This window comes from Dasypus novemcinctus, chromosome 5, assembly GCF_030445035.2.
Source record: "Dasypus novemcinctus isolate mDasNov1 chromosome 5, mDasNov1.1.hap2, whole genome shotgun sequence".
In the NCBI taxonomy this organism is placed as follows: domain Eukaryota; kingdom Metazoa; phylum Chordata; class Mammalia; order Cingulata; family Dasypodidae; genus Dasypus; species Dasypus novemcinctus.
This window is the reverse complement of record NC_080677.1, coordinates 33,896,476-33,968,564: the sequence shown is the minus strand read 5'-3', so window position 1 is coordinate 33,968,564 and position 72,089 is coordinate 33,896,476. Positions and strand designations below refer to the sequence as shown.

The 72,089-nt window shown below is 41.6% G+C and overlaps 1 protein-coding gene and 1 long non-coding RNA gene across 2 annotated transcripts; one reads left to right on the top strand and one right to left on the bottom strand.

Moving 5' to 3' along the window:
- Window positions 1-3,031: 3,031 nt before the first annotated feature.
- Window positions 3,032-6,573, bottom strand: NPVF (neuropeptide VF precursor). Its single transcript, XM_004447560.1, has 3 exons — window positions 6,436-6,573; window positions 4,545-4,951; window positions 3,032-3,083 (listed from the first exon to the last, which is right to left on the bottom strand). The coding sequence occupies exons 1-3, from the start codon at window positions 6,571-6,573 to the stop codon at window positions 3,032-3,034; spliced, it is 597 nt and encodes a 198-aa protein (XP_004447617.1).
- Window positions 6,574-27,956: 21,383 nt separating this feature from the next.
- LOC131278482 (uncharacterized) lies at window positions 27,957-64,328 on the top strand. Its single transcript, XR_009185786.2, has 2 exons — window positions 27,957-28,097; window positions 60,518-64,328. It is a non-coding gene; the product is annotated as an uncharacterized lncRNA (long non-coding RNA).
- Window positions 64,329-72,089: the final 7,761 nt, after the last annotated feature.

The following is a 72,089-nucleotide window of genomic DNA, read 5'->3' as shown; positions in this document are numbered from 1 at the left end:
CGATGCAGCAAATTGACACAGAGAACAGACAAACGGCGGGGGTGGGGGGCATAAATAAATAAATAAATCTTAAAAAAAAGAAGAGGCTATTGGGGGGAAGCAGACTTGGCCCAGTGGTTAGGGCGTACGTCTACCATATGGGAGGTCCGCAGTTTAAACCCCCGGCCTCCTTGACCCATGTGGAGCTGACCCGTGCACAGTGCTGACGGGCGCAAGGAGTGCCCTGCCACACAGGGGTGTCCCCCGCGTAGGGGAGCCCCACGCGCAAGGAGTGCGCCCCGTAAGGAGAGCTGCCCTGCGTGAAAAAAAAGCGCAGCCTGCCCAAGAATGGCGCCACACACACACGGAGAGCTGACACAACAAGATGACGCAACAAAAAAAAACACAGATTCCCATGCTGCTGACAACAACAGAAGTGGACAAAAAGAACACGCAGCAAATGGACACAGAGAAGAGACAACTGGGGAAGGTGGGGGAAGAGGAGAGAAATAAATAAAAATAAATCTTAAAAAAAAAAGAGAGAGGCTATGGGCATATTAACGCATTACTTTCCCCCTGGTGTAGGACATGATTTTGGGGATGAAACTCCCTGGCACCAAGGGATTATTTCCAAGAGCCAATTAATGATGCATTAGAAGAAGATCTTGACCAAAAGGGGGAAATATTAAATATAAATGAGTTTTTATGGCTAAGAGATTTCAAAGTGAGTTGGGAGGTCATTCCAGAAGTTACACTTATGTATGTCTCAGCAGGATCTCACTGACTGACACAGTAAACCATACCTCAAATTGCAGGGATCCTGAGGGCTCTAGAGAACTATAAACAGGGCAGACAAGCTCAGAAATTCAGCATCCTTCCTGTCAGTGGGCCTTACTCTGCAATTTATGCTCCGTGGTGTAACAGTTAGACTCATTTCCCTCTGCTTGGCTCTTCTGTCCCTTTTATTTGAACCTATAATTAGTACTACACTTGTTAATTATATGTCCCAGAGACTTAAGTATTTGGTCTGCTCATATGCCAGTTGAGCCCTAAATTTCAGCAAGTTGGAACACTATCTGTCCAGTTTGTTGGATTTACCCAGGACAACTAACAAAAGAATGATGATGGAAAATGCTCATTCCAATAAAACAGTATATACAACTGCAATGAAGACGGTCCATCCATCTGCCCCATGGGATCTAAGCTCCCTCTCAATCAGAAGCAGAGTGCCCATCACCCAAAATTCTTAAGATTGGGGAATGAACAATAGACTAAAGTAGATATTATGATTACAGTATTGTTTTATTATAGACATTATTATTCTAGCAATGGAAGAATTTGTATCATTGATATAAAGGCAGTGGTCTTCATATCTGAGGGGAGGAAGAGGGAAGAATAGGTGTAACATGGGGGCATTTTGGGGACATTGGAATGTTTGGCATGCCGTTACAATGACGTTTACGGGCCATTATACGTTTTGTTAAAACCTATAAAATTGTGTGGGGCAAAGTATAAACTATAATGTAAACTATAGTTCATGGTTAGGCACAGTGCTTTGATATCTATCTATCAGTAGTAACAAATGAACCACACTAATGAAAGATGCTGTTATTGTGGGAAAGTGTGGGAGGGTGAGGGTGTGAGGTATATGGGAATCCCCTATATTTTTGATGTAACTTTTATGTAATCTAAAGCTTCTTAAAAAAAAAAAAAGAAAAAAAAAAGGCTATGGGGATACAGATGGGGGTAGTTGGAAGAGCTAAGTCTCACCCAGGTCCACTGGGAATGGTGGAGGTACCTATAGGGTTTCTGAATAACTCACCTGTAGAAGCAGCAACATTATATACAGAGGATTAGGTAGTGATTCCAGATTCCCCCTCTCCATCCCCTCCTTGCCCAACCACAGCCCTGGAGGAGATGGGAAGGGAGATGTTTTCCCAGAGGCCTACCACTCCACCTCTGCGGTGAGGAAGGGGAGGAGGAGAGGAAGAGCAGAGCTGGCCCCTGCCCATTTCAGGGCCCCCCAACTACCAGCCCAGCCAGCCAAGGGGAGGGAAACTGTATTGGATATGAGGTTGGCCACTTCCACTGGCTGTGACTGAGTTTTTTAATATCAAAAATTGACCAAGGAAGTTATGGAATCTGCCCAGGGTATCATTAAGGGATCTCAACCCAGCAGGGGAAGGAGACGAAACACAGCACAGCTGGGGGCAGGATGGGAGAAAAAATAGACATTCCTATTTGTATCCTGTGGGAGTTGAGGCTGTTCAATAAACCAGCTATATCTGATTAAGGACTTCATATTCTTATGGCTAAAGTCGAATCATTGTGCACTTATGTTATGATGTGCTGTGCTTATAAACTGTTAGTTTAAGAGTGACTGGTTAACTTTCTACGAATCAACAATTTTAATATTAAATGAGGAGAAAAGAGACACACCAAAAGACAAACTTCCAAATATAAATAAAAGAGATGATCAAGGGAAAGTAATAGCTACTATTTTATCTCTCTAAATCTAAGATTTTTCTTTATTTTGCAATTTTAGACAGAAGTCAAGTTTTAAACTTCATTCTATCAATGGAAAAAATGGGTGCATAACCATGTGTTAATAAGTGATTTGTTATCCTTGTGCACTTATTTGTCAACCATATCATTCTGTTAAATTGGTTACTTTTCATCATGATATTGGTCAGGCTACTTTTCCACATCTATTTAATTTTTTCACATAGGCAATTGTGTCCATTATTTTTGCACTGAATAGTTGTGCAGTTTCAGTGTCTCTTTCCCTCTCTCTCACAAGCGGTTTCTTATGTATTTGCAATGTTCTTTTTATTTAGAAAAAACTATTTTGGAATTACATTACAATTATTCTTTAAATCATTTTTAAAATAACTTTTAAGATATTAGTTGTACTGACAAGGAAAAAAAATTCTGTAACTAATACACCAAATGAGGGCAATAACTCTCTCTTTGCTGCTATCTTCACCACAGAGCTGTTTGCAGATTGTAGGCTGTAGCTTTACATCTTCTTCAGGCATAGACTCCAGATTTCTTATTTTTCTTGTTTTAGTTCTGCATCATCTATCTGCCTGAGTCCCAGTCTCCTAAAATGTAAGCAGTACAAAATATTCCCATCAGTCAGAACAATAGCATGTGAGAGCACATAGAAATCCAGGCAAGGGTCCTAATAGCCTAATTATACTTGAGTTGAATTATGTTGTTCTTGAAATGACTGAGATTTAGGTGGAGTCCTGAAGTTGTAATGACTGCTGCAACTCAAAAATTTACTGTTGACTGATCTCTCTCCCTCACAGCCACCCCACTCCCAACATCTACCTAGTTTCCAAATTCTACCTCTATCTCAGGACCTCAGCAGAAACTTCAGTGTTTCTCTTTCCCTGGTGAATAATGCCCAAAGTCCTTGTCCTTGCCCTTTTGCCCTCCCTCTCTCTTCTACCAGCCTTTCCTCTCCTCTTCTCACACCCTTTGCTCTCACTCCAGTGTTCTTGGCTCATCTTGCTTTGTGCCTTTGTTTGAACTCTTCTCTTTTCTCTTTCCTCCCTGCAGTCTCTGTTCAAAATAGAGCCACCCTTCAAAGCCCACTTCACACAGCATCCCCAGTTTCCCACATGCAGAAACAACCTCGTTTTTACTGAATCTCCATGGGACTTTATCAGTGCCTCTCTTAAAGTCATTTCATTCATTCTACCACACATGGATTGTCTACTATGTTCCAGGCACAGTTCTAGGCACAGAGGATATGGCAGTGAACACAAACTGTGGGATGAATAGGACCGAATTTCTAGTAGAGGGGATGGACACTAAATATACGGTATGTTAGGTGGGGATAAATACTATGGAGAGAAATAAAGCAGTAAAGGGAGAGCTGATGTAGTTCCAGGAGGTCTTATTGATAAGGTGACACAGCTTGCCACCTTACTTCCTCTAGGTCTTAACTAAACCATTGTGTTCTATTTTGTATCAAAATGTCATTTTACTTGTACTCTTTACTAGAAAGTAATAGGTAGCTTAGTAATTCTTTGGAATCTCTTATGGAATCTCTTACTATGAGTTGTACATAGTACAATTAATCAATACAAAGAGTTATTATATCAGGATAGATTTGTAAAACGAAATGCAGAAGGAGAACAACTTGGTTAAAATTGGGGGAAAAAACCCTTCCGAGTTTGAGACCTGGCTGATTGAGACTGGAGCCTGTGGCTTCTCTCTCATATGGGACCTCCAATGTTGCAAGGTCAAATGCCAGACAATATGTCAGAGGTTTAAATTCCCAGCCCTGTCTTTGCATGGACTCACCATGTGTGACTCTAGAGTAATGAGATTAATGCCCATGTGTGGGTTGGGCATTACTTTCTATCTATAACCACGTTTGTGGTTGGCTTTCCACATTCCTCAACGTACAGCTATATATTCCCCTTGGTCTTTGTCTTTCTCTAAGAAACATGTTTTTAGAAATTCACTTTGAAAGGAGGTAACATATCTTAGGTTTCCAGATCAGCTGTATATAACTGCCCATGCATTTTGGCATGTTTTCAGGTATTTACCTTGGGTGCTTTTGGTCAGGATTCTGAATTTCATGGGACTGGTAGGTCATGGAGTGAAGTAACTCATTGGCAGAAGGTGAATTTGTGGATCGTTGGAGCAAATCCTTCAGTGTCTTAGTGACACTTTTGGCTGAGGTCATTCTCCCAAACCTTTGGGGAAGATTAGGAACACAACTGGAGATGCTCCCTTCCATATTTCTTCCAAATCTTAGTGGTAACTTAGCCATTGACCCGGTGCTCCTTTCTTCTTCCATGGCCCTCCCAAATCTCAGTGGCAAATTGGCTGCTGAGTGTGGCATCTTGTTGATGGTGGGTGTGCTCATCTTAATGACGGTTTTTGGTCCCCAATCTTTTAGTTCTTCAAAATTGAGGCTTCGTTCCTTTTCCTCACTGGGATCTCCTCTAGGCTATAAATAGAAATGATCACTAAAATACTTCCTTATTTTTCAAAGCAATGGTTTTCAGCCCCAAATTAACTTAAATTCAGAATTTAATCTGCAGAACTGTTAAGGCTATAAACAAAGTTTGTGTTCTCATGTGTGGAATTTTTTAATAAATAATTTGTATTAACCTTCTCAAAGCAATCTAGTTTCTCTGTCCCTAGGCTACTGTAAGACAACTATAAAATATTAATAAAATATATATAGTGAATATAGCAGTGTGTTAAAGCAGCAGGAACATAATGAAGTGTTGAAATAAGGCAAATTTTTATTTTATTGCAGTTACTCTCTTTCAGTTTTTTTGATTCATGTTGCTTTGAAATATTTTATATATCTTTACATACTCCCTCTCCATGTCTCTTATTTCCCCCCTCTTTAGATAGGCTGAAGTGGTATATGCATGGAAACAGATGCTAGCCAGGTTTGGGGCTACATTTGTGGGCAGCCCCGTTGAATTTTCTTTTGCCCTCTCACACTCTGATTTCTACTCTAAAAGCATTTTTCAAGAAACTAATTGTATTGTTCTTAGACTATAAATTACATCTTCAGTAAAGAACCCATTGGTTTATGGGTTCTGCACCAACTCCATAGGAACTACTTAAAATACAGTGAACATTTAATTAGATTTGGTTTTACCAGTTAAGTTTGTTCTTATAAAGACTTTTTTTAGAAGAAGGCACCAGGGCTTGAACCCAAGACCTTGTACATGGGAGGCAGGTGATCAACCACTGGGCTACATCTGCTCCCCCAAAAGATTTTTAAATGATTGGTTTTTTAATGTAAAGGTAAACATACTAATTTCAGCAAATATGGAAAATATAGAAAAGCATAAAGAAGAAAAAAAAATAATGTGTAGTGCCTTCATCTAGGGATAAGCATTTTACTTAGATAAAGATTTATTACAAACTTACTAGCTTGTAATTGCTAAGTGGAAAATATAACTGTCATATATATAATTTTAAACAAATGTATTTTTTAAAAGTATTCTTTTTATTTCAATTGCAATTAGCAATTTTTTTTTTAAGGAGGTACTGGGGATTGAACTTAGGACCTTGTGCATGGGAAGCAGGCGGTCAACCACTTGAGCTTATCCACTCCCCTGTCATATATTTTTGTTTTTAAAAACAATTCATGTCCAGCTGAAATATATCCAGAAGATCTAATTTCATTAACTGTTTATTGCAACTCTGTACTTCTGAGTCAATTGAAAATGATGCATGCACCTTAGGCTAGCTAGGTATCTCTGTATATCCTATCTACTTAAATTGTTATTAGAATGTTGTTGTGCTAAACAGTAAATGTCACAAGAACACATTGTCATAGCAAGGCTGAATTTTGACAAAAAACAAAGCACAAACGAACTTATTCTTTACATTTTACAAATTCATTAGACTCAGTACACATATTAGGTAGTTAATGTTAGTCACATTAGGTAGATTTTTAAAACTTACCTCAGAATACTTATCGTAAGTTTCTTTATCGTGAAGATTGGACATCATTAATTCATTTGCACAAAAGATGTTTGATGTTAAAAAGCCTGAAGTGGCTAACATCAGTAAAAAGAATCGCTTTGATGAAATAATTTCCATTTTACTGAGAAACTAAAATTAAGATTATATTGGTGCTCAGTGTCTACAGTAAGGGAAGTCATGGTCTTTTTATACTGTGTAAAAACTAAGGAATGTCTCCTTTACACTGAAATCAAGTCCACATGTTTTAAGTACTAATATTAATTAGAGTGTATATCTAAAATGTGCATGTAAGGAATGTTGTGTAATTTATTCTGGGAAGACTGTGATGTTTCTGTTTGCTAATACATTAACTTATTATGAATGAGTTTCTAATTAGGTAAGTTTGGGGTGCTGGTAATTAAGATTCCAAAGAAATAGAATGCTTCATTTTTCTGAGCCTAAACAAAAAGTATTTTGTTTTTGGTGTTTGCGTCAATTCTGGGGGGAGGGGAAAAAAAAGGTATTCAATCATGCTTTTTTTTTAAATCAACACAAAAGAGTTAGACATAGTATCTTCAAAATGTCAAACAAAATTAAGGAAGTGAAAAGAATTCTTAGTCACATAATGCCAAAATAAAATGCCATTAATTAACTTTTTGTAAAATGTTGTTTGGTTATTAAAAAGCTGCAGGAGTAAATGTCAGCTCTAATGTGAAGAATGTGCATAGACCATTCCATAGTCACTTTGACAAACTGGCTGTCTCAGGAGAAGCTGGCGGCACTTCATGGCCTTTTGTATTTGCCTCGTGGGCCTTATTTGGCAAAACCGTATCAATCACCAGGATGTTATTTCCTCCACAACACTGCATCTACCTTCCTCCGCAAAGCTCTAAGAACCCTAGCTGAGGTTTGGGAAGTTGCACACATGCGGGTTTGGTTGCTCCCCTGGCCCGTGTTATTCACTAATCTCGCATTGCCATAAGCGCATTGACATTGTGGCATAAGAAGAGAATTTACAGAAATAAATGTAAATTCTTACTGAAATACCATGGAGAGTTCCTTTTGCAGCAGCTGACTGGTATTCTTAAAGACCTCCCTTATCACCAGACTGCCTCGGTTCAAACGAAACCCTGGATTGCTCCCATAGGCACCTACCTGTCCATTCAGTCGTCTCAGGAGAAAAGGACATTGATTGCCCAAACTCCAGGTGCTTCTAAACACGATCACTTAGAGGCGAATTAACAAAAGAGCCAGTCATAAAATCATATCTTCTTTTTGGGGGTGGGGCTGTTTATTCACATTGACTTCTTTTGCTGATTTTTTTTTCATTAGGGGTAAAATTCATACAACATAAAATGAACCATTTTAAAGCGAGCCATTCAGTGGCGTGAATACATTCACAATGTGCAACCAGCAGTATCTCCATCTAGTTCTAAACCGTTTTCATCATCCCCAAATAAAACTAAGCAGGCACCTCCCATTTCCTGTTCCCCCCCACCCCCTGGTAACCACCGATTTACCTATTCTGGATATTTCAAATGAATGAAATCATACAATATGTGAAACATTTTGTGTCTGGCTTCTTTCAGTTAGCATAATGTTTTCATGGTTCATCTATGTTGTAGCATGTATCAGCACTTCATTCCTTTTTACATGGCTGAAGAACATTCCATTGTACATATATACCCCATTTTATTGATTAATTTACCTGTTGATTAACATTTGGCTTGTTTCCACTTTTTGTCTTGTGTGAATAATGCTGCCGTGAACACTAGTATAAAAATACCTCTTTGAGTTTCTGATTTTAGTTTTTTTGGATATATACTTACTGGGATTGCTGGGTCACACTATGTTTTAAGGAAAAATTGCAACTTTTGTGTCAAGAATTGTGCTACCTCTAGTTTTTCTTATCAAGCTACTATAATTTGAGGTATGAGATGGATGAAGTGAAAACTTTTCTCTGTATTAAAGACCTATAGTACATCAGAAAGATTGAACACAGCAGTGGATAAACTCCTGTGTCCCAAATCACATCTGTCGGCTGCCTTCCCCTGCTTCTCTTAAGGCAGTTTACATCATTGGTCTCATTTGTTTTGGTCTGTGGTAGCCAAAAATTCCCACAGTAGGAGGCAATTAATTCAGCTCATGGTCTAGTGTTAATTTTCTAGAGCTGTTATTGGATTATTTGGGTTTAATTTCCCTGAGGATTTAATACATTTCTCTTCCAAATTGTTCCTTTGGAAACTGCTGATGGAATTCCTTTTTTTGTGGTCAGTAGGTCCAAACTTTTGAGAAATGTGTGACGTAAGGGTCAAGTTATGTTTACCGAGTTCACACCCTGGAAAAAGGGGAAGGAATCGGCATGGTTTTCTTTTAAAACATGCTTTTATTGAATTGCTGTTTATAAATAGCATAGAAACTTCAGCGTTTCACCAGTTTTCAGTGTTGCGATTCAGGATTTTGGCACATAGATTAGCGTTTTTCTGATTCTGGTCAGCATCTAGAGGAGTAGATATGACGAATTACTCCTGTGCCTCCCCCAGGTTCAGGCTTCCAAGTTAGGAGTGTAATTAGAGTTGTTATTAATACAGCTTGTGGGTCTTTTCAACCATACCTTCATTTAACTCTGAAAACATTTACCAGCTGTAGAATAATATTACTTAACACATGCAGCGTGAAATCATCATAAATCATTTGCTGAAAAATGCTGCTATTTACAAATATACAGATAAATTTGCTCAGGATTTCTTGATGAGACATGTAATCATATGAAGAATTATAAAAAGGTAACTTGCTGTCTTGTGGCATTTAAACACGTTTCATTTACTGATATTTTAGTTAGGCTGCTAACTTCTCAGCTTATTTTTCCAGTCCAGACATCTCCTGAGTTGTAGATACCCCAAATGCTCAGCTTCCTACCAGACAGTTCCAATTGGATGTCTCACAAGCATCTCAAGCCCAGTATGTCCCAAAGATCTTATCAATACCTGTTTCTCTTCCAGTGTTTCTCATTTTCATGAATATTACTGTATCAGTTAGGGTCCCACCAGGAGACAGAAAACACAATAATTTGAACAAGGAATGATTGATATAGAGAATTAGTAATTATAACTGGAGATTAACTATAAAGGGATAAAGAATACTCAAGGGCTGCGGGACAGTTCCCAAGGGAGGAACAGACTTGGAAGAGAGCCTGCCCCAAGGCTGGGATTCAGAACATATTGAGAAGATATGGATGGCAGAGAAGTTCCACTGTCCTCAGCAGGTAGCCCAAGACGGGAGGGTGACTTCAGGCAGGTCTGTGAGACTCACTGAGAATCTGCCTGCAGGGGTTCCACTGAACTGCCAAGGGGCTGAGGTAACGTGGGAAGACCTGCAGTAGGAGCACAAAGAAACAAATGGAAAACTGGAAAAGAAGTCCCTTTCTCCTGCAATGTCCCTCCTGTGCCTCAACTAACATGCTTAAATTTGTGCCATCTGCAAAGAAGAAATGCTTACTGGGTCCATCTCAATTATCTCATAGCATGCAGTGAAGGGTGGATTTGGAGCTGAGCAGCAATGAAGTGATGACACATTGTTACTTTCATCCACCTATTAGTCTAAGCCAGCCTTCTTGGTGAGATCCTGGAGTATTTCCTCACCTTATCTCCTATACCATTCTATGATTGATAAACAATTGTTTTGATTAAGAACAACAGCTGGGGGGGTACTGGGCCCCTGGCCGGGGGGTCACTGTCGTGGACCCTGGGGGAGCAGCGGCAGTCCCCCAGGTGCAACGGCAAGAACCAGGAAGGAAGGAGGGCCCAACAGTGGGCTCCTGATACTAATGACTATGCTTTTGAGCCTATACACCTGCAATAAGAATAAGGCCTAGAGTACCACTGTGCCTGGGAGTTTCCTCCTGACAGCCTTCATGTTACTCAAATGTGGCCACTCTCACAGCCAAACTCAGCATGTAGATGCGGTGCATTCCCCCCAGCGTGGGACATGACACCCGGGGATGAGCCTCCCTGGCACCGAGGGATCACTACCACATACCAGCTGAAGATACAACTAGAAAATGATCTTGAATTAAAGGTTCAATACGGATCAGCAGAATATCCCTGTCTACATATAATAATATGACTTCAAAATGCTGTTTGACCTAATGTAAGGGGGAAATGGAAAGGAGAAATGAGAATATAAGGCTGTGAGTCTCTAAAAAAGAGTCTGGAGGTTGTCAGAAGGAATGCCCTTATGCACAACTGAGCAGAGTCTAAGAGACAGATAAAGTAGATACAACCCCAGGTATTGGTTCTTTTGAGGAATAAAGAGACCCACGGGTTCTATGGTCATGGCAGATGGGGTTCACTGCCATGGCAGATGGCCCTTCTTTGGAGCTGGTGTTTCTGCGTGATGGAATTGGACTCAGAGGGGATCTCTTTTCACAAGACTTGTACGCTACTTTATTGGAATTGTAGTTGGTGCTGGGGTTTTAGATATATTTAGGGGATTTGAATCTCTGGACTGATAATATGACACCCAGGCCCAGAGCCTCAACAGACTTCAGCTCCTACACTTTGATTTATTGGACTTACCCCACTCAGCTAACATCGAGGTGAAGAAGGTCAACCACCACACCATGGAGCCTAGAGTGTCTACAACTGGAAGCAGGAGGAGTGCATCCAGTATCCATGTGGAATCTAAGCCCCCACTTGACATAGATGTGCAATGGATGCAACCAATCCAATGTCCACAGAGAAAATGTGGAATGGGTGTGGGAAGGGTAGCCATGGTGGCTGCTGGGTTTGGGAAATGGGAGGAAGAGATGAGATGTGGAAGCGTTTTCGGGACCTGGAGCTGTCCTGGGTGGTGCTTCACGGACAATTACGGGACATTGTAGATCCCCCCAGGGCCCACTGGATGGAACGTGGGAGAGTGCGGGCTATGATGTGGACCATTGACTATGGGGTGCAGTGATGCTCAGAGATGTACTTACCAGGTGCAATGGATGTGTCACGATGATGGGAGAGAGTGTTGCTGTGGGGGGAGTGGGGGGTGGGGGCGGTGGGGTTGAATGGGACCTCATATTTTTTGAATGTAATTTTTAAAAATAAATAATTTTTAAAAAACCAATTGTTTTGTTCCTAATTTTGGGCTATTACACCCAATAATAACAATAGCCAATACTTTTTAAGCACTTACCATTTGCCAGCAACTGCCCTAAGTAGTTTTTGAATTAACTCATTTATCTTTTGTAATTAGAACAATCCCAGGAGCAGATACTATTATTGTTCCTACTCTTAGGAAAAGGAAACTAAGCATAAAAGGATTAAGTAACTTTCCCTGTAAGTGGCAGAACCAGAATTTAAACCCAAGGAGTTTGAAAATTTAATCATCATCCAATCAAGTCTAGTCTCTTCTAACTTCTAAATAGCTCTCTCTCCATCCCAACTGCCATTGTTCTATTCCCCATTATCTCTTGCCTAGAGCCTTTTCTTGGTCCTCTCAACTCATTTTCCATGGTGCAGTCAGAAAAATAAAATATAAAATATAATATATTGGAGACTTCCATCCCTGAAACCTTTCAATGGCTTCCTATTTCCCCCAGGGTCTCTTCGGTAGCTCACCCTTCATGAGCTGCACTCTCTTTATTTCTCCAGTGTTCTCTCTTACCACTCCCCATCAACTTTTCTGTTTTATTCATAACAAGCTTCTTTCTGTTCTCCTAAATGGCAGATGAGCTCTGCCTTGCCGTCAGGCCTCTGCCCATTGTTTTCCTCTGGATGGAATATTCCTCCACTTTCCTCTCTCTTCCTTATACCCATTCATTGTCTGGGGCTTAGCTGAGGCATCCCATGTTACTAGAAATTTTTCCTGACTCCCTCAGAGCTCCAATAGCTCTTTCTTCCTCCCCGATCAAGGCTCTCATCCCTCTGACTTGTCCTGCCTCCTTGTCTGCACCCTCCACTGTTTTGTAAACTCTGTGAGGGCAGGACCTTGACTGTGCAGAGCACAGGGGTATTTCCACTATTTCTCTTGCAGATGCTCAGGAAACTTTACTTTTAAATAAATCAATACATTTTCATTAGCGTTGTAGATAGGAGTTAAAACTGAAGTTGTTTGTTAATTGTTTTTCCCAGCTCTAGTTGTTGATCAGAGTGATATACTTAGAGCTTAAGTTAGTGTTTTATCCTGAAATCATAATATCTGAACATTCTGCTGTTGGGGATTCACAAAGAAAGCCTCCCCAGTAGGGGACCCATACATGGGTAGTCAAATATAAGTAAGTTGAATGAGAGTTTATTTTGTTACGGTTGAGCATGCAGCTTGGTCAGTTCAGTATGTTCTGTTGGGCCTTGCATGTTGATGAACATCAGTTGTGCCTCAGACCCCAGGAAGGGTGAGGAAAGGCACTGCAGAGCCCCAAGGAGGGCCACCTCACCAGGCAGACTTCACCGGTCTACCGGCTCCTCAGTCAGAAAAGAGCTCTCCGACTGCTTACCATCTTTCCGTGTCCTGTGGCCATACCCTAAGCTCTGGCAGGCAGCTAGAGAGCACCGGCCACTTCAACCAAATGGGGCAGTGAGGTTGGGTTTGGGACCCTGTAAGGCTCTGGTTTATCTGCATGCTTAGTAGATTATTTAAAATTAGGGTTTTGTTTTCTTTTCTATTTGCTGTTTTTAAGTTTATTTCTTAGCTGCGAAGATTATTTCCCCTGGGAAACTGATGTGGCTCAACCATTTGGGCTCTGTCTACCATATAGGAGGCCCAGAGTTCAATGCCCAGGGCCTCCTGGTGAGGGCAAGCTGGCCCACACAGAGTGCCTGCCCACAGGGGAATGTCGCCCTGCACAGGAGTGCCACTCTGCGTGGTAACGCCACCCAGTGCGGGAAAGCTGCCCCATGCAGGAGGGCCGGCTGACGCGGAGAGCTGGCGCAGCAAGATGATGCACCAAGAGACGCAGAAGAGAGAAAATAAGAAGATGTAGCAGAACAGGGAATTGAGGTGGCGCAAGAGAGTAATCGCCTTTCTCCCACTCTGGAAGGCCCCAGGATTGATTTCCAGAGCTGCCTAATGAGAATACAAGCAGACACAGAAGAACACACAGTGAATAGACACAGAGAGCAGACAATGGAGGGAATGGGGTGGTGGGCAGAAATAAAATATGATAAAATAAAAAAAAAGATTATTTCTCCTTCTCCATGTTTTTAGAATTGCCCCATTCAATCATGGTGGCCACAACCATTCAATCATGGTGGCCACAACCAGAAAGACAGTGGGAAGACCTTTTTATTTTTACATCTGTAGTGTAAAAGGATATTTTTGTGCCATGGACTGCCAGTTTCTATTTAAATCTTTAAATAAAAGGGACAGTTCACCTCACATGCTGATCCAGGCTGCTCGGCCCCTGGCCCTGGTGAGGTCAACTGCACAGGTGGTTCATTCTGATTCCCAGAGGAGCCTCATTTTGGGCATCTCTACTTACCCCCATCCCATCAGTTTACTTCTAGGGCATTTGCCTTTTTACGTTTATTTCTTTCTTTCCGTTTAAGCATGATCCCGTTTTTGTGCTATACGGAAGAATTTATGGGTGTTGTGGTCTGAGTTTGCATTTCATATTTGCAAAGTATTTTGCAGTTATTTGTTAACTAATTTCAGGCCCCTTTAGAGGTGGGTGGTGATATTACTGCATGATTCATTTCAGCATTATGGGTGGTAAAGAAAAAGAAATACTTGCCTTTGTTCCCATGCAAATTATATAAAATTATTTTTAAAATGTGTGGTAATGCCTTTGTTTCAAGATTTATGAATGGCTTGTTTTAATGAGCTTGTCATATTTTGCTAGCAGGACTATATTTACATCTCTGCTTTTTAAAATGACAGATTATAATGCCAGAGCCTCGGAAAGGTACTGACATGAACATGAGATGAAAATTATTCCTCCACGTAGTAAAAGCAGTTGATATTCAATTCCAATTGAAGTAACTTAAAGAATCATTTTGTACAAAACAAGAATAAACATGAAATATTTATAGAAGTTAATTCACATGATTTATTCTAGAAGGTTGATTAAATGGTAAGGTCCCTATGGTTACAAGACATATTTTATAACAACATATGGAACAAAACCTCACAATTAGAGCTTTTAAAAGATAAGAAGGGGTTGCATTTTCTAATTTTTAAAAAACAATTGTACAAGGTTGATTAGGAAGCAGCCTCCTTACAGCACAGTTTCTCGTTCTGGGATTTTATGTTTTTTAACGTTTCATTTTTATTGACATTTTTTTCCTTGCAGGAAAAATGTGTGATTTTTACTGGCCTGGCAGGGGGCTGTGGTACCTCTTGCCAAGGTGTCAAGAGAACTCAGAATTCTATACATGAGGGACAAAGACCAGATGTTTAGTTAAAATAGCACATAGCCTTTACACAAATATGAGTAATGGAAACCACGACTTCTCTGGTTTTTTGTTTGTGATTTTTTTTTTTTTTGCAGGGGGTTAGGGAGCAATTTTGTTTTTGATATTTGTAAAGTAAGCAAGGAACCATTTTGTGAGTCCAACCTTAACCTAACAATTTAATTCCCTCTGATGTGTGTGCGCTTTCAATATCTTGGATTTTTATTGTTTTATCTTTTTTTTTGAAGGATTCTGCTCTAAAAAGGGAATATACTCTTCAAATAATCATTTGCTTAAATAAAACAAAACCCAAGTCTTTGAGTAATTTGGGAGAGAGGACTCGGCCTAATCCTTAGGCCACACTTTCCACTAGCCTGGCCTCACCTTCACAGGGAGGAGACCTGCTGCTCTCACCTACACTGATGTGGGCTCCAGAGGATGTTTGTCAGGACAGCTGTTTTCCCATCTCAAACATAGGGATAAGGCAGACATGCAGTTAATAAAAATGGGCTTCTTTATTAATGTGGACCCTCCGAGATGCTCTTTCATGCCTGAGTAGAGGAAGAGGACTTTGCCAAATATGCACATGAATGGGTTGTTTGCTTTCTTTTTTGGGAAAAGGCTCCTGTGTTTTCTGTGCTCCTGAATGCCAAGGATACAAGCTTCTGTAAAGGTCCCGGCAGCCTGCACTTGTGAAGCTCTGAGCAGAAGCTGGCCAAGCTCTGGCCACCCTTGCATTGTTAACACACTGGCGCTCTGACTTTATTCTTTTCTGCTAACAGCGCTTTGGCTTTGGCAATACCACCTCCCCTCCGCCCTGGGTCTGAGTTCACTTGGGTACCTCATGCCCAGTGGGCCCCTATATCCCTTGACCACATTGGCTGGGCTTTGTTCACCAGGGGGGAGTTTACATTTCCCTTCAACACTGGTTTTATTGGACCCCTAAAAGGATGTGTCCATGATGCAGCCAGGGATTACAGAGGTGTCAATTCCATGACAAATATCACAAACAAGCAAGCAAACGGAAAACCCCTCAGTCAAGTTGCTACTGCTGTCTTTGGAGGAGCACCTAAGCATACTCTTTGGATCTATGTCTAATTAACAGAGAAGATTTTCTGGCAACCTTCTGATTCTAAAAGGTGACATTTGGACTGAAATGTTCTGGACTAACTGAGGGTAAGTGAGCTAAATAAACATTAATGCAATCCTCATTAAATACCTAATGGATTTAATTCTGTACTGGGCTTTGTTCTGGGTTACTTTAAAAGAGCTCCTCTTTGAGAACTTAGAATTAACAGAAAATCAACAAAGTGGTAAAGGGTTTAGAGCATATTTAGATGCACAAGTAGGTGTATTAACTCTAGGGGCAATAGTTTATTATCACACACACTTGAATGATCAGAGCAGTTTTTGAATGGGGTGCCTTGGTTGATAAGCCGTGGTAGAGCAGGCTCTCTGATTCATTGATAGAGGTAGCCAGTGATGAATGATCTTGAAGCACCCAGCCAGGAAAGGGACGTGGATCTTCAGTGAACACCACTTCTGTCCATGCCCCATCCCTAATCTCCAGGTCAAGGTCAGTGGAATAGCCCTCCTATGTTTTCATATCGTTTAGACTGATTTGTTTGTTTAAACACTTCAAAATTTCCCTTAATATGTATATCTTAACCTTATCCTTGGATAAACAATATCCAAGGATAAGGAGTCCCAGAATGCTGAGGAGCCCCTGGAACACAGGCGTAGCAGGGCATGTAAGAGATGGAATAGGAAAGAAAGTACTACGGGCTCACTTTGGACCGCCCAGCCCCTTGAACAGTTTCCTATTTTTATAAATGTTTTGTAGTTGAGGTTTTTCTATTGGCACAGCTGCAAAGCTAGGCTCACCTTTACCTGACTCAGGTCTCTTTGATTACACGTTGCTGACATTTTTAATGTGTTTAACCAAAATGGGGGATTAATTATAAGGATATTGGGATGTCTTGTGAATGGGATTGGGGCCTAGAGAGCATCTGGAGCCCAGGACTCAAATCACCTTGGGGATTTTCTCCTGGATTCTCACTTCTTTCTGTGCATCTGATTCATTCTCCCTTCCTGTTGTAGCCTGGATTTCTGCCTCTCCATCCATTTGGCAACATCTTCTAAGATAACATATCCTCAATTTGAGTCACCCCATGGTGACTGCGTGATTGTTCTCAGTTCTAGATGCAAAATACTAGGAAGGGATTCTGATTGGTCCAGACTAGATCAGGTGCCCTCTCCTTAACCAATCATCTGTGACCAGGGGTGGGTCTCGTTGAATGGCCACAGAAGACCAGATTGTAAACCTGTGAAAGGGGCAAGTCGAGATGGGAAGACAGTACAACGGGTGCCCCAAATCGCTGGGTAGATGGTGTAGGGGGAATCTGGAATCTTCTCTTCCTAAATCCTATTCCCTGTGCAGAGGAAAACCACTTTCCTATCTGGTGAAAAACTAAGTTTTGACTTGTAGACAGGGGGATATTTAGCCATAAAGTGTTGGTGCAGGCATTTCTGTTTCTCTCTTAAGGTGCCAAGTTGGGTCTCTATCCTAGGCCTGTGATCCAGTAGACAGTGTTCTCGTCTGGGCCATCTGGGCTTTTGTTTCACAAGCAGGTGTTCTTGTGTGATATTTTTGTAGCTCATGTGGGGCTTTGATGGCAAAAACACAAAACAAAACAAATTCTAGATCTTCCTTCCCCAGGGGCTGCTGAAGGCACAATTCCCAGCTATTTCTCCATATATCCATCCAAAGCAGTGCCAGCTTTGAGAGCCTGTAAGCTCTCAGGTGAAAGCACTGGCTCAGGTGTTTCTCTTTGGCATTTGGCGCTGCTCTTGTTTTCAGAGTTCAGCTTAGCACCAGATATGAAGCGTTGTCCTGAGGCTTTCGGGACCAGATGGTTTGGTCCCTAAGTGGTCCTAAATTCTTTTAACTTGGGCCTGTTTCCTACATGTTTCACACCCTTTACTTTGCTGTGATGACCCTGGCCTGCCTCGTTTATTCACGCTGAATTTACTAAGGGTGAGTGAGCTCTATGAACTAGGGCAGAGTGCTTCATTGCTTTTGGAGTAAAATAGTTCATTTCTTCTATTCAGTTGGCAGATTTGCCATTCTCTGCCTACCTGATACTTGAGTAGTCTTCCATGGAAACACAACCATGATTTTCCTGTTCTTATATAATGAACTGGGTAGTGATCAGTATAGAGCACTTATTTTGGAGATAGTGAGAATGAAACTTGTGTATAATTACAAATGTAAGTGTATGTCCTTTTAGTGATGAGGTTCATTGCTCTCTGTCAATTTTTTGACAGTGTTTACACTAAGTTAGCAATAGTAATAAAGGGACATTCCAGTTCAGTCATACAAGCATATCTATCTAACAATAAAATATTTGTTTTCAGTGACAGTATTTTAGAAGTTCATTAGAACAATCTGATAACTGTGTATCCATTATTAATAATCCAAGACACAGGGAATTACATGTTACGTGACTCCTGCAACCAATAAGGATGCCACCATTCCCATAATTATAAAGAATTCATTTCATATCCATTTTACTAGTCTGTATCGTTTGACCCATTTATGGCTCATTTGAAAGAGTAAGATTTAAAAATTTATAAAGTTTTTTGAATGAAAAATCTGTCAGGTAATTTCTCCATTTCATTTCCAGTAGGATGTTCTCTCCAAATCTTTATCTTGTGGAAAAAGATCCCAACATTCTCCACCCCCCTCTCCCCACCCCGCCACCCCCCGGACATGCTAGTAAGCAAAGTATGGTGGCTCGAAGTTTGCTGACCCCTGTCCCTCAGGGGGCCTGAGCAGAGGGCACCTGGCCCTCCAGGCAGCCTGCTGAGGAGCGTGTCATGGGAACAGCCAGAGTGAGGGTGGCTGATGCTGGCTGGACACAGTCTGGAACAAAATAAACTGTGGGGCGGGGCGCAGCCTCTCAGTGTGGACGTGCTCTGAGATGAGTGGCCCCCTAGAAGTTTCTATTTTTTTTTTTGAAAGAAAGAGAATTTTAATTAGCATTGTTACAGGCAATGCATTACATATGAACTGATCTTTCAAGTGTACAACCCCAACCAAGCTGTAAGCAGATAAATCAGTAGAGTGAAATCTATATTGTACACAAGTGCAGAAACAGGCTCACCCTGAACTTCAAACAGAAGACTGAAAATCACTTTACAAAAAAGTAAATAAAAATAACACCCATTTTTATATTTTAAAAAGTGTCAATTCTTAGGAGGCAGAGCATCAAAAATACCAAAGGTATGTCCCATTAATTTTGTAATGCTTGAATGATGAATGGTTCATTCCCTGTACAGCCTGTCCTGGTTTTCAAAGCTTAATTTAAGCGTTTCATACTTTCAACTTTTGGAGTACTTTTTAAAGTTTTTATTTTTCTACATAAACGACTCATTTGGAGAAAAATGAGAGCGAATGCTCCACAGGGTTGGCTGAGTCAGCAGCAGAGCAAGTTCCCAACAAATGCCCTTACAGGGTTGCTCTGCCCGCTGCTGTTATTCATGCTCTATTCTACAGTTAATGTATGTGTGAGTACATGGGGGTGCTGGAGGGCGTGGTGATAGGAAGTGGGTTGAAGGCTGGGAGGGAAGAGAGCATGATTTGGAAACCAGTAGAAGATGAACTTTTATCTTCTAGGTTTCCTTTCTGGCACGGAAGAGAGAACCAACCTATTGCATGACTCTTGGCCTGCTGTTCCTCTCCCCCCCACCCCCCATCCCCCCATCCTAAAACCAGCTGAATTTGAAGCATCCCATAGTTAGGGGCAAGGAGAGCCCCAGATTGTTGTCATGCTTGAGAACCCTGGAGGGCTTGTTCCTAACACGTGGGCAGTTAGTGGGAGAGAAGGTAACTCCTCTTCCCATGGTCCCATTTCATTGCCCTCGCTTGTTTTGGATATGCGGGTGAGCTACGGGTGCTGAAGTGATTTTGATGAAATGTGACATTTGCAGACTGTGGCCACCAACCAAAAAATCTGAGCTATTGTATCTAACATTTTACAGGCTACAAAATCTAAGCTGGTTGGCATTTATTGCTTGAACTAACAGCCTGAGCCAAGTTTCCTAAGCTCACAGAGCAGGATTCTTATGGCTGCTAATTTTACTATCAGCAAACAAAAAGACAAATAGGAAACAGCACCCAAGAGCTCAGGGAGAGTTTGTGAGAGCCATGTGAACTCAGATAATCTGAGGGGAGGGGGACTTTGTTTTCTGAAATGAAAAAGGACTCCGTTTGTCCCTGGAGAACTGTTCCATGCAGTCTGTCTAGTGGTTTTAGTTGCATTCAGTGGGAGAGATAGGATGGAAGTTGCTTACTCCATCTTCCCAAGAACTGGATTTTTAGAATAATTTTATTTTCAACCTTTTTGTGTCATTGTGTTCTATGTGTATCATATACGTTATAAAGTTGGATTTAAAAACCTTGAAAGGAAACTAGAGGATAATCTAGGGAATTATAACAGTGATTTCATTGGCAGATGAAGATTGTGTTTAATAGTATAAATGTAAGAATGCTCTTATTTTACAAAGTGCTAAGAATATGGTGATACATGGGAAAATTATAACTAATATAAATTATGGATGATAGTTAACAGTAATATTGCAATATTTTTGCACCAATGGTAAGAAGATATTATTTCAATTCTAAGGGACAATAATGGGAGGTGTAAGAGGCTCTGGGAGTTTTCCTTTTGGTGTAATGAAAACATTCTAAAATTGATTGAGGTAATGACAGCACAATTCTGTGATGAAAATGAGAACCACTGAGTGTACACTTTGAATGGATTGTACAAAGCAGGGGACTGTATAACACAGGAAATCCAGTAGTGGAAAATGGACTGTGGTTAATAGGACATATATGAGACCATTCTCTCATAAACAATAATATATAATACTAATATAGGGTGTTAATAATCTCATAGGTTGGAGGCAAAATGCACTAAATGTAAGATATGGGCTATAGTTAGTAGTAATATTTTGACAGTGCTCTTTCATTGTAACCAATATTTCACCACAATGCAAGGTGTTGGTGGTGGGGAGATGTATGGGAATCTTGATATGGGAATGATGATATGCATGTTTGTTTTGTAAATTCACAACTTTTACTATATACTTATTGTTTATGTGTGTTCATGTATGAATGATATACGTCAATAAAATTTTATATGTAAAGAAAAAAAAGGACTCAATTTTCACAGAACTAAAATGGAGAAGAGATGTAACCTAGAAAAACATATAAGCAGAGGTTCTGCATTGGCCTGTCAGGATGGCAGTGATTTGCATATTAAAGCAACAACCAGGGAAATGTTAACAAGTCCCTAGGGAAATTTCCAATATGATGACTAGAACTTTAATATTAATAGAGGACTCAACTCGAAAATAGAAGTCATAGATCTAAATCTCCCTTCATCAATAGAATAGTCCTTCTCCAGCCTATTAAATAGGTGTTATGTATTTTAGATAGGGTCGTATAATAGATCTGAGCTCTTTCTTTGACTGTACTTTCCCAAGTGTTCTTCACAGGAAGAGTGACTGAGTTAGTCCTTCATCTTTCACCATGCTATTTAGGTCATCTGCGTTTGTGGTTTCCTTACTTTTTATTAATACTTAGCACTCCTTAAAACATACTTACATTGTATTTTTTTTTCACAAGCAGAAAAAGCATAATTCAACACATACTGTTTCACATACATGCAATAGCTGTGAAGGGAATGTCGGATTATTAATCTTTGCTCATCATTATACAGAGAAGAAAAGTGATTTGGGGTGAAATTTGGTTTAGCCAGCTAGTATATAATTACAAACCATACTGTTTAGTTATATTATTTTGGATTGTCTAGTCTTCTTGTAACACTGGAAGTCATACAAAATGGTGGCATAGCCTCTCTACAATGCTAGGAAACAGTGATGCTCTCTGTTGGAATGATTACAATTGCAGTATTGATATCAGTAATAATAAATGGCACTCTCCTGCTGTTTTTAAAACAGGGATTTGAATGTTGGTTAATGGAGCATACAATCATCTTTTATTATCTTAATCTGAAATACTCATGAAAATAAATTCCATGGGTACAGACCACAAATATATATATATATATATATATATATATTTTTTAAGATTTACTTATTTATTTCCACCCCCCCCACCCCACCCCCCTTGTCTGCTCTCTGTGTTCTGTGTCTGCTTGTCTTCTCGTTAGGTGGCACTGGGAACTGATCCTGGGACCTTCTGGAGTGGGAGAGAGGTGCTCACTCTCTTGTGCCAGCTCAGGTCCCTGGTCTGCTGGGTCTCTCACTGTGTCTCTTCTGTGTCTCTTTTTGTTGTGCCATCTTGCTGCATGAGCTCTCCGTACAGGTCAGCACACCTGCACAGGCCAGCCCTCTGCATGGACCAGCTCTCCTATCAGGCCAGCTTGCCTTCACCAGGAGGTCCCAGGAATTGAACCCTGGACCTCCCATATGGTAGACAGGAGCCCAATCGCTTGAGCCATATCCACTACCCACAAATACAGTTCTATAAAGAAAAGAGAGTTTTCCTTAAGCCTGGGAATCGCTGTATATTATGTCCTTTTTTTGTAGACTCATATGCATTTGGCTCTTAAAGGTACTGAGAAGTCCTGCTGTAAAAAAAACATTAATGTTGTAAAATGCAGTATTTCCTAAAATTGTTTTTGACTATGGGAACCTTTTTTCAAGTAAGATCTATAAATACAGTGGGAAATGGTGTACTGGTGGGTGTATTAATTAGTAAACATGGCCTTTTCTATTTTCAGGGTTTGATTTTTTTCAGTTGAATAGGCTGAATTTTACTTTTAGAGCAGTTTAGGACTGCAGAAAAATTGCACAGAAAGCACAGAGAATTCCCACATACATCCCCCTGTCTCCTATTATTAACTTCTTGCATTAGTGTGATACATTTGTTATAATTGATGAATCAATATTGATACATTATTGCTAACGAAAGTCCATAGCACAATTAGGGTTCACGCTTTGTTTTGTACAGTTCTAGGGGTTTTGATAAATGCATGTCATGTATCCACCAATATAGGATTATACAGAATAGTTTCTCTGCCCTAAAAATACCCTGTGTTCTACCTCTTCATGCCTCCCTCCCTCCTCCTTAAATCCCCGGTAACAGCCATCTTTTTACAGTCTCTATAGTTTTGCCTTTTCCAGAATGTCATATAGCTGGAATCATACCATGTGTAGCTTTTTCACACTGACTTCTTTCACTTAACAATTGCATTTAAGGTTCCTCCATGTCTTTCCACAGCTTGACAGCAGGGTTTGATATTCACTGGAAACTTTGTGATGAACTCAAATTTATCTTTCAAGTCTTGGCTCAGCTATCACTCTCTGAAGATTTCTCCACTTGCCCTAGAATGGGTGCATGGTTGCTCTCTTTGCCTCCACCATAGCATTTCCCCCCCAAATCTATATTAATGTTCAAATGAAGAGGTAATTTATATATTTTTTATTTTTCCCCTTCTAATGTACAAACTCTTTTAATTGTAAGGAGTATACTTTTATTCCCAATGCCTGCAGATTGCCTTGCTCATTGTAGAAGTTCAACAAATAACTGGCATGAATGAACAAGCAGAGCCTGGGAACTTCAGTAGAAAAATTATCTCTCTGGTGTGTTGATATGTGATAATAAATGAACCCTTTTCAGTTAAGTACTTTTTCCATTATAGTAACTAATTTCCATACAGTTGATTGGGTTGAGATCGACTCTGATGTGAAATGATTAATCATTTGGTCTGCCAAAAATACAAGATTAACTGTTTTTCAGTCTGTTCTCCTCCTAGTATAGGCATAAGTAGTATATATAAAAAAATTCTAGCACCCATTCATGAGAGAGGCATTTTTCTTATCTATACTCACCATCAGGCCATAACTCAGAATTTTCCTTTTTTTTTTTTTTTAACTGTGAAGGGAATAAATGGAATTTATAGACCTTTTTTTTACCTTGCATTAAAAACCTAGCATTATAGATTTATAGAAGTACAGATTTGACTATATTATGCTTTTAGCCTTTTTATATATAATACTTAAAATTTTTTTTTCCTGATATGCTCTGGGTTTCAGGCTTACAAATTTTATTCTGGATTGGGCATGTATTCTTCACCTTTCTCCCTCCCTCCTTTCTTCCTTCCCTCCCTCCATTCCTTCTTTCCTTCATGTTTTTTACCATTTTAAAAAAATGTTCTGGAGTAAAAATAATAGTCTCTGCCATGGCTCCACCACACCCCAGCTCTACTCTCATGGAGTGACCAGTGTTCACACTTCAGTGTGTCATTTCATATATTTGGTTTGTACACATTTTGGGGGATACCAGTGCCCAGACCAGGATGGAGGCTTGGCCGGAAGTCTTCATTTATAACCCCCTTTCTACATTTCCCTGTTCTTTTTAAAAGATGCTTTATCAACCCTCAATTTAGTAAGGATGTTAAGAGGAATTAACAGGCCCAAGGAACTTAATTATGTTTCTGTCTTAGAGCCTGGTCTAGCAAATGTAACTTTGGGTTAAGTTAGTGCTTGCTGCACAGTGTTGTTGGAATGTAAAAAAAAATTGGAAGAGGAGAGGGGAAAAAAAGAGCTAAACCAGAAAGGGTGTTGGAGGGGGTGGGGTCAGGAACACCCACTACCGCCACCTCCCTTATTGTTTTTTAGCAACAAAGGCTACCAAGTGACTCATGTGTGTTCCCCTGGGCACCATGGAGAGGCCTAGGACTAGAGCAAAAGTTGAAGAGGAGGAGAAAAGGAAGAAAGAGGCAAGAGGGAGAAGAGAGTGAGACCATATGATGTAATGGGAAGAGCTGACAATTCAGAAACCAGGTAGTCTGCATTCTAGTTTTCATGCTCTGTATAACTTGGGGCAAGTTATCTTGTTTTCAAGTCTTCACATGGAAATCTGTGGGGTGCTGGATGATCTCTAAGGACTCAAAATCTCCAAAATTCTACTTGGTGATGTGAAATAAAGAATCTGAGAGAGCTGGAGAAAAGGAAGATACATGTTTATGTGAGTATAAAGGCCACCAAACTCAGGCGTCCTTGCACTCACCTGCTCATTCCTAGCTCCTTCAAATCCAGGGGAACATCTAATTAGATCTAGAAGTTTGTGCTAGCTAGACTGGAGATGAGAATCTGGTGAATAGATAAAGGGCTGCTTTATATATAGCCCTCTCCAGAAAGCCAAAGGATTCTGGGTAATAGGTAGAGTGCTTGTTAACCACTAACCTCACACCTGCAGATTCATCCCAGGAAGCCAAGCATGGAAATGATGATTGGATCCTCAGCCCCTGATCTTCAGGTGGGGAAATTTTGACAAGACACAATCTCCCTGGCTTAGGAACAAAGATTTCTGGTAGCCAAGTCTATGTAGCAGGGTTTAGACTCAGGACTATCTGAAGGCCAAAACAAAGAGAATAGGTCTCACAGTCTCCTGCAAGTGCTCTGACCTCTGAATTCCAAAGGGGCTCCAGAAACACAGCTCCCAGACTCAGACCCTTGACCTTCAGCATTCCCTGTAGCCCTTTCAGCGTAAGCTTGGGACAGTCAGCTGTGGAATGTTAGACAAGTGGAATAAATTTCCAGGGGTATGGGCTGTTAGCAGATTCCTCAGAAAGCAGTTCTCTGAAGTCATTCTTACTTTTACATATGGCATATCTGAAAAAGGAATTATTTGGCAATTGCAACATTTTTTGTTTTATGTGCCTCTGAAGGCAAACTATGTTTTGTCCTTCATCAAGTCTTAAAAAAATATTTATCCTGGCATCTTCCCATATTTCTTTCCACATGGAAACTCTGATATTTTTAAGACTAGTTGTGAAGTCATTCCTAGGTATGCGTATTGCATAGAGATCTTAGGAGGACTTTGAATGAAAATGAATATAATATGATATCACTTTTATATACCGGACATTACAAACCATTCTTTTTTTGGGCTTTTCTTGATTAGCAAAATGCAATCCCCAAAAAACCCAAAACCCAAAAAACAAAAAACATCAAAAAACAAAAACAAAAAAACAAACTAGCTCATCCTGTGACAGGTATGCTTTTTCTAGTGGGACAGAATATTAAAAACAGCATAGAAGTTAAAAAAAAAGAATGTGAAAAAATGTTCTTATGATAGGATCATGAAAGCAGTACTATCTTCTAGTTAAATAAAGCATGAATAATAATTTTTGGGCTAGGTATTTTCTTCAATTATGCATTTGATTTTGGTAATAAAAGATGTATGTTTTTCAATTATGTTTGGAATTTAAATATACTGTTCCTTTCTTCTCCACTCTTTAGGAGAGCACTTATCAATGCAAAAGTTACCTCCAACTCATTCTCACCCATTAAAAATTAAATGCTTTTATAGTAAATTATTAAAAAGTGCTAGGTTGGCTGCAAATCATCAAAGGTTTCATAAACCATTATGCATGCAAGCGAGAAGTCTGATTAAATCTAAGGGATCAGAAGGCATACAATCCCTCGATATCCATCGCAAATTCTAAACTACAAAAGCACCATAAAATGCTACATTAAATTAGTTTTAAAAACTCTTCCAGGATTTTCACATTTCAACAGTATCTTGCCTTTTCAATTAAGTATGAACTAAGAACCTTCTACTGCAAAGCACTATTTGGATGTTATTTCCACATTCTTTGAACCTGCAGCAAAATTAGCTCAATTTTTCCAACTATCATTCACTGAATGGAACTGAGTCATTTTAACAGGGTTTGCTTAAAAATTAGTTATTAATTGAGTTCTGTTTTCCACAAAATGTCTTTATGATCATTTGATTACATTGAAAAATAAATGATGGACCCTGAAAATTGAAAAATGATGTTGAAGGTATTAGAAGTATTTAAGGAAGATACATTTAAAGAAAACTGTATGGACAACTGGTGGTTTAAGCTTAAACCTAGACCAAATGTAAAATGCCTAGCACAGTGCCTGATACACAGGAGATGTTCAATAAGCAGACCTTTATTGTTGTTAATGCCATTTCAAATGAAAAAACTCAGGCTCCATCTATCACAGCTAACTTGTCCAATGCCATGCAGATGGTGTGAGCTGAGGACTGATTGATGCCAAAACATGGGCTTTTTTTCTGCACAGTCCAAGCATTACCAGATGTGTAGACAGCCACCCATCTATGCATGGATAAAGTGGTCTGTAAAAGCTCTTGAACAAATAAAAACACATAGGTGAAGGGACTGGATGTGGCTCAAGCAGTTGAGCACCTGCATGGGAGATCCTGGGTTTGGTTCCTGGTGCTTCCTTAAAAAAAAAAAACAAACCAGCAAAACGAACGAAATAAAACAACTCAGGGAAGCTGATGTGGCCCCGTTGTTGAACGACGGCTTCCCACATGCAAGGTCCTGGGTTCAATCCCAGCCCCTGGTACCTCAAAAACAAACAAACAAACATGTGGGGCAAAACAAACAGGCAACATTTGGTTAAATTGTGGTAACTGTGGAGAAGAGGAACAGCAGCCTAAAACAAGCACTTGCAATTGGATTTTAGAGCAGGGTCTGCTCCTGCGTCTCCTGCCTATTGTTTACATCTGTCAAGTGAGGTCAGGCTAAATAATTCTGCAGCTTAGCTGGAAATGGCTAGGGTGGCTGATGAATTGAATGGATAAGTGAAAAGCAAACTTTTGAGGGCCGAACAAGCTTCACATGATTTAATCTCTGTCAGTGGTTCTCAAACTTGAGCATGTGTCAGAATCACCTGTGAGACTAGTTAATCCATAGAGGGGGCCAGTCCCAGAGTTTCCGTTTCAGTAGTCTGGGGAAGGAGTGATAGTTTTCGTTTCTAACCAGAGGGAGGTAATAATACTGCAGCTGCTGGTCCAGGGATCCCATTTTGAAAAATCCTGATTTAGGTTATCCATTTTAATTATCACCACAACCCTGTGATGTAGGTATAATTAGGTCCATTTTATAGGTGATAAAACCAGTTAGTGGAGAGTTAGAGAAATGTGCAGAGTAATGATTTGAATCCTAGTTAAAGAAATTTCCTTCAAAGCATCTTTAGAATTTCAGAATCACCCCAATAAGTGACAGAAAAACCACAGCTTTTCATCTCTGTTCTTCTACCGCCCTCCAGACTCATGGATTCCATCAGCGGAACAAGGCAAGAGCTGTCTGATATCCACCCAGCAATGCAAGGTCCCAGAGACAATGGTGAAAACTAAAGCCATCCTTTCAGGGATCCTTGAGCACTTCAGATGGGGAAACTGAGGCATGGGTAAGTTTAATTTATTTGATTTTTACATAGTGTGTAAGTGGCAACACTGGGAGATCAGATGTCCTAAAAACTTATCACGGTTTAATTGTAAGAGGAAAAATATGGAGCTCTTATTTGCCATTTTGGTATCCATCTGCCATGCCCACCCTTCAAAAAAGCTACTGAATTCAGAGGCAGAATGAATGGGAACAGACACTAAATCAGAATTCATTCATTTATTCTCTACTTATTGAGTACCTTCCACATGCCATGCACTGATCTAGGTGCTGGGGATAAAGTGGTAAAGACAGGCAAAATTCCTGGCCTTGCACTCTAAAGGCATCAGTATAATGAATAAACAGGTAAAAAAACCCACAAAACCAACTGATAAACAGCTCATTTGAAAGTGACAAGAACAATTAAAAATAAATTAAAAACCAGGTAACGTAGAAAATTACCAGAGATTGAGAAATTTCAAAATATGGGCTTAATAGTTTGCTAAAGCCACAGAAAGAAATGATGGGGAAAAATACAGTCAGAAGTCAGGACTATTACACTTCAGTTCTCAACATTTCAACTTTATGGGTTCTGTTTTATCCATGAGTATAACCCAAGATTGCCCCTCCAAACTTCTCCAGGAATTGTTCTGGGATCCTCAGAAGAGAGAGACTCTTGTACTCACATGCAAATGAAATACCCAAAGCTGATGACATATATTCAAAACTTATGCAGGGATGTATTTTGAAAACAGAGCGAGTAGTAGTATATGAGATCCTACATCGATCTAACAGAAGATTCAGATAGGCATTTTAAAGTCAAGGGCAACCATCATAATAAGAACTGATTCAGGCAAGAGTTATCACTGGCTGCTCAAGCTGGTACCTGAAAGCATGTTGGAGCCTCCAACTCCCAAGAGCCAATTTGCACATTTCTCCCCAAGTCAGTGATGTCACAGTGGTAGCTTGAGATCAGCCAGGGTGGGAGAATTTAAACCAGGAAATTGGCAAATATTACAACCCCGCCCTTTTAAATTGTTTTTTTTTTCCCTTGAGGGCTCATTGTTGTTGGGAGACAGTCTTCGATGAGTCTCTCATGAATACAGGCCTTGGCTGCTCTTTGCGCAGGCCATTTCTCAGGGTTGTATTGGCAGTGAGCAAACTAGAGGAATGAGGTTAAATCTCCCTCTGGGACAAAAAGCAGCCTTGCTGGCTGCCTGTCATAAACGTGGCAGGTCTTTCCTATAATGGAACCCACTTCACTGTACGCATCTATATGGGCTCTCCATGTCACCCTCATGGGATGTGGGGGCAAGGGGAACTGATGTAAACATGCTGATGCTCATGCTGCTTGCTGTGCCATGAGTAAGAAGTCTGTTGTCTCTGACTCCAGAGTCTCATGTTTTTCTGCCAGCATCCATGAGAGAATAAAGCTTAATGTAATAATTTAGGGTAGGGAAACGGATGTTGCTCAAGCAATTGGGCTCCCATCTACCATTTCGGAGGTCCAGGGTTTGGTTCCCAGGGCTTCCTGGTGAAGGTAAGATGGCCCGTGTGGCAAGCTGGCGCACGCAGAGTTCTGGCCTATGTGGAGTGTTGCCCCGCGCGGGAGTGCTGGCCCATGTGGAGAGCTGGCACAGCAAGATAATGCAACAGAAAGAGACACAGAGGAGAGACAATAAAGAGATGCAGCCGATTAGGTAGCTGAGGTGGCACAAGAGAATAATCGCCTCTAACCCACTCCGGAAGGTCCCAGGATGGGTTCCCAGAGCTGCCTAATGAGAATACAAGTTGACACAGAAGAACACACAGTGAATGGACACAGGGAGCAGACAATGGAGGGAGGGGGGAGAAATAAATAAATACATCTTTTAAAAAAAATAATTAAGTATGAAAAAGGAGGGTAAAATCAAATTGAAGACCAGACAGTTCTGGTGACAAGGATGGGATGTGATGGAGATCTGACTTCCTTGGAAGGGGAAGGACAAGGGCCCCATGAATCAGGTTGGAGATACAAGAAAACTCCCTGGGATCTGGTAGCAAATGTTCTTGCCAAAGTAGTTGGGGTGAGGCACATGTGTGTGGAAGGTGGGGGATGGAGTAAGGGTTTCCCAATGCCCTATGTGTTAATAAACAAGAGTTGAATTCATCCTTAGAGGCTTTCCTGGGGGAATGGGGAAGGAGCAGAAGGGATAAAATGTTATCAGGACAATGGATCAGCAAGCTCTATGAGCTCAGTTGAAAGTTAATGTGTCTGTGGCTGCTGAGCCAAGGAGTCCCCAAAACTGAATCCATGGTGTCAGCACTGAGGACCTTGCTATTTGATATAGAGCTTTGAGTGAACCAAAAAAAATTGGTTAAACCATGGGCAGGAGGCCACTTGGAAGGAAGAGTGAACACAGAGCCTTGCCTATTAGCACAGAACCACGCATCTGGTCTTGCCACAGCTTGACTTAGTTGGTGACAGGGTGGAGCCCTAGGCACGTGGGTTCCTAAAGACACTCAGAACAGCATGGTAGAGCTGCAGCTGTGGCAGAAGGAAAGGGACTCCCAGGCCCTGGTGCTTGTTGGACACCAGGAGGTGTACGAGGGAGGAGGGAGCCTTGGTGTTCAGGCATTGATCCTGGGCTTAGGGGCGGAAAGAGGGGAAAAAAGACTGACAATTAAGATTTTCTCCCACTCCCCCTTTCTCTGCCTCCCCCACCATGGCCTAGTCTCCCCTGCCACCCTTGAATCCCTGCTCTCCAGCTGGGAAATAGTGTGATCTGGAGACTGTCGCAGTCGACCCTGACACTCAACTCTGTTAGACTCCTTGGTACCTGGATTTGGGCCCAGTTTGAAGCAGGGAAGGGAAACACAGTGGATGGAGCCTTGGGGCCAATTCCATGTACCACTGTCGTGGCTTCCCCTGCAACAGTGTAACTGGTGCTGATGTTGTACCATGAGTGCCCAGAAATGTCAGAGGGGACTTTCCATCGGAGTGACTGCTGCATGTACTGTGCCCTCTCAGCTGGTCCCACAGAAACACTATGTAAATTCAGAAGGAGGAAGGGAAATGTCACCTTTGGTGAAGGGCAGAAAGGCTGCCAGAAAACCAGGAGAGACCATTTTTTAGTTCAGCAGTGCCACCTGTCCAACGCAGCCACCAAGCATACCCTTAAAAAAAGGTGGTTGTTAACCAGCTTCTAAGTTGGATGGAAGCCTTGTGACTCTAAGGCTGGATAGTCCCATTTTGGGATGGGTCAGTATGGATTCAGAAAAACAAGGTGGGAATGGTCCAACGAGCCTCTCCTGTCCAATGGAAATGGTATATTCAAGAGGGCAGTCCTAGTGGCATTTCACATGAAAAAGTGGGAGCCATCTCTTTGGGGGAAATACTTTATCCCCCACCCCACTGCCCATAGCAAAGCTGCTAGCTCAGTGGGGTCCCCTCTTCAAAGAGCTTTCTCCTCCACCTTGGGCCTGATTCACTAATCATTTAGCTAAATTGAAAGCTGATGGTGTCCACTGACAGCAGCTGGCCAACCCCAAGGACAATTCTGGAAAATGGACTGCAGTAAGGGCAGGTAGGTTCCATGGGCTGAATTGAAAAGCCATCATCCTTGTCTTAGACAATACTCCCAAGGACTCCTACTTACTATTGGGCTGTTACCAACAGCCTAGCCACTTGGAAGACTACGACCAGCAGATTCAAGACCTCTGTCTTTGGGGCTATAAATTATGTAAGCACTCCTGATCAGGCAGTCAATCTGGGTCACTCATGTAGATGACCATGGTAAAGGCGTGTTTTCTGACCAGACCAGCTAGAATCAAGCTATTGATCAAGCCTTCCATGTCCAAATTGCTGCCATTGCCATTTGGATTCATCACTGCATCGGACATGGCGACACCTCCACCATCACAGACTGGGCAGACTGTAAAGGACTCTGTGCTTCTGACACAGGAGCATGCCAGACCTTGTGACCCCTGCCAAAATTTGGCCTGTTCGTTCTGCAGTGCAGTAGGCCATATGGCATGGGACATTACCTCTGTCTGCTCCTGACAAACTGAGTAAATTGAATCTTTGACTCTGTTTTAGAGCTACTGATGTTCCCTCATTGCTGTTGACATTTAAAAAGTTGTGGTATTGCTGTTCCAGTCCATCGAAGTTAACTGGGGTGGTCAAGCATAGCCTGTGATCAGAGCCCTGAAAGATGAAGAGATAGTCATGCTTCGACCTGGGGCACCGGGAACCAAAAGAGCCAAGGCCCGTGTTGGGCAAAATCTTGGTGCGTTGCAGATTCTGTAAAGCTAGTGAAGTGGGAAGACCTCTGTGCTATTACTAATTCAAACATCTTGACTTGGAGCAAGTCACTTGAACAGTTATTATATTACTTTCCATGTCTCCAAAACAGCTCAGTCTATTTATAGTGCCTGATAAATGGATATTTATCTATTACAAAATGAGGATGAGATGGGATTATCTTTTATAAGACACTGACCACTGTAAAATTTTATGACTAATTTACTATTTAGTGAGTGTTTGTGGAATGCCTGCCATGATGTCAAATGTTTCAAATTGGAAGGAGATGGCACGAGAAAAAAACAAACTCAGAACCTGAACTCAGGGATCTGGCTGTCGAGCTGTGAGATTGTGTTGAAAGGAGGCACCATGGAATAGAAAGGGTGTGCAGAGTGGAAGCAGGAAAATCTGGGTTTGAATCCTGGATCTGCTTCTCACTAGCTTGAAATCTTGGGGAAGATTCTTAATCTCATTGAATTAAAAAAAAATTTTTTTTCTACATAATAATATCTATCTTGCAGCATGATAGAAAAATTGTAAATGATAGACAGAAAGGCCAAGCCCAGTGCCTGGACCACAGCAGCCTTCAGTAGATGGCTATTATTATTATTATAATATCATTTTTATGTAGGCAAATTACCAGGCCTAAATCTCACTGTAGAGATGATTCTTTCCGGCAACCGCCAACCTGCTGTTGGTTCAGTTAAAAGGTTTGCGTGTGCTAAAAGGATATAGAATTTGATTTTCTCATCTACCATATTAGGTAGAAGTGCATTTTTCTTGGAACCTTCTTGTACATGTTTTCAAACCTGGAATATTGGGCTCAAACCAATGTACACTAGAAGGACAAATATGTCTCTTAGGAGGAGGAGAGAGTTGACTCTTGGGTAAGTATTTTTAGTGCCAAATTTTTGCATTCCTTTTTCTAAATGCTTGTTTCACTGGATTATAAATGTGACAAAAGCAGGAACCAGGCTTTTTTCTCCTACCACCTGTTAGGGCACTGTTCTCTTCTACATGGTTGAAGCTAGTTTGCAGGCGTGTTCTGGCTCACAAGAAGGGGTAAGGGTGACTATGACAGCATTCTTCTGGAAACAAGACAGTAAGTGAGTAATATGGGGCCAGAACCAGAAGAAACACCTGAGATTATCTAGTTTCATCCCCTCATTTTAAAGATGATGAAACTGAAGTACAGAGTGGTAAAGGGATTTGCCCAAATTTGTACAGCAGGTGGAGAGTAAGGGGGAAAGAAAGCCTGGTTCCTGCTTTTACCACATTTAAAATCCAGCAAAACAGGCCCTGTTCCCTCCACAAGGCCTCCTCCCAGCACAATCTCACAGTGCAACGGCGAGCTCCCTGGGCGCCGGTCGCCACTCTGCAGTCGGAACCCACATGGGGAGGTATGAGTGTGTGCTGGGTGCCAGGGAAGTGGGGTGGCCCAGTGCGTGATGTCAGCTCAGAGCAGCTGCAATCCCCCAAGTGTAGAGCACGGTGTATTGGTTAGAGGGAAAGCCAAGCTACGGCAACAGAGACCCACCAGTACAGGGTCTTAGAGAAAATAGGAGTTTATTCTCATTCCCAAAGCAGCCTCTTTGCTCTGTGCATTGGCCTCCTTTACATGTTGAAGCTAGTTTCCAGGTACGGTGTTCCAACTCACAAGAGGTAAGAAATTGGTGGAAAACATTGGGACAATATTTTAAGCCCAGGCCTGGAAGTGGCACACATGGCTTCCAGCTCCTAGTCCTGATAGGGAGAACTCAGGCAGGGAGAAGCTAGCCACACTTGAGCGAATACTCTATTCCTATGGAAAAAGAGAGGATCCATTTTGGTCGACAGTTAGCAATTGTTGCCACCTGAACCCTGTGAGTCTCTATTGTAATATTTGTAATGCTTGTTTTTTTTTTTTAAAGATTTGTTTATTTCTCTCCCCTTCCCTCCCCTTTGCTGAGTGTTCTTCTTTGTCTGTTTCTGTTGTTGTCAGTGGCACGGGAATCTGTGTTTCTTTTGGTTGCGTCATCTTGTTGTGTCCCCTCTCCCTGTGTGCGGCACCATTCCTGGGCAGGCTGCACTTTCTTTCGTGCTGGGCGGCTCTCCTTATGGGGTACACTTCTTGCGCATAGGGCTTCCCTACGCAGGGGACACCCCTGCGTGGCATGGCACTCCTTGTGCGCATCAGCACTGCGCATGGGCCAGCTCCACACGGGTCAAGGAGGCCCGGGGTTTGAACCACGGACCTCCCATGTGGTAGATGGACGCCCTAACCACTGGGCCAAGTCTGCTTCCCTGTAATGCTTGTTTTTATTTAGCTTCCCCCACTTGCTGTGCGCTACTTGAGGATCAAGGACTCTGCTCTCCTTTCTGAATCCCTAGGATCTTCTCACTCTCTTAAATAGGAGGCACTTGTTATGTTTCTGTTGAAGAATGAATGAGGCAAATTAAATGTATGGTTTGGGGATGAATGATACTCTTATTACCTAATTCTGAAAGCGAAGCTGGGCTTACCTAGGACGCCATGTTTCAAAAGGGTTTGATGAAAAGCTTTGCCATGAGAAGAATGAACTACTTCAGCTTTTTAAGAAAAGCAACATTCAAATGTGACACTCCGCAGCTCAACTCAAAGAAACAGTTGCCTGTCACCAGGTGACCTCACTTTTCTCTGCAGGCATCAGCACAGTACGATATAAAACAGGTGAACTTGCGAATTTATACAAGTTTTTTAAAAAGGTAGTGAATGTAAATGTAGTTTTGAAGCATATGGAAGGGGCTGCTCATACACAACCTGGTTTCCCAGCCGCAGGGTGGGATCAGAGGAGGACGGGCCAGGGCCCTTTGTTCTTTCGCAGAGCCCACCCTTCGCTCCCTGTAGAGGGGGTTTCCAGCTGGCCTTGGTGTGTGCAACAGAGCAGGGCTCCCCAGCCTGGGTTCCTGGTGACAACAACAGATGGAGGATAGGCCAAGTGAATTAATCAGGACACCAAATGTTCTCAAATTCACTAGGCTGGTTACACACGGCCACTGTCGTTATTGTGCGTTGTGCTTATTTGACAGCATCGTCCAGTCCTAAGATTTTTTTAGCTCAGGCTTAAGAAGCTGTGCTTTGTCTTTCCATCAGCATTTCCCCCAATTCAAGGAAATTCTAAGCCTGAAATAGAAGTACACCAAAAGGTCATATTCCTTGGGCCCCATTTCAGTTTTCTGATGTAGCCTAAAGGACAAAGGCTTGAGCTCGGTCTTCTTGCAATGTGGGATTTAGAAAAGCTCCTTGAACATGGTACAACATTCCCTGCTGGGGTTCTTGTGCATCTCTTTGGAGGTCTTGACTTTCAAGGTCTCTTCTCATAGTACACATGAGACCACATGAGAACTCCTTGATACAGAGCAAAATGTATTGCAGTCTAACCACCCACCTGCCTCTCCTTTATAGTACTTGCTTTGTCACATGTGTGGCTTTTGGCAGCCAGTAGGCAGCCAAATGTTAACATGGCATCAAACTCCAGAGAGAGAACTAGTCTACATGGAAAGGGGCCAGCAAAGCAGAGGGTGTGGGCTCTGTGCAGGAAACATCTGGAAGTGTTGTATCACTCCTACAAGCTGATTTTCACATCAAAGGGAACAGCTTTCTGGGGAGAACTATCCAGGGGGGAGTTTGGCCACAAACATGGAGGTAAGGAAAATGGGTGACATGAGGGCAATGGAGGTGTCATAGTGGGCACAGAGCCAAGGGTCATAAAAATGTCTCAAAGACATCTTAAGGTTCATTTGAAACAGTGACTTGAAGGCAATGTGGTGGACTAAGCCGAGAGATGATTCAGTTCTGGTCCCGACAGGTGCCTCTTGTCCCCTTCTGGAGTGCTTTCCTGGAATGAAGGGTAGACTTCCCAGATGACCTTCAATAGGCCGCACCACAAGGTGTAACATGTCTAAGTCAAAGCTTCATGTGGATGGAGAACAAGGAGCTGTAGGCAGGGCCAGTTCCAGGACCACTTTCTCTAATCAGAGGACATGTTCAACACAGCCTTGAATGGAAGGTCCTTACGCAGGGTGGTTTTTTTGTTTTTTTTTTGCTTGCTGTCAGGAGTGTGGAAACTGGGAAAACCGGTCTTGAGATTAATAATAAGAACATATTCTTTTGTCTGTATATCACTTATCTGTTCCTACAGTGCTTTAAGCCCTACCATTGGGGTGAGTAGGGATTATTAACCCATTTGGAGATAAAGCTGTGTAGAATTAGAGATATGCTGGTAAAGAAATGGTTGAGAGAGGCTAGACCTAAATGGTGTGCTTCAGAAGGCCAAAGCCCTGCTCATCGACCCAGAATATGTCTCTTAACACTGCCAAAGTGGAAGGAAGAAATGCCTACTCATTAACCCTACAGCATGGATTAATTATCAAATTAAATTAGTTACTGTCATCTAATGAATAGCAGAATTCTGGGAGAGTCAGGTACAGAGTGGATACATTTGGTTGGACAGGAGAGTGGAGGGGAAGATCTAGAAGCTCACATAGTGCTCACACAGGTAAGGTAAGTCCAGGCTGGAACCTTGGAGCGGGGTGGGGGAGAGTGCTTGAGGCACTAAGAGTGCACAGATACATCTGAAGGTCCGGGTCTGAGAGGGCTGCAGTTTAGGATAGTGGGTTTAGGACCAGCGCTGGGTCTAGAAAGCAGGGATGTTGACACGTTTGGCTATTCCATGAATTTGTCTATGGTAGGCCATATCTGGAATACTACACAATGGAGGAAAACAGAGTGAACGTCTGGAAGAGGGGTTCTCAAATGTTGGCATGGATGAGAATGGCTTCAATTGCATATTACACGTACATATTCCAAAGGTCCAGTCGAAGGACTAGGATACAATAGGTCTGGGATGCAGCCCTAGGAAACTTTCAAATGATCGTGCCAGGTGGTTCTGATGTAAAGGGCCCATGGAGTACACTTAAAACAATAGTATTCTAGTTTTTCAGACAAAAGATAAGCAATGGGCATTTGGTGCAATGCTTCAGTGGTATTTAGTTCTTTCCTTACCTGTGGGTATTTTTGTGCATCATGTATTACTGCCTCTGGGAATGAGCAACACCAGGTCGGGAGGCAGTGGGTGAGTCTTTATAGCATTTACATCTGCTGCTGTGGAAGGGAGCCTCTCTTGCCGTGATCCCATGCTGAGTTCTTGGATTGAAAGGGACCTTCCACCTTTCCCCAACAAAGATGCAGCTCTAACATGTCACAGTGAACAAAACACCTGCTGCCTCTCAGGCAGATCATGAGGTAGTTAGGGGACTTCTTGGAGCGTTTGGACGGGAGAGGAAGCTACAGGATAAACAGGGAAATTAAGCAGAAACCCATCTCATACATCCACTGGAGAATGGAAAAAGCAGGCAAACTTTGAGTTAAGGTGCCATAATTCCATCTCAGGATTCTGGCAATAGCACAAACCACTTGAATTCTTCCTTGATAGTTTATGGACACTTCACCCTCCGCACCCCACCTTCTGCTTTGGGAGAGTAATAGCTCTGTAAATGACAGCTGCGTTAAAATATATGTATTTTATCTCAATATGAGGCTTTCATATAGGTATAGAAGTGTCTTCAACCTCCATCTCTCTGGGTGACATCTTGCTCTCTGCACAATGCAGTTCCAGTTTTGCCAAACAAAAAGAGACTGTCAGACTGCCACAAGCTCTACAAAGGCTGTGGGCCTTGGATTGGGCTGTGCTGGGCTGGAAAACAGCAAATGCAAAGGCACAGAGGTAAGAAAAAGATGACCTTTTGGGAGACAGCCAGGAGAAAAAAGTGTGGCTGGAGTAGAGAACTTCAGGAGATTGAAACTACTCTGTGTGTGTGTAAGAGAGAGAGAGAGGTGGGTTAGGATGTAAAATGTACAATGTATTTGGACTTTGAAGGCATTGAAGATTTCTGTGTAGGGAAGTGCCATGATGAAAATGATGCCCCCATGGGCCTAGAACAGCAGGCCGTGGGAACGAGGCCAGGAGGGGAAGGAGGAGCCTCATCCTGAGGCTGCGTTTGCATCCTGAGCATTGTTGTTTGGTTTCTGAGCTCCTCTGTGCTGCTGCCCTGCCTGCTGTTCTTTCTAGAGGGCTTTCCTGTCTCCTGATTCTCTATTAACTGTGCTTATGTGCACATTTCTCGATTTCGCACAAAGAAATGATACCCATATCATATTACAGAGAGGGGACCAAGACCAGTGAAACCCAGGCCCAATTTCTCATTCAGTATCTTTTAGGCTTTTTTGATGTCATGGTTTTATCACTTGAGGTGTTTATTCTGCAATTATTTATTGCAACCGTATTGTTGGAATTTCTTAAATGAGAGCCCAGGTCCTGTCCCTGGATAGAGACTACGTTAATTTCCACTCTCATACCACTAAATAATACTGCACATGTTGCTAGGAGGTGAGGAGGAAGGAAGAAGTAGAATGAAAGAAAAAGAAAGGAAAGAAGACTAAAGGGAAAAAGAGGAAGAAAAAGGCGAGCAGAAGGACAGAGGGGAGAGAAATAGTGAAAAATCAGTTTAAAGACAGGATGGTGGTCAGAAGTTGCCAGTTAGAGCCTCAATTTCCCCCTCAGACGCTGAGGTGCCCGAAACTTAATACCTTCCAACTGACCCAGAAGCAGATGTTTCCTGGGAAAGAAGAGCAGCTTCTCATCTTCACCACATGGGGGCAGACATTACTTATAAGAAAAAGAAAAAGCTTGTGAAGGCGGCAGGGTGAGAGGATTAGGCACTGAGCCATCACTTTCTGAGGTCTTTCAGATGCCTCAGTAGCTGAAGCCCCATCTCGGAGCGCAGGTTCAGGGTGGATTAAAGGGGGAAAAAAGCTGGCCTCGCTCAAACTCAGAGATGTTCACTTAGTGGGGTCCAGAATTGCAGTTAAGCAGATACCACAGACACCGGAACACTGTGACATGTCACCCTACTATCTAAAATGTAGAAACACCCAGGCTTTTATGTCGGGCTGGGCTCTCTCTTCCGTCTTTCTTTTTACTGCAGGCTTATTATACGTCCATTGGAAGTGCATTATTATATTAGGCATTTCTGAAGACTGAAAAGTGTTCTTCATTTCTTCCAGCTCCTCAGATTTTGCTTCTGTTACATTTTAAACACAAGATGATTGAGTACAGGGGAATGTGTATGTCAGCTTCTGAAAAACAATTCATAAACTCTGAGCCTCTGTGGAAAAGGAATGTTTTTATTTAGAGGATGTTTGAAAACAGCCAGATCAATGCAGCTCGTTCTGTGGAGCTTAAACAGCAAGCACGCCTTGCTCCTGAGGGCTTCTCAGCACAGCGAGGCTAGCACAGTGCTAGCAGTTGGAAATCCAACTGAGTTATTCAAAGGAAATACTAGCCTCCCCTCCCCACCCGAAGTTGTTAAGTGTCATTATCTCAGATAAGTGCATTCAAATGTCCATGCGGTTTTCCTTCTGGTAGAATTTGCCCTTTTTTGGACCATAGAGAGTGGGTTCACTCCAGCAACTATGTGCATTTTCTAAAATAGGCATTCTAAGTAGCCAATTAAAAACAGAATCTCTTAAAAATAAAAATCTTTTCTTTGAAATGGTGTTTGGACCTCTGAGATAAAGAATCCTATTTCCAAGTTTAAAAGGAATAATAAGAACTTTCTACCACCTATTGGTTGAGTTAGCGCTGAGGAAAATGTAACTTTGCTCTTCCAAATCATTGAACCAATAAAGGGGTAGCAAATCAATTGAACAATTATGGGGAGTTTGGCTCCATTAGTCTCATGCCTTTCAGTGTGTACCAGTAGCAATAAAAATCAGTTTATGTGAGTATATGAGGCGACAGTTTTATTCAAATTGTGTGTTAAATTTGGTGGCACAAGAAGAAACTTATACCAAAGCAAAGTTACTGTTCTGTAGTCAGGTGGTGGGGCCCACAATCGCCTCATCGTTAAGTGTAATGAGAAGAGCATTACCTCTCTTTAAGATTTACATAGCTTTTTATGAAACATCATCGCACTAATTTAGTTGGTGGCCCCTTTAGCATTATAATCCTCTACAGTGACTGGGAGATGATTATTTCCGGATGTGGTTTTCCTTCTCTCCCTGTTTCACAAGCTGCGTGCTGATGTTCTGAAGCCCTTGCAAGACAGAAAAAAAAAAAAAGAGAAATGCCTTCTAAAATGATTTCTTGTTCCTAAAAAAGTGGAGAAGTGACTATAAATATGAATGATTTAATATTGGACTCTGCAGCAGTGGAAAATTGGGAGAGGATCAAACATCCTCTCCAATTTGGCCACCACCTTCTTGGAATAGTGTTTTAAAATGAAATAGCTGACACCATCTTTGTCAGGGCTGTTAATTTGTACCTTGCTGAAGTGTGATTCAAAATTTTCTGGAATACAGACTCAGGGGAAGGGTTTATAATGAAGAAATATAGGGATGGCTATCTGGTAAGTTCTCTGAAAGCTGATGTGAGCTCTCATCTGAAAATCAAGGACTTTGACCCAAACTTTGTGATTCCCTATCCTAGTTAATTAGTGTTAGTAGGGCAGATCTGAGAGATACAGTAGGATGGATAAAATTTATGAGGTCTGTTTTTTGTAACTCAAGGTCATGCCAAGACTTCAGCTTTTTATGATTTGACTCCATCCTCTGACAGGCTTGTTTGTTTTTGCTACCTAATTTTGTTGTTCATTATACTAACCTTAAAATCTCTGTGCACTTTTGGGGGGAAAAAAAACCAACCCCCACAGTAATTACTTGGGGAACGCAAAGGCCATATCTATATATGAGATGAAACATTTAAAACCTCTCCTTCTACTTATCTCTAAATAACTACTCTTCTTTCTATACTAGTTACTTTGACTTATTGTCATCACAAATAAACATCAGGGGATGTCTTCAGTCAACTTATACAGGACCATTTGTGATCCTGCAGGGAGTAGGGCTAAGCAGAACTCTAGCCCCAGCTTTAGTTTCAGGAGGAGTTCCCCAGTTTGACCCAAACTGAGGTTCAGACTTAAGCTGACTTTTCCTATCATTGACAACTCTGGTCTAGGAATCCCTTCCACCAACAGAAGGACCTTGAACATCCACAGGATGGTGTCTAGCATCAAGATCAGTAGCTTTAAGTGGTCTTAGGTGTTGGTATATGACCAAGCCCTCTGCTCACACAGAAGGATATGTGGGTATGAAAAGGATGGGAAACAAAAAGGGGTAGACAAAAAAGGTAAGAGCAGTGACCCACAATACAGACTTATCTTCTCTTTCAAAACAAATATCTCAACATAAAATTTGGCGGTCAAATAGAGACTTATGAAAAATGCCTCAGCAGATCCAGTGCTCCGTTGACCCTGCAAATCCAGTCCCAAACATTTGCCAAATTCTGCCTGTTCTCAGTATTGTACTTTAACCATGAGTGAGGACTCTTCCAGCAGCAAGTGGCAGCCTCAACTCAACCTTGATCACCTTTCTTTGAACAGGAAGTCCAGGAGTGCCTCTCGCTTCAGGGATCGTATGATGCTACTGAGTCTCTGACTACTCTGTATCTCTCAGTTGTCCTTATCTCTGTTTATTCATTCTTCAGACACGTTTTCTCCATGTGGTAGGCAATGTGGCTACCAGAAGACAATCAACCACATTAGCGACCCGAGCAGCCTACTGCATTAGGAGGTGAGGTCAGGTCTGGGTCATGGACCCAACTTGGAGCTGGGGTGGATGAGGTTCTGTCCACCTAAACTTCAAGGAATAGGCTGTCCACAGGAAAAAACAAATAGCTTACATTACCAAAAGAAGAAGGAGAAGTGATTCTGAGCACTAAAATCCAAACAATGTCCATTACACTGTCCTTATATCTACACATCAAGAAAGCCATTGCTCCAGAGTCAATACTGTGTTCCCATTTTATTGTACTGTGGGACTTCATCCTTCTCTGGCCCCTTCGGCAAACTGATATGGCTGCCTCTTCTTTGCCTGCTCCTTGGGTCCAGTTTGAATCTGTATCTTGACTTCTGCCCATGGCCTTTGGCCCCTGCCTTTGCCCTCATGTAGGGCCTCCATTGCAGGACACCATGTCCATCTCATCAATATTCCTCAAGATATTGTGGAGACCTGATATCCCTGTTGGTTTCATCAGGGGCACTCCCAGAATCCAATGTATGTCTTTTATAGAGGACATAAGTTGTCTTTGCTCCCCTGGTGACCCATTGCCTAGATAAAGCATGGATCCTCATGTTTGGTGAGATTGGAAGGTCCCACCTGTCCTCTCCTGGCCTGCTCTGTCTCCCAGCTCAGCCTGACCAGTTATTGACACAGGAAGATCCCTTGTCACACTGCTAAGAACCTGCCAGCTTTGTGCATGGACTGATCCCTGGCCAACAGACTCATTTACTAGCCTATAAATCAGGGTTTAGAGGAATGTAAGGGCATGAGCTTCTAGAAGACAACATCTTACAAATGCAGTGCATGCCCTTTTCCCTTTCATGTGTGTAGAAAGTATGAGGGGAAATATTCCCCTCACAACATATTTTACATTGGCAGTCATGTTTTCCTGGAAACTGATTTAACTTTTAACACTTCAGAAAAGATCTGATGTAAAACACTTAATAACCAGAGAGAAGGACTCTATGCCCCATCTTTCAACACTACCAAGTTTGTGAAATACCTTTTTCCTGCTGACTAGTGTGTTTTGTTCCTCTGTGTCTCTTTTGTTGCTGTTGTGTCATCATCTTGTGCCAGTTCTCTATGTGGGCCAGCTCTCCGCATGGGCCAGCTTTCCATGGAGGCCAACTTACCGCATGGGCCAGCTCGTCACACAGGCCAGCTTGCCTTTACCAGGAGGCACTGGGAACAGAACCCAGGACCTGCCATATGGTAGATGGGAGTCCAATCACTTGAGCACATCAGCTTCCTGCAATGTTGATCTTGATCAACATTTTAACCCTAGTACCAAGTGTAATACCCATCTATAGTAGGCATTTAGTAAATATTTTGTGAATGAGAAGAGAGAGACACAGTGATAGACAAGGGGCATAGAGTATCAGGGAAGCTTTATATTTTCTGAAGTAAACTTGGGTTAAAAATAGAAGAGGTTGAAAATACAGATGAAGCAAAGTGAAGTATAAAGAGATTAACTTCCGCTATAAATATTACAGCTTATATTTGGCGTTTCCTCCAACCCTTCTTAGTAGTTATCCAAAAGCAAAAATGAGTACAAGAAATAAAACCACAGACCTCACATCTGGCGAAATTAAGGAACCATTCATTCCCAAAGGAGTGGCAGTAGAGAAAGGGAGAAAGCATGAGAATGGGAAGAGAGGATACAGAGTTGCAGGTTTTAAAGAGCTGCTAAGGGAAGGGGGTTACTCCTAAGGGATAAAACCCAAATCCACATTAAAATATGGTGCATATACGGGGGGCAGGAGTGCTCCTGGACTGTGTGCCTCTAAGCAGCAGAGGAGGCCAAGCCAAATGAAAAGTCATGCTGAAAGACTGTTTTTGGAGGAAGTAGACTGTCTCCTTGGCATGAGGGAAGAAGAGAGTGCTATTGTGAGCAAGAGCCACTGCTGTCCACCATTATCACTCATAAAACCATGGGTACTGAAGAAATTCAAGCTAAACTGGGACATGGGACTGGTCCCTTGCCAACAAATAACTGCATATAACTGGCCTGGAAGAAGTCATCATTTCCAATAATGAGGAATCAAACAGTAAGACTCCATATAAAAATGGCCTTATAGGGGCGGCAGACTTGGCCCAGTGGTTAGGGCGTCCGTCTACCACATGGGAGGTTCGCGGTTCAACCCCCGGGCCTCCTTGACCCGTGTGGAGCTGGCCCATGCGCAGTGCTCATGTGCGCAAGTAGTGCCCTGCCATGCAGGGATGTCGACCCCCCCCCCCCCCCCGTGTAGGGGAGCCCCACGCACAGGGGAGCCCCATGCACAAGGAATGCACCCCGTAAGGACAGCCGCCCAGCGGGAAAGAAAAAGAAAGTACAGCCTGCCCAGGAATGGCGCCGCACACACGGAGAGCTGACACAAGATGACGCAACCAAAAGAAACACAGATTCCCGTGCCACTGACAACAACAGAAGCAGACAAAGAAGACACAGCAAAAAGACACAGAGAACAGACAACCGGAGTGGGGAAGGGGAAGGGGAGAGAAATAAATATTTAAATAAATAAATAAATCTTTTAGAAAAATGGTCTTATAGGAAATGGAAGAAAGTAACAGTAAAAATAAATGGTAGACAAAGAATACTCATGAGAAAATTGTTGTCTTGGAGCAGATGAGTATTGTAATCAAATATATTGCAAGGATGAAAAATAATAAAGCATTGAATCTATGAAACAAGAGTTTCTAAACAGAGATGCAAAAGTCTATGGAAGAGATAGTAGATACAGGAGAAGATGAAACGTAAGCTGGGAGAGCTCAAAAAAGGAAAGTAAGAAAAAAAAATCATCATAGAAATGAAGTCAAAATTGGAAGGTACACAAATGAGGGCACTGATAAAAACTATAAAAAATCCAAGAGGACCAGCTAAGAAAAGAACATAAAATGGAGGTAATGAAAATGTTAAATAGAATGAGAGAAAATGATAGAAAAAACAAGGAAAGAAGATCCAACCTTCATATCAACATTTAAAAGATACTCAACCTCCTGCAGAGTAAGTGAGATGCAACTCAAATGTACACTGGATGAGGATGTCTATTCCCAGAAACATCACTAAAGCACAGGTCGATCACCTTCAAAGAAAACATGGATATTGCTTAATGGTTTGAAGAAAAGAAACTTTTTGCTGAGACTGGAGGGAAAAAAAGAGGGTCAGTTCATACGCAAGAACCTCTTTAACTTCTTACCTTCACAAATGCACTTTTCCTGTATAGAGGGAAACAAGCATGTGCGTTGGGGGGAAAAGAGGTAGAAAAGGATGACACCTCAGAGGAGTATTGGAGATTTGGAGTAAGAGTTATTGGAAAGGAAGAGGGTGTTATCTGGAAAATGCAAAAGACATGGGTGCAGAGTGACACTGAGGCACCAGTCTGCACAATGAAGTCTCCTATAGCTTGGTTCAGCAAGTGAGAGCAAGGAAGACAAAGGTAGGGGCCCCAGGAAGATCAGGTGAAGACACAAGGTGCAAGAAGGCTGACAAAGAATGGTGGAAGTGAAAATGGAGGGGTCAAAGGAAGAAAGGGAACTGTGGGAAAGAGAAGGCAGAAACGAGAGTAGGCAGCTCTCAGAGGTTGGTTGGTCATTTATTGGATTTTATGATTTCAGAAGTTGAGTAGTCTGAAGTTCTTGACCTTTAAGAGAAAGAAGGCTCCCTTCCATCCTATTCTTTCTCTTCCCAGTGTAGAAGACCTATTAATCTGCTCGGTCAGATTACAGGATATTTATTAGGTCACATTTTGCAAATGGTGAAGTCAATTTGAGAAAGAAGGTTAGTTCATGGATGTGACTCCCCTTCTCACCAACACTTATCTGCCTTTTTGATTATAGCCACCCCAGTGGGGGTGAAATGGTATCTCCTTGTGGTTTTGATTTGCATTTCCCTGATGGCTAATCATGTTGTGCATCTTATCATGTGATTATTGCTCCTTTGTATACCTTTGGGAAAATGTCTATCCTTTAACCACTTGTAAATTGGGGTATTTGTCTTTTTATTATTGCATTGTAAGAGTTCTTTAGATAGTCTAGATATGAGTTTCTTATTAGGTATATGATTTGCAAATATTTTCTCCTTGTAGTTTTATTTTTAGTTAACAGTTTTAGTCACTGCAGAAAACCTTCTGAAAAGAATGAGAAAAAAATTGCTGGGATGCTTTCTACATTTAAGATTGCTATATATTTCTTCTATTCAGGAACTTTTTGTATGTGACTTCAGGTTTATGGAGAATGAAAAATGTACTTGCTGTATAAAAAGTTCAGCTACAAACCCATTGTTTCCCATTAGGGAAATGTAGGTATTCTACATTAACCTTGGTGTTTCCCCCCATATTTAAACTTTAGAAGCTGATTTAGAGTGACTCTGATGGAATAGTTAGACTTTGTACTTTAGACCTGAAAAGGATTTGAAAGATTTCCAGTGCAGCATGTAAAATCTGACATTTCCAAAGCTTACCCTTAACTTACTTCCCTTTATGAAAAATAAGGTTGTCAATATATTCTTTGGGGAAAAAACATACTTATTTCTAATTATTTAAAATCTAGGTGTCCAAAATAAACAGCTTCTTTACTTGTCACTTACATTAAGAGCATCACCAAGGAAGTTTTAACAGTGCCAAGTGAAATAGCTTTCTTTGATTCACCTCTAAATATAAGGGCCATGGCAATTTAAATTTATTTAAACTGTCATGGAGATTTACATACGAAAAATATTGCCTGATATATACAATTATTACACTGCTATTCAGGATAACTCATTGAGTATCAAGAACCACGAACATGAAAATCCAACCTTGCTGGCTGCTTATGGCAGCTCCTCTTCTGGATTATAATAACATCCCAGCAAGCTTATATTGTATATAGGCTTTTTAAAATACTCTTCTGTAGTTTTCAAATATTGTAGAATTAATATGTATAATCATAATTGAATGAGCAATTATTTTAAAAATGGGCCTTTTGTTATTATTTTAATAGTACTTGCCCATTGTAGAAAACCTAGAAATTAACATATAAGCAAAAAAGAGCTAAAAGTAAAATTTACTGATAATTCTGCCACACAGAGATGACCACTGTTAACATTTTGGTACGCTTCTATCCAGAAAAATTTAAATTATAAGGTAATATTCATGAATCTTTGTATATAATGAACATATTACATATATAGAGGAAATAATCTTCAATATATGTAGACATTTGACAATTAAGTCAACCTGGCAAAGCAAGTATTATTTTCTCCAGTTTGTGTATATGAAGATAGAGGTGGAGAACTTAATTAACTTATTTAAGCTCTCCCACTAAAAGTATTAATGGAGATGGGACTAATATTTTCATTTTGACTCACAATCTAGTGTTCTTTCTCCTATGATTCATAATCAAGTGGTAACTATATGGAAGATGAATCATCAAGGCAGGAAATTATGGCAAATCTTAATTATGGATATTCCTGAGGCTGAATAAACAAAAAATATTGGATCAAATTATGAACTATTATTGAAAGGAATTGCATGGATTTTTGTGCCTCATTAGCAGCTAATTAATTGCTACCATGTAAATACCTTAATGATGCAAATATCTTATGAATAAAGGGAAAAATAATTTCTAAATAATGGAAAGAACAGACATGACTCTACACATTAGATTATAAAATGATTATCCAAAATGTACTTGACAGGTTGGAGAGGTGAGCTGAATCTCCCAAGATGACATGTAATATACGTGAAGGCAGAGTTCTCCATTTGGGATAGCCAAATCAGCTGCAGAAAACTTCCATCACAGGGACAGCAACTTCTTCCCACGCTAAGCTCAGCGATGGTAGCACCTCGATGGGTATGTGGTAGGCTGGCAGCTGCTGTATCCGTGCAGGAATGGGCAATAAAGGCCCATTCCACGGTGTTCCAACATGGTTTCTCTCTGCTTCATGTACAAAGAGTGAGGTTGGCTAATCCCATTCTTGTATCTATATTCTGCTTTGCTGCCAGAAAGGCATTCACATTAATGCCGTATTGTTTAAGACATGGCTCAGCAGCAAGTGTGACTGAAGACAAAATAATGCAATGAAAAAGGCCAATGTGAATCTCTCTTTAGTAGGAGAATATCATTTAAAACAGAGTTCAGCAAACTATAACCTGTGGGCTAAATATGCCTTCCCTCTGATTTTGTAAAAGAAATGTTTTATTGGAACATACCTGCACCGATTCTCTGACATATTGTCTCTGACTGATTTTGCACTGCAACAGCAGAATTGAGTAGTTGCACATGAGCTGTAGGACTGGTCAAGTTGAAGTTATTCATCATCTGGCCCATTACAGAAGATGATTGCCAAACTGTGATGTAGAATGAAGGTATGGCATGGGGAAGATGGTCCAGCTCCAATGTCGGTGCCAGGCATCACAATTTAAGGAGAGATAAAGGTCAATGGAAGCATGTTTGGAGGAGATTCGCCTTCATGGCACAGGAACTCAATATTAATTCTTACCCAGAATGATAGAAAGATTGAGATATCCATTTTATCCTTGGGCAATGAGGGGAGTGGAAGATTCTTATATAAATTAAAATACTGATAGGATGCTGAGAGGAAGGACTTTATAGCCTCAGCCAGGACCATGACAGTTATAGGGAAACCACTGACATGACATTCTAACAGTGAGGAATTGTTAGGGTACAAGGTGTTCACAGCTGGACTGGATGACTACATGTTGGGCATATTAGAGAAGAGACTCGGGAACAAGAGTAGTCTCCATTTTGGGAGTGCCTATAATCTACCAGCACCTCCTTATACACATTGATTCTAATCCTTATAATAGCCTTATATTATTGTGAACCTCAATTCATGGATAAGGAAACAATTCAGAGAGGTTCAGATATTTGCCCAAACTCACAGAACTAATAAGTGTCAGATTTAGAATCAGATGGGTTGTTGGACAAGAGTGCTTTGTTGTTCTTTAGAGAAGAATTTCAAAAACATAGAAAAGACCAAAGAATAATATAACTAAGAGACATATCTGCCAACCAGAATTTACAGTTATCAATATTTGTCAATTCTGGGTTATAAAAACATGTATGTTATTCATACTGTTTCTAAGTTTGTTATGTTAGTTATATATTATAGTCATATAATTTAAAATATAATTTGAGATTATATAGTTAATATACACATTGAATGCTATACTTCTAATAATTTTTGCAGACCCTATCTTCTTTTTTTTTTTTTTAAAGATTAAAAAAAAAATTTATTTCCCCCCTGCCCCCTGTCTGCTCTCTGTGTCCATTCGCTGTGTGTTCTTCTGTGACCGCTTATTGGCGGCACCGGGAATCTGTGTTTCTTTTTGTTGCGTCATCTTGCTGTGTCAGCTCTCTGTGTGCGCAGCACCATTCCTGGGCAGGCTGCACTTTTTTTCACGCTGGGTGGCTCTCTTTACGGGGCGTACTCCTTGCACGTGGGGCTCCCCTACGCAGGGGGCACCCCTGCGTGGCATGGCACTCCTTGTGCGCATCAGCACTGGGCATGGGCCAGCTTACTACACAGGTCAGGAGGTCCTGGGGATCGAACCCTCTGTGTGGTAGATGGACGCTCTATCAGTTGAACCACGTTCGCTTCCCCTATCTTCTTTTAAACCACCAGGCTCTCCAGTCTTCTGTGCCTGCTGTAGCTAATTTCTTAGGTTCTCCATGAGACTCTTCAATTACAGACTGATTTTAGGGGGCCTGAATTATATACACATTTCTCATTTTCATAGAAAAATTACTGTTCAATCCATTGCTTCCCTTTGCAATTCTCTGCTACAATTTCACGTGGCCCTACTCTGAGACAGTAAAAAGAACAAGATCTTGCATTATTAAACTAGGTCTTATCTTGTAATTAATCATACATTTTATTTAGGGTACATAGAAAATTGGAAATAGTCAACATTTTGTTCTCTTTTTCTTTCTTCCTTTCTTCATTTTATTTCCTATTTTTCATTTTGAAATAGTTTACTTGACTGGTGGTCAAAATAGCTGACTGAGGTTGTTAATGTTTCCAGAACCCATTTCCTCCCATCCTCTCGGCAATCCTGCCAAACTGCTGTGTTCTCCAGACACAAAATAATTCCGGTTAATAACTCTACCTTAATGATATGGGAAGGGAGAACTTGCTAGTTTTCCCAAGATGAACAGAGCAATCTCTGCAGAGAACTCAACGTTATGGCCCATTTTCTTAATGAAAATGTGATTGGATTAAACTGGTTGTTTCAGTGACTTTTGCTATTTTTTGCTGATGGGAGAATTGTGCTTCCTGCTAGGAAGTCCCATGGGGGAAGGGGAGTCCCACATGCCTTCCGAGACAAGTGGCAGCCTCAGCTTTCCCCTTTGACTTTCCTCCGAGGCCGGCCTTCTGAGCACTGTTGTGTCTCCCACACGTTCCTGGTGTGCTGGCCCGTCCTGCTGCTTCCTCTCAGTACCACCCTGGGCAGCACTGCACACAAGAGGGAGTTTGTGTAATTCACATGGTCTGTGACAGTGTCGGAGGGTATTGCCTCTTTCTCTTCATGTCTCTTCTATTAGAGTGGCACCAGTGCCGCTGGTGCCCATCATTGCACAGAGATTTTGGTGAAGCTGTAACCTCAGGGTTTTTAAAAATTTTTTTTTCAATAAGAACTGAAAAAGACTTTGATCATAGGATTGCTGTGTAGCTTACGTAAGATGACACTAATCAATTACTCTGTGGACGGTAGCTATTATTAAGGAAAAAGGTTTTTATGTTTACATGGAATGCCCCATTAAGAAGGCTGCTTGGAAAAACACTAAAGAAAGGTGTTCAAGCCCCCTTGCCTGGAGTCACAGTTTACCCAAAGAAAAGGAACTATAACAGTCCCTTAATCCATCCTTTGAGGTATTCTTAATTTTAGATTAGATTGTAATCTCCTTGAGGAGTGAGGGCAGAAAAATCACATGACATGGAAGGGGACTTAGAGGCCATTTAGTTGGACTAGATCCTGGTTCAGCATTTCTGATGTTGCAATGGTTGTTCACTTGAGGACGCCCAGGCATGGAGCAGCTGAAGGTGGCTACCTGGGATCCCACACGGGTTAGGGAGCTTTTGTTAGTTTGTTCTTCATAACGCCATGCTTTAGAACCAGTGGACTGTCTCTGAATGCTATTGACTGGCTCGCTTTACTTTTCCCCTGTTTCTTATTATAGTCTGGATGTAGTTAATTATGTATTAGGATTTATTTAGTTGCCCATCTATTCCACTGACCCAGACAAGCGTTTGAGGCCAAGGTACGTGTCCTCCTCATCTTTGTGTCTCAAGGTCTAGGACAGTAATTCTCAAACTTTAATGTGCATCAGAATCACCTGGAAGGCCTGTTGAGTGGGCATTTCTGGTTCGTTACATCTGGGGAGGGGCCTGAAAATTTGCATTTCTAACAGGTTCTCATGGGTTGCTGATCTGGAGATCATACTTTGAGAATCCCTGGACTAGAATAGTTGCTGACAAACAATGAGTACGCAGTAAATATTTTTGGAAAGCATGAATGAAGGTAAGGAAGATTGTCTTTGGTATGATACTAGGAGACTGTGGACAGGAAAAAGGGGATGACTCATCTACCTCTTTTGATTCCCCAAGATGATGAAGATAAAATAAGATTGTTTAGTGAAAGCACTTTGAAAGCTGCTACCCTATGATAGATCCTGCGAATGACTATTCCTTAGTCCTGAGGCTTGTCAGGAGCCTGGGGTCTAGGCTTGGTGAGAGTGGGAGCAGAGGAGACAAACCTAGAGTCTCCCTTCCTGCCATTTTTGGACAAATATAGTAAAAAGTCCACACTTACTATCACAAAGAAAGCTACAAAACTGGTTTTCTGTTATCTTTCACCCCTGCAGCACTTGTCTGTTCAGTCTAGCCCTTTTAAGGGGAGAACTGCTTCTCAGATATTTTTCTGGTCTAAAAAAACCCATAAATTAATAAAACCATAAGCCAAAGAAAATAAATTGGTGTTGGTGGAGAGAAATTTAATTCATTTGCTTAAATGTCAATTAAATAAATTTCATTCATGCAAATCATGCATTCCATACAGGTTTCCATTAAAGCTTTTGATTAATTTCATGGAAAACTAGAAATATGGGTCTCTTTCAAACACATTATTAAATATAATTATGTATTGATTATAGCCTATAATGCTGCTGTGTTAACAATTCATTTTCAACACTTGCCCTTTTAAAAACAAAATGTTTCCTTGAGTTTTTGTTGAGCCATCAGGATATCTTTCATTTGCTCTCTAAATCACCTGAAAATCAGATGCTTTAAAATGGATCAGCTGTAAAGGAGGGAGTGTGGACTCAGTGGACAGTCCACTAATTGAACTGTAGAGAAAGAAGTCATAAAAGAAGATGGTTAGTAGTTCTTGAGAGTGAATTGGGCATGGCTTTTGATAGAAAGAGGGATGATGTTCATGGAGAGGGAAAATTTAAAGATTCAAGAGAAAGAACACCATCTTGATGGAAAGTGGGCTGGGGGAAGACTTGGGGTCTCAAATGGAAAGGAAAGCCTTAGGAGGAAGAAGGAGCTCCTTTTCCTTTGAGGCACGAGGAAGTGAAAGTGGACAAGGAGGGTGTGATGATAATTTTACCCTGTAAAGGTTTTAGAGACCTCTTCTCAACCTCGTTTTTATGGAGGAAGAAGCCAAAGCCCAAAGCAGTAAGTGACCTGTCCGAGGTCACCTTGCTGGTAAGTACCAGGCCTGGTACCATGTTACAGATCTCCTTCTCCACAGCGCCATCTTCTCTGGCCCCTCTGGTTTCCACTATTCTACAATCACACTTTTATTTCCTTAGCACATTATACAATTGTTTACTAAAATATGGCGGATGGTTGTGAAAAAGGGTAAGAAAAACAAAAGGCAAATTCAAATTGGATGAAAAACTATTTAAATGCATAATTGGTTGAAAGAAAAATCAAGAGCAGGTGGTGCTCTAGTCTGCCAGGAGTTTCCAGATGAGAGCCTGGATTTTGTTTTTATTTTCTGTATTCAAAATTTAAAACATAGAAGTCTCTGATCCATTGTAGCATATATCTCTAGGTGTGGAGATTTATATGAAGAAATCCAATTTTTAAAGAGTAGAGGAGGATCCCAACTGCACAGCTGATATTTGTATAGTCTCATGTATATTGTATCAGTGGTAGTAGTTAAATTTCCATGCAGCTGTAAAATGGCAGCCTGGAAGAAAAGGGCCATATGACCACATTTCCAGAGGTGACATGCCATTATTCGAATCAATTCTGCCAAAGGCAAAACATGCATGGCCCTTCTTTCCTGACCTTCACCCCAAATCTAACTTTTAATATCATCAGTATCTTCTAGCCAAAGGCCACCTGCAATTCACCTGTAGTGGAGCAAGTTGGGCTTGTTACTCTTGCAGCCAGGGAGAATGCACAACCATGGGGGTCATGGGGGGGTCTCCGTAAAAGAGTATTAGAGAGGATTTGATATAGAATTTAGGCTTCGGTTAGATGATTTCAGGAGGCTCCAACAAAGTAAGGGTTCTTTCTGGCTTGTGTGCTGTCTGAAAGCAGGGACAATGTTGTGATTGGATATCTCAATAAATCTTATCAATAGGGAGGACAAACTAGAATGGCATTAAAGCTGTGATTGGGAAAGAAGGAGCAGTCATTCATATTAGCCGAGAGAGGAGTTTTTGATATTTTGTAGCTTGGTCTATACTCATGTTGTGTCTGTGTTCAAGAAATAATGGAGCGTGTTTTGTCTTGGTCTTGTTCCTTCATGGTCACAGGGTCACAGAGTGGTCCTGTCTGATGTTGATTTTCTGTGAAATTGTTCAAGAGGAGATAGCCAAGACATAACTGATAGTGCCAGGCCAGACCCTGGATGTCAGGGTTTACTTTTGTCTTTCTCAGTATGAATTTATTTAGAGAAAAGAGGCAAAATTTTGAGATATAATTTCTAAAATTGCATGTGTGTCCACTGATCCCCGTATCAATATATACTGTGTTTCAGTCTTTGCTTTGCCTCTAAGTTGCCTGTGAGCAAGTTACATGATTTTTTTGGGTTTTAGTTTCCTTGTGAGTAAAGTGGTCATACTAATGCTTGCTTTTTCTACCTCACAGAGTTACCAGGTTAAGTGAGATCTATGTTTATAAATGTTTATAAATGAAAAAAGAAAATGCTATTTCAAATTACCTATGCTTGCCAGGAAGGGGATCCTTTTAAAGAAAAGATGGTAATAGGCTAATAGTTATTTGACTCAGAAGAACACATTGATGAGTGCTGGAGATACAAGTGAGTTTGGCATAGTTTGGGACTAGAGAGCATAGAGAGCCAAATTGTCCTGCATAAACTTAGTTTGAACAGAAAATCGGACTATTTGGGGGCAATCAGGGATAGAAGTGGTATAAAGAGAGAAATGGTAGGGAAGGGGAAAAGGGAATAATCAGCAAGAAGGAAAGAAGTCGAGATAAACTGGAGTAGGGTGCCTGATAGAATTTTGAAAAACAGTTATGTATAATGTATAATTTAATTTTATTTACAGTGCAGCACTATAACTCTCCACTTGTGACCTTCAGTTAAAGTTCCTCAAAACACAAGAGCTTTATATTTATATTGCTTGAAATAGAGGTAGGGGTGGGATTGGGTTGGGGAGAACTAGGAAAAATAAATAACAGGGAAGAAATGCAAACCAGAGGGGGAAAAAAAACTAGAGTAGGAATGGCCATAAGAACATAAGTTCCTTCAAGTTCATAGAGATCTAGGACAGGCATTTCACAGAGTAAGGGAAGGGAGGTTGAGCCAATTTTATTTATCTTATGAGATAGAGTGACCACAGATAATACATGGGTAATGAATATAAAAGACTTGAAAAAATGTATAAAGCATCATACTAGTTTAAGCTGAGTATTAGTCAGCCAAAGGGGTGCTGATGCAAAGTACCAGAACTCTGTTGGCTTTTATAAAGGGTCTTTATTTGGGGTAGAAGTTTCACCAGGCCTTAAAGAGTCCAACTCAAGGTACCGTAAGAGGTACTTTCTCACCCAAAGTCTGTCGCCACGTGTTGAGGCAAGACGGTGGTCAATGTTTGTGAAGGTTTGGCCTTCCTCCTTCCTCTTAAGGCTCTGTGGTCCCAGCTTCTTCCAGTTTCAGCTATAGGCTGGCATAAGATTAACCTCTCTCCCGGGGCTCATTTCTTTCCGGGCTCAGCTGGTCTGGTCTCTTCACAAGATCAGCTGTAGACTGTCAGGCTCCTCTCTCTTAACGTGGCTGGCTCTCAGTGCTGAGTCACCTTCTTATGATGGGGTTGAATCAAAGCCCTAATCCTAACATAATTTAATCAGACATCTCCTCTGAATCTATTACAATCAAAGGGTATCACACCCAGAGAAACAGACCAGTTTACAATCATAATTAATATCTTTTTTGGAATTCATAAATAATATCAAACTGCTATAAGCTGTTACTGTAATCTGAGGAATTAGGGCAAATAGGTAGATAATACAAGCCAAAATAAATAATTTTAAAAAGCCCCATGCCGCTTGCTTCTGTTATATAACTAATTTAGAAAAAAATTTTGGTCTTAACTTTCTTTTCTTTTTTAAGATTTAAAAAAAAAAAGATTTATTTATTCCCCCACCTCCCCAGTTGTCTCCTCTCTGTGTCCATTCACTCCGAGTTCCTCTGTGATCCTTTCCATCCTTATCAGCAGCACCGGGAATCTGTGTTTTTTTTTGTTGCGTCATCTTTTGTCAGCTCTCCGTGTATGCAGCACCATTCTTGGGCAGGCTGCACTTTCTTTTGCGCTGGGTGTCTCTCCTTACGGGACGCACTCCTCGCGTGTGGGGCTGCCCTATGCGGGGGGCACCCCTGCGTGGCACAGCACTCCTTGAGCACATCAACACTGTACATGGGCCAGCTCCTCATGGGTCAAGGAGGCCTGGGATTTGAACTGCGGACCTCCCATGTGGTAGGCAGACACCCTATCCATTGGGCCAAGTCCATTTCCCTTAAGATTTATTTTTTATTTATTTCTTCCCCCACCCCCCATGTTGTCTGCTCTCTGTGTCCGTTCACTGTGTGTTCTTCTGTATCCACTTGCATTCTTGTTAATGGCACCAGGAATCTTTTTGTTGTGTCATCTTGCTGTGTCAGCTCTCTGTGTGTGCAGTGCCACTTCTGGGCAGGCTGCGCTTTTTTCATGCAGGGCAGTTTTCCTTGCAGGGTACACTCCTTGCATGTGGGACTCCCCTACATGGCAGGGTACTCCTTGTTCACATCAGCCCTGTGCGTGGGCCAGCTCACCACATGGGCCAGGAGGCCCTGCGTTTGAACCATGGACCGTCCATGTGGTAGGTGGACGCTTTATCAGTTGAGCCAAATCTGCTTCCCCTTAACCTTCTATCTTAATACTCTAGTCATGAAACAATTTGGGGGACCTATAATCATGTACCCACATTTTTGGTTTCAGAAAAGCCAATTAATTGGAACATATCTCTTTTATTCATGGCTCTGCTGACAGATTCAAAGCTTTCAAACCCAGTTTCCAGGGCTTTCTATTTGTGGATGTCTTCCGACTGGGCCCTTGTCATAAACCTGAGGTCACAGTTGGAGGGTAGTTTGCATGTCCAAGTTGGGGAATTTTGAGGTTCTAGCACCTCTTTCCCCGAGGCTTGAATTTACATATGCTCTCTGATGCCCCAAGGAAGAAGAAAGAGGAGAAACAGTCAAGGGGAGTGGGACCCTGGCTTTGTCCTTCTGCCTTGGAACACTGTCTGGAGACCTGAAGCAAGGAATTGAATCTCTCTGGAGTCTGCTATCCTCTACTAGAAGTGTGTTCCAAGGATCAGCAGCAGTGACATTACCTGGGAGCTTGTTAGAAATACAGGATCCCGGGCCTCCTCTGGGGCCTCCTGAACTGGAAGCCGCCCTTTAACAAGATCCCCAGGTGATCCTATGCACATTGTTTGAGAAGCACTGACTGAGGAAGTGCTACACAAATCTGTGTCTGGGGTAATAGCAGAGTCAGCCCTTGAAAACCAGCCAAGGACCATCACTGTGGCTGCTAGACGTTTCATCAGGGAAGCAGCTGTGAATTAGGTGTGGATTAAGCAATTTAGAGATAGATACGGGACAATAGGGATTTGGCCACACCTGACGCTCTGTAACAGTTTACAGAAACTCAGGGCTGGTTGCCGTCTCAATCCTCTCCTCATTGAAAAGAGAGACTGGCAGATGCCGACCAGGAAACCAGGTGTAGCTGATAGTCCCTTTACTCTGAACAGGATTTTAAAGCCTCCGACAAAGAGATTTTGAAAAGTAATCTAGCTGTTATATTCCCAGCAAAGGGCTGAGAGAGGGAGAGAGAAGAAAAAAGAGTCACATTAGTTTCCGAAGTCAAAATGCTGTCTTGTTGCCTTTGTATCATCTTAAAACTCCTGGTAGAGTGGGACCCAGCAAAATGAGCTCTCAATAAATGTCATTAACAGTGATTTGCACCATAGTGGTAATACTTTGAATGCTACTAATTCCAATAAATGTTCTGCTTCCCATGTTACCTTTTATATACCCAGCAACCAGAAACATACACTGCTGAGTACAGAATATTGGGCTCTGGCTAAGTGTGATTAGTTATTGATTTCTGAGCCCTGCAAACATTTAGCACTGCAGAAGCTCTTGGGCACTGGATCATTATGGATTGTGGGGCTGACACTGGCAGAATTCCAACAGTCACAATTTGTGGAAACGTTCTAGAATGGCTGTAAGGCCTGGGTTATGGGTTTAACCCTTGCATGTAGCCCTGGCCTGTGTCCTGGGCCACTGACAGTGCTACTGACCCAGGTCACTTGTTTTTGCAGATGTATGCTTTTGGCCACTAAGGGGACTAAGCAGAAAGAAGAGATGTTTGGGGCAAACTCATCTAGACTAGTGGATAAAACAACTCAAACTTGTAGAGGATGAGTCTGCAGTGAATAGTCCAGTTATTGCTCTTTTATATTTCCTTGGGGGTTACTATTAAAGAACACTTGCCCACTAGAGGATCCCAAGTGGCCAATTCCTCACCCAGTTCCTCCAAGTAGGCCAAATATATGGTGTTGAGTATAAGAAGGGCTAATCTAGTCACACGTTGTGGAGGATTAAAGACAGCTATCAATTCTTGTATACTCCTCCCTCAAGTCCTAGGGCCTATGTCCCCTCTCCTTGAATCTGAGCAGGCTCTGTGATTGCTTTTATCAGTAAAATATGGCAGAAGTGATACTGTGCCAGTCTCTGGACCCAAGCTTTGAGCGACTGGCAGCTTCTATTTCCTGCCTTTTGAAATCCAGCCACAGAGATGCGCTCACTGCGCGGTCTCCGTTGAGCTCCCAGCTGGCAGCCTGTATTAACCAGCCAGGTGAGCGTGCCACCTTGGATGTCCAGTCCAGTTGAGCCTTCGTATGACTCCAGCCCAGCCACGAGCTGACCAGAACTGCATGGGACACCCAAGGGACAATCAGCCACCTGAGTCCAGGAACCCACAGAACTGTGAGAGAGAAGAGTAAATTGTTTTAAGCTACTGCATTTTGGGGTGGTTTGTTAGCAGTACTAGAAACTGGAACATAAGTTACTCAATTTATTTATACTAGGAGGCTTTGTAAATCCTGTGAATCTATTTTCACTGTTTCATCTACAGTCCCATGCCCTACACTTCAATTATTCCCGGCTGCCCAGTGCAATCACTTGGGCATTGGCTTGGAATATCATAGTTTTCAGAGTTCAAACTTTTAAAAGCACAGTGTCACTGAGAAAATCCCATGTTTGCTTTATTAAATTGTCAGTGGCCACCACAATGGTGATACTATCAGGTGTTCCCAATTCTATTCTCAAACCCAGATCCAAAAGCCATTATTATGCATCCTCCCTAAGCTTGTCCACTGGGGTTCCACATGCCCACTTCCTACTCAGTTCCTCCCAGTAGGAACTATTTTGGCAGAAAGTCTACCTGAGTACTGAATGGTGTCCATCAGAGTCATAGATTATTGACTCTTCTGATAAATGGAAGCTCTCAGAGGTCCATGGCTATGTTGGAGTTAATATTTTATTATCTGTCTTCATCTTATCAGGAGAATTTTGTCAACTCATGAGTCATGACACGCTAGCAGATGGGATCCTTGGGTCCCACCCCAGGTTAAATAAATCAAAATATCTGAGGATGCCCCTCTGCACTGGTATTTAGGACATTCTTCCCAGGTGATTCGTAGTCAAGTAGAAGGCTGTGAAACCCTACTAGGCCAATGATTGACTCTTGTTTGTGGCAGAGAAAGGGGTACTGTACTTCCTAATAGTGTATCTGTATGTCCCAAAATTACCCAGCTCAAATATTGTTTTCTTATGAAGCATCATAGTTTCACAAATGACATATTTTCTATTTTTGTTTTTTGTTTTTTTTAAAGATTTATTTTTTATTGATTTCTCCCTACCCGCCCCCCCAGGTGTCTGCTCTCTCTGTCCATTCGCTGTGTGTTCTTCTGTGACCACTTCTATCCTTATCAGCGGCACTGGGAATCTGTGTTTCTTTTTGTTGCATCATCTTGCTGTGTCAGCTCTCCGTGTGTGTGGCGCAATTCTTGAGCAGGCTGCACTTTCTTTCGTGCTGGGCGGCTCTCCTTATGGGGTACACTCCTTGTGCGTGGGGCTCCCCTACGCAGGGGGGAGGGTCACCCCTGCGTGGCAGGGCACTCCTTGCACGCATCAGCACTGCACATGGGCCAGCTCCGCACGGGTCAAGGAGGCCCGGAGTTTGAACCGTGGACCTCCCATATGGTAGACGGACGCCCTAACCACTGGGCCAAAGTCCGTTTCCCTCTACTTTTGAATTTGTGGTTCTTTATTTATACCTGTGTTTTCTAACTATTACCGGTTATCTCTTTTCCTCCTCCCTGTATTCATGACCTGCCTCTGATGTTTATGTGTACATAGTTGGAGCTCAATAAATATTTATTAAATGAATGAAGAAATAGGTGGGTCTTGGGAAGCACATCACTGCTTTGCCATGACTTCTCTTAGATGCCAAATCTGCTTTCGTGTGGATGGAGGTAGGGGTGTCTCGGCATGCCCTCAGGCTACATTCCTCAATAAGAACTGTTCCACAGCCAGCTGCCTTCCCCATCCCCATGGCAGAGCCAAGCAGCCACTGCTCTTGGAGCCCCTTGTATCTGGATGCTCTCTGTACTGATCTTTTCCCTTCTTACTATTTAGTTAAGAAAATTTCTTCTTTCTTATTTAAATGAACCTTCCTTACAAAGCTCCAATATACCTCCTTCCTATCTTTTAGGCATATATGGTCATCAGAGAAAGATATGTTCTCCACAGTGTGCTGTGGGAGGAAAACCTTTCAAAGTATCAAGAATGATATGACTGCCTGTATATGTTTTGTTTTGTTTTTTTAGGTCTGGGGCCGAGGATTGACCCTGGGACCTTCTATGTGGGAAGTCGGCACTCAACCACTGAGCCACATTAGCTACCCTAAGTTGGTTGTTTCATCTGTTTGCTTTTGGTTTTAGGAAGCACCTGGAATTGAACCCGGGACCTCCCAGGCACTCAATGGATTGAGCCGCAAATGCTTCCTGCCTGTATATCTCCATCTGCCGCAGCAAGGAAAAGCTATTATATTTCCTGAGATAAAATGATGCATTTTCCAAGAGCAAACTCTGAAGTCACCAGGCACCTCAGTATTCTTTGCAGAGTCTCCATGGTATCTATACTGATGAAGCTACTAGATATAAATCTAAGTTAGCAAAAGAGCCAATGGATAATTTTTTTTGAGTTTTAGAGTCTCATGCTGAAATGTTAACTAATTTTCAAGTTCCCTGTAATCTTAGTACCAACTTCAAAAGGATGTGACAATGTACTTCCTTCCCTCTTTTTGCAAGGAGCGTCTTTTGATACAGTGTTGTCCATTTACTTTTTTCCCTTAAAATTCAGAATTTTAAGAGGTCACAGAAAAAGTCCTCAGATTTGCCTCTAATCAAAGAATTCCCCCTTTGAAGTTCAGATCATTCTTAGCTCTAATTCAAGAACGAGCTATGACTCTGTGATGGACTCATGACATTTCTTATTGGAGATATAAAAGGTCACATTTTAAAGCTTTTTTTGGTGATATATGCATCTGACTCAAGATCAGACAGTTCTGAATGATGGAATTTAAATTGTAATTTAGTGAAGGGATACGAAATGAGAAATTATAGCTCTGCTGAAATCCTGAGCTAAACAGCAATTCCTTAGCACCCTGTATGTGGGTTTGTGATTAGAGCTGCTACTTAAAGTAGCTTTTCAGAGACAGTATGATGATGATGTTCCTGAGGTAAAAGCAAAGGCTCCTTTGGCTTACCTTCCAGTTGTCTCCTGACATGCTGCTTTGGAAAAAATTAGGTAACTCTCAAGAGGTAAATCTTTTTAATTTTGAGTATCCTTTAAATTCAGACAGTTATTTCTTCCCATTTTGTCCAACTGTCCCCAGATTTTTACCTTGTCACCTTTTTCCCTCAAAAAGAATTATTTGGCAGACAAAGATCTCTACCCCCTTCCCCTTTGTGTTTTTTGAAAAAGGATTGCTTGAGACCAAACTAACTGAATGAGGGTTCTCCCTTCCAAATCCAAGAAGATCATGTAGCTCTGTCTTCTTTTTGTGAGTCAGAGACTTGATCCAACTGATGGATATGTGTTATTAAAAAAAAGATAAACGCGATGTGGTAGAAAGAGCACTGGGACAGTATTTAAGTCTTTAATCGCTACTGTTAGTCTCTCCAAACTTCAGTTTCCTCATCTGTAAATTCCCCACAAGCCTCAGTTTTCTTATCTACAAATTGCTCTATTACTAAATTCCTGGGAGGCTTAAATAAAACTATAGTCTCATATGTATTGTTCTGTTATCTCAAAATCTGGGGTGTGCTAATCCATTGGTACTGGTATCTGATAATACTCCTTTATAATGAATTCTTTTCTCATGTGAGTGTTTTCCCCCATTTTTTTAAAATTAGAGAAGTTGTAGGTTTACAGAAAACCATGCATAAAATAGGGTTCCTGAATACCAGTCTATTAATAACACATTACAGTAACATGGTACATATGTTACAATTAATGAAAGAACATTTTTATAATTGTACTATTAACTATAGTTCATTGTTTACAAGAGGGTTCACTGTGTTGTTTTTATGTATGTATATATGTTGTGTGTTATATGTATGTTGTTTCTTTAAAATGTTTATTCTAGTAAGATACATATAGCCCTAAATTTCCCCTTTTAACCACATTCATACATATACCAGTGCTTTTAATTACATTCACAATGTTGTGTTAACATCATCATTATCCATTACCCAAACATCAACCCAAATAGACACTGGGTACAATTAAAGCATTAACTCCCCATTCCCTATCCCCACCCTGGCCCCTGGTAACCTACATTCTAGTTTCTGACTCTATGAATTTGCTTATTCTAATTATTTCTTATCAGTGAGATCATACAATATTTGTCTTTTTGTGGCTGGGTTATTTCATGCAACATGATGTCTTCAAGGTTCATCCATGTTGTCACCTGCATCGGAGCGTCATTCCTTTTTAATACTGAATAATGTTCTATATATGTATATATCATATATTATTTATCTACTCATTGGTTGATGGACATTTAGGTTGCTTCCATCTTTTGGTAATTATGGATAATGCCACTATAAACAATGGTGTGCAAATATATGAGTCCCAGCTTTCAATGCTTTTGAGAATATACCTAGAAGTGGGATTGCCTAGGTATATGATGATTCTATACTTAACTTTCTAAGAAACTGCCAAAGTGTCTTCCACAGTGCCTGCACCATTTTATATTACCACTAGCAATGGATGAGTGTTCCTAATTCCCACATCCTTTCCAACACTTGCAATTTTCCATTGTTTTAATAGTAACCTTTCTAGTGTGTGTGAAATGGCATCTCATTGTGATTTTAATTTGAATTCCCCTAATGGCTAATGATGGTAAGCATCTTTTCTTGTGCTTTTGGCCGTTTGCATATCTTCTTTGGAGAAATGTCTTTTTAAGTCTTTTGCCCATTTTAAAAATGGGTCATCCTTTTGTTGTTGGGTTGAAGGATTTCTTTATATATTCTGGCGATTAAACCCTTATCAGATATGTGGTTTCCAAATATTTTCTCCTATTGTGTACATTGTCATTTTACTTTCATGATAAAGAGCTTTGAGATATGAAAGTATTTAATTTTAATGAAGTCCCATTTATGTATTTTCTCTTTCATTGCTTGTGCTTTGGGTATAAAGTCTGAGAAATCATTATTCACTACAAGGTCCCAAAGATGCTTCCCTAATTTTCTTTTAGGGGTTTCATAGTTCTGGTTCTTATATTTAGGACTTTGATCAATTTGGCTTGATATCTGTAGATGGTGTGAGTTAGGGGTCAACCTTAACTCTTTTGCATATAGACATCCAGTTTTCCCAGCAGCATTTGTTAAAGAGACTTTTTTTTTTACCCCCCAATTGAATGGACTTGTCACCCTTGTCAAAAATCAGTTGGGAGTAAATATGAGGGTTGATTTCTGGATTCTCTATTTGATTCCATTTGTCTGTATGTCAGTTCTTGTGTGAATACCATGCTGTATGTTTTTTTTTTAAAAGATTTATTTTATTTATTTCTCTCCCCATCCCCGCTGTTGTCTGCTCTCTGTGTCCATTTGTTGTGTGTTCTTCTGCGTCTGCTTGCATTATCCTGTGGTAGTGGGAAACCGCGTCTCTTTTTTTGTTGCATCATCTTGCTGCGTCAGCTCTCCGTGTGTGCGGCGCTACTCCTGGGTGGGCTGTGCTTTTTTCACACAGGGTGGCTCTCCTTGCAGGACACACTCCTTGTGCGTGGGGCACCCCTATGTGGGGGTGCCCCTGAGTGGCACGGCACTCCTTGCACACAGCAGTATGCACGTGGGCCAGCTCTCCACATGGGTAAGGAGGCTCTGGGGAACAAACCGTGGACGCTCATATAGTAGGCAGATGCTCTATCAGTTGAGCCATGTCTGCTTCCCACCATGCTGTTTTGATTACTGTGGCTTTGTAATAAGTTTTAAAATTGAGCAGTGTGAATCCTACAAATTCTTTTTTTCCCCTAAGATGTTTTTGGCATTTGGGGTCCCTTATACTTCCAAATAAATTTGATGGTTGGCTTTTCCATTTCTGCAAGAAGACTATTGGAATTTGGATTGGGATTGCACTAAGTCTGTAAATCACTTCGGGTAGAATTGACATCTTAACAATATTTAGTCTTCCAATCCATGAATATGGAATGTACTTCTATTTATTAAAGTTTTCTTTGGTTTCTTTTAGCTATGTCTCATAGTTTTCTGTGTATAATTCCTTAACATCTTTGATTAGATTTACTCCTAGATATTTGATTCTTTTAGTTGCTTTTATAAATGGAATATTTGTAAAAATTTCTTCTACAGATTGTTCATTATTAGTGTATAGGAACACTACTTTTGCATGTTGATCATGAACTCTGCTACATTTTAAAATTTGCTTACTAGTTCCAGTAGCTTTATTGTGGATTTTTCAGGATTTTCTGTATATAGGATCATGTCATCTGCAAATAGGGAAAGTTTTACTTCTTCCTTTCCAGTATGGGTTCCTTTTCTTTCTTTTGCCTAATTACTCTAGCTTGAACTTCCAGTACCATGGTGAATAACAGTGGTGACAGTGGGCATGTCTTGTCTTGTTCCTGATTTTTAGGGATAGCTTTCAGACTTTCACCATTGAGTATAATGTTAGCTGTGGGTTTTTCTTATAAGCCTTTTCTCATGTTGAAGAAATTTCCTTCCATTCCTAGTTTTCTGCGTGCTTTAATGATGAAGCGTTGCTAGATTTTGTCACATGCCTCGTCTGCATCATTGAGATGATCATGTGTTTCTTCCTTCATTCCATGAATGTGGTGCATTCCATTTATTGGTTTTTCTTATGTTGAACCACGCTTGCATACCATGGATAAATCTCATTTGATCATGAGCTCTACTTCTTTTTATGTGCTGTTGGGATTCAGTTTGCTAGTATTTTGTTGAGGATTTTTACATCTGTATTCATAAGGGATATTGGTTTGTAGTTTTCTTTTCTTGTGGTATTTTTATCTGATTTGATATTAGGGTGATTTGGCCTCATAGAATGAGTTAGGGAGTGTTCCCTTTTGTTCAACTTTTTGGAAAGGCTTTGAATAGGATAGATATTAATTCTTGGAATATTTGGTAAAATTCATCTGTGAAGTCATTTGGTCCAGGACTTTTTTTATTGGTAGAGGTATCAGTCTGCTAAAGAGGTGCTGATGCAAAGTACCAGAAATCTGTTAGCTTTTATAAAGGGTATTTATTTGGGATAGAGCTTACAGTTACAAGACCCTAAAGAGTCCAACTCAAGGTTGATTTCTCACCAAAGTCAGCTGCCACATGTTGAAGCAAGATGGCAGGTGATATCTGGTGAGTTTCAGCTTTCCCCTCTGGGCTCCCTCTTCCTCTTGAGGTTCCTGGGCCCAGTTTCTTCCCAATCTCAGGTGTAGGCTGCCATAGGGCTTGTCTCTCAGGGCTTCCTATATCAGTCTTGACTCTTTTCCCAAGGTCAGCTGTGAACTATCAGACAAATGGCTCATTTCTCTTCTTATGTGCATCTTCTTGAGTGAGTGTTCATTTATATTGGCCCACCAAAGGGGCAGGGACTCAACTTGAGTTACACCTTACTGACATGGCCCAATCAGAAGCCCTAAATTGATTTTTTAAAAAAAGACTTATTTATTTCTCTCCACCCTCCACGCCCCCCCAGGTCCCTCCCTGCCCCGGTTGTCTGTTCTCTGTGTCTATTTGCTGCGTCTTTCTTCTTTGTCTGCTTCTGTTGTTGTCAGCGGCATGGGAATCTCTGTTTCTTTTTGTTGCATCATCTTGTTGTGTCAGCTCTCCATGTGTGTGCAGCACCATTCCTGGGCAGGCTGCACGTTCTTTCGTGCTGGGTGGCTCTCCTTATGGGGCGCACTCCTTGCACGTGGGGCTCCCCTACGTGGAGGACACCCGTGCATGGCATGGCACTCCTTGTGCACATCAGCACTGCTCATGGGTCAGCTCCACACGGGTAAAGGAGGTCCGGGGTTTGAACAGCTGACCTCCCGTGTGGTAGACGGACGCCATAACCACTGGGCCAAGTCCACATCCCCTAAATTGATTTTTTAAAAAAGATTCATTTCCCCCTTTCCCTTCCCCTCCCCTCCCCTTGCACTGCTGTTTTGTTGTCTGTACCCATTTGCTGTGTGATCTTCTTTATCTATTTCTCTTTTGGTCTTATTTTTTTCTCCTCTAGTATTCACTGGGATTCGATCCTGGGGACTGCTGATGTAGAAAGATGTTCCCTGTTAACTGCACCACCTAAGTTCCTGGTTTCTGCTGCACTTCACCTTGACTCTCCCCTTCATCTCTCTTTTGTTGAGTCATCAATTTGCTGTGTGACTCACTTGCATGGGCATTGGCTTACCACACAGGCCATGCAAGCATTCAGCTTGCCATGTTGGCTCTGGCTTGCTGCACAGGCATACTTTCTCTTCTTTTTCACCAGGATTCCCCAGGGATCGAACCCCGGTCCTCTCAGATGGTAGGCAGAAGCCCTATCACTTGAGCCATATCCACTTCCCCCTAAATTGATTTTATCAAGTAAATTTAATCAGAGGCCCTCACTGAATTTAATATAATCAAAGGGTTTTGTATCCAGAGGAATAGATTAGTTTACAAACTTAATATTTTCTTTTTGGGATTCACAAAAATAATCTCAAACTGACCCAGGAGATTTTTGAGTACTGATTGAATATCTTTACTAGTATTGTTTTGTTGAGATCTTGTTTTTCTTCTTGAGTCAATATAGGTGGTTTGTGTTTGCACAAATTTGTCCATTTCATCTAAGCTATCTAATTTATTGGCATGCACTTGCTTATAGCATCCTCTTATTTTTTTTTATTTCTGTGGGTCAGTAGTAATGCCCCCTTTTCATTTCTGATTTTATTTTTTTGTGGCTTTTCCTTGAATTCCAGGAGCTAGTCAAAACAACCAACCAAGGCTAACAGCACCTTTCACTGTCTTTGCTCTGGCCAGTGGTCTCCTTCAGAGCTTAGCTCTCCTATCCAGAAGATAAGCCCAAGGGAGAAAATGGGAAGTGAAGGGTCCTTTCTGTCTTACCTGAGTATGCAGGGTGCCAGAGCCAGGAGCCTGCTACTTTTCCTGGGATTATGCTTACTAGAGGCCTTAAGATTTCCCAGGTTACAGTTTAAAGGAGTTGGAATAAATGCTCCATCTGCACCCTTCTAAGTAGACCTCCTTCCTCTCCTGGCTCTCCTGGGTGACTTAATTCAGGTGGTCCTTTGCCCCAGGCTACTTCAACTTAATTGTTTCTCTCACTGTCCCAGCTGACTGCAAAGGGTTTCTCAGGACAAACCCTGGGAAGGGCAGTCTGAGAGAGGCTCCCCGGCTCAGTTTCTCAGACTTCCTCCTAATAGATTGGCATCGTCGTACATTCACCGCAGTATGCACACAGGGGCCACTCTGCTCACTCTGGGACAGGGACAGGGACCCACAGTGGGAGTTCAAGCTGACTCCACCGTGCATTTGGAGGGGCAGGGAGAGGGCCAGGAGTTTCTTCTATGGCTTTTAGAGTTAATGTTTTCTTATTCAGTGTTCCCTGTTTAATGCAGCCCTTTAACTGACTTCTGTAGTTTTGAGGGACATCACTGTCTTTAAGATTTTTTTGCATCCTTTACCTGAGATGTTTTGGGACAATGGCCATACTCAGAGTCAGCCCTCAGAGATCTGAAGTAGCTGACCAAAGTTAGAGATCTGGGATCAGACCACACATCCCCAGAGTGTTGTAGTGAATCATTTTACCTAAAAAAACGACATAAACAGGAAATCTATACTCTCTCAAGTTGCAGTGACATAGGAGATATGAAAAGCATTTCTTCCTTTGAGAACACAATGTGGCACTGAGGAGTTCTTTAGGCAGATTTTTGCCATTCAGTTTGGCCCTTTTTCAGCTAATGTTGGGAGAAGAAAGTGGAAAATGTGAAAAGTGCAACTCAGTCCTTCAAAGGAGGGGGTGAATTTTTAGAATAAATTCTGGGTAAACACTTCAAGTCCTGGATTGTAGAATGGAAAATAATCCAAAGCATTATCTTAAGCAAACTGTGTAGTCCTACCAAAATACTCATTTCTTGAACAAACAACCCAGAGAGAGAACTGGGGACCTGAAGCTCCCTTAAGATGCCCTCCATGTCTGAAGGGGTCTGTGGGTGGGAGCTAGTTTCCAGCGGCCTCTTCAGTCTGGGAAAATATACAGGGAGCAAGGGACTTGGATGCTGGCAGCCTGTTCTACTTTCATGGAAACATCTACCAGGGGCTGAAACGCAGGCAGATCCTCTTAGCTGTGTCACTGTCTTCTGGAGGAACTGGGGGTAGGGAAAGACTGACTTTTCCAACCTTTATGTTGGGATGATTTGTTTAGAATCCTATGTCAAATTTTGTGAAGGATGAGACTGATTTTTCAAAGATGGTACCTGACATCCTTGGTGTGTGTTCGTGGGTGCAGGGTCTGTTGTAAGGTCTCTATGCTTGGTTGGGGTTCAGCTGTTGCTTGGGGATTTTTGATTTGAATGTTCTTGGAAGAAATGGAACCTCCATAATAGTGATAGTAATAATGAATATTTGTAAAGCACTTGAGAGTTTAATAATTGCATTGGTCTCCATTATCTCATTTAATTTTCACAACAACCCTGTGATGTAACTATTATCTCAGTTTAACAGATTTGAAAATCAAAGCCCTAGAAAGGGAACTTGTTCTGATCAATTTACTTACACTAGAGTATGATTAAATGAGGTTGTATGTGTAAAGTATTAAGCATATAGCCTGGCTCATAACAAACACCCAGTAATTGAAGCAACCTCCCATCACCCTCATCTTGCTTGTTATTATTACTGCCATTGCTGTTAATTACTACCTTACTGAGTTGGCACTGCAACCCTGATGACTGATTCTGCCAACTTTGTCTAAAGCAAGAGGGTTTCTCTTCCTATCTGACCTTATTCCTTTAGGATATAAGGGTCAGGGTGACCCTCTCTCTTTCATCCCATAGCTAAGGCTTCACTTGTTATAGGAGAGTTTATTAAGGTGCTGGCTAACCCCCCTCCTCTTTTTTTTTTTTTTTTAATGTTAAGTGAGTCAGGTAACAAGTAGAGCCAACAGATTATGAGAGCAATCTGGCTGTAACATGTCAGTCCGTTGATCTCCATGTTGACTGGGGCGGTCTGTCTGGAGAACACTTACATTGTGGGTTAATAAGGATGGCTCTTTCGAGAGAAGACTGAGGTCAAGTAGCATCAGCAAGTGGAAGCCTTCTGGTAAGACAGTAAGAGTACGGAAAGAGATATTTGAAGAGTTTGCAGAGGAAGGATTTTCATGGACGTATAATAGACACATAGGTAAATTCATTCATCCCTTTCAAGGATGTGAATTTGTACATATCTGAATAAAAGTGCTGGGGAAGAGAAGCAGGTCCGCAGTGCCTTGGAGGAGGGCTTGAGCATGAGCACAGACTCTTTGGCCCCTGCCAAGGATAGAGAGAAGCTGGCATGGAGGATGGCTTCACTTAACATGTATTCCCACACAAACGGTTATTTTCTCAGCTCTAATAACCAAGACAACAAGAATCCCAGTTTCCCTGGGCTGTTGAGCAGAAGGTGTGATCTATCCTGCAGATATTTGTGAAGAGTGAGTGGGGCTGGAGGCTGTGGAGAGAACAGCTCATCTGACTCAGGATGACACGTCCTACTGATCACGGACTAGGGGCCATTTGGGGATCTTGGGAAAGTGTACGAAGGGAGAAAAGGAGGGAGGTAAAAATTCAGCCTTCCCAGAGACGGAAACCAAAGCTTGTGTCTGAGGGAATGTTGAATCATATCCCTATCCAAGTCAGATGGAAGATGTCTTCAGTTTGATAGAACTGACTCACAGAGCATAAAAACAGAGTGAAATCTCGTGTTTGAGAATCTACTAATGATATAGGGCCACTTGAAATGACTGACTGTCCAACCTTAATTAATTAGCCAATACTTGTTTGAAAGCCTATGTGTAGGGCAGTGAAAGAGGTCTCTTCCTACTTGAACTTACTTCTTTATTCTTTAGGAATTTTTTCTACCTTTCTTTTATGTATTTTTTATTAGGAAGGTTGTGAGCTTACAAAACAATCATGCATAATGTGCCGAATTCCCATGATCACCCCTCCACAAACATGATGCTTTGTTGTAGAACACTTGTTACAGGATTTGAACATCATCCAACTACTACCACCAGCTATGGTCCATAGCTTGCCCTTTTTTTTTTTTTTTTTTTTTTTTTTATTGACTTTGTAATAATATTACATCAAAAATATATATGTGAGGTCCCATTCAACCCCGCTCCCCCACCCCCCCTCTCCCCCCCCCAACAACACTCGTTCCCATCATCATGACACATCCATTGGATTTGGTAAGTACATCTTTGGGCACCTCTGCACCTCATAGTCAATGGTCCACATCATGGCCCATACTCTCCCCCATTCCATCCAGTGGGCCCTGTGAGGATTTACAATGTCCGGTGATTGCCTCTGAAGCACCATCCAGGGCAGCTCCATGTCCCAAAGACACCTCCACCTCTCATCTCTTCCTGCCTTTCCCCATACCCATCGTCCACCATGTCCACTTTTCTCAATCCAATACCACCTCTTCTATGTGGACATTGGATTGGTTGTGTCCATTGCACCTCTATGTCAAGAGGAGGCTCAAATTCCACATGGATGCTGGATGCAATCCTCCCATTTTCAGTTGTAATCACTCTAGGCTCCATGGTGTGGTGATTGTCCTTCTTCAACTCCATCTTAGCTGAGTGTGGTAAGTCCAATAAATCAGATTGTAGGTGCTGGAGTCTGTTGAGGTTCAGGACCTGGCTATCACATTGTCAGTCCAGAGATTCAAATCCCCTAAATATATCTTAAATCCCAACGTTAACTGCACCTCCAGCACATTAGCATGAAAGTCTTATGAAGGGAGATCCCATCTGAGTCCAGATTCATCACACATAAACACCATTTCCAAAGAGGGGCCATCTGCCCTGGTAGTTAACCCCATCGGCCATGGCCATAACTCTCATGGGTCTCTTTAGCCTTCAAAGGAACCAATATCTGGGGGTTGTATCTGCTTTATCTGTCTCTGACTCTGCTCAGTTGTGCATGAGGGCAATCCTTCTGCCAGCCTCCAGACTCTTTTTTAGAAACTCGTAGCCATATAAACTCATTTCTCCTTTCCATTTCCCCCTTACTTTAGGTCAAACAGCATTTTAAAGTCATGTTATTTTATGTAGACATGGATATTCTGCTGATCCGCATTGAACCTTCCATATAAGGTCATTTTCCAGTTGCATCATCAGTTGGTATTTGATAGTGGTCCCTCGTTGCCAGGGAGGCTCGTCCCCGGGTGTCATGTCCCACGCTGGAGGGAAGGCATTGCATTTACATGCTGAGTTTGGCTTCGAGACTGGCCACATTTGAGTAACATGAAGGCTGACAGGAGGAAATTCCCAGGCACAATGTTGCTCTAGGCCTTGTTCTTATTTTAGGTTTATCAGCTCACAAGCATAGTCATTAGCATCAGGGGCTCACTGTTGAACCCTCACTCCCTCCAGGTCCCCGCCGCTGTACCTGGGAGACTGTCGCTGCTCCCCTAGGGACCGCGGCAGAGCACCACTGGCCAGGAACCCAGTACCCCCCCTGCTGTGGTTTTTAATTGTTGCCATTATGAGTATATCCAATCATTACCATGCCCCCTGGACATATGTTCTGTACAGCTCCCTGTCAGCCATATATCACCTGTCATTGGTATCCCATACCAGTATCCCTCCATTGCCATTGTTGAAACACTCTGTGGTCCAGAACTCCCCGAAATTTGAAGCCCAATATAATGTCATGGTCCCTTACTAGGGAATGGTATATAGCGATGGGTTTAAAGGATGGATAAAGAACTTGGATAAAGTTAGATAAAGAAC

Bases quoted from the DNA above. Each gene is read 5' to 3' on its own strand.
- NPVF (XM_004447560.1), bottom strand. From the start codon at position 6,573: ATGGAAATTATTTCATCAAAGCGATTCTTTTTACTGATGTTAGCCACT. The intron at 4,952-6,435 runs GTAAGTTTTAAA...TTCTATTTATAG, and splicing joins CTTACGATAAGTATTCTGAG to CCTAGAGGAGATCCCAGTGA. The intron at 3,084-4,544 runs GTAAATACCTGA...CTTACATTTTAG, and splicing joins CCTGACCAAAAGCACCCAAG to GAGACTGGGACTCAGGCAGA.